Below are 72,089 nucleotides of genomic sequence, written 5' to 3'. Positions count from 1 at the left end.
AAACCAGAAATAAATTGTACAAAGAAAGTAAAAAGGCCCACAAACACATGGAAGCTTAACAACATGCTCCAATATAATCAATGGATCAATCACTAGATAAAAATAGAGATCAAGGGATATATGGAAACAAATGACAACAATAACACATAGCCCCAACTTGTGTGGGATGCAGCGAAAGCAGTCATAAGGGGAAAGTATATACCAATCCAGGCATATTTAAAGAAGGTAAAAAAATCCCAAATGAATAGTCTAACATCACAATTATCAAAAATGGAAAAAGAAGAACAAGTGAGGCCTAAAGTAAGCAGAAAGAGGGTACATAATACAGATCAGAGAAATATATAAAATTGAGAAGAATAAAACAATATAAAAATCAATGAGACCAAGAGTTGGTTATTTGAGAAAACAAACAAAACAGATAAGCCTCTAGCCAAACTTATTAAGAGAAAAAGAGAATCAACACACACAAACAGAATCAGAAATGAGAAAGAAAAATCACAACTGACCCCATAGAAATATAAATAATTATTAGAGAATACTAAAAAACCTATATGCTAAGAAGTTGGAAAACCTGGAAGAAATGGAAAACTTCTTAGGAAAACACAACCTTCCAAGATTGACCAAGGAAGAACACTAAATCTAAACAAACCAATTACCAGAAAAGAAATTGAAGTGGTGAACAAAAAACTACCCAGGAAAAAAAACCGTGAACCAGGTGGATTTACCTCAGAATTTTATCAGATATACAGAGAAGACATAATACCCATTCTCCTTAAAGTTTTCCAAAAAAATAGAAGAGTAGGGAATACTCCCAAACTCATTCAATGATACAACATTACCCTAATAACAAAACCAGGCAAAGACCCCACCAAAAAAGAAAATTACAGACCAATAGCCCTGATGAATGTAGATGCAAAAATACTCAGCAAAATATTAGCAAACTGAATACAAAAATACATCAAAAGGATCATACACCATGACCAAGTGGGATTCATCCCAGGGAAGCAAGGACGGTACAACATTTGAAAATCCATCAACATCATCCACCACATCAACAAAAAGAAAGACAAAAACTACATGATCATCTCCATAGATGCTGAAAAAGCATTCAACAAAATTCAACATCCATTTATTATATAAACTCTCAGCAAAATGTGTATACAGGGCAAGTACCTCAACATAATAAAGTCCATATATGACTAGCCCACAACCAACATCATACTGAACAGTGAGAAGCTGAAAGCTTTTCCTCTGATTTCAGTAAAAAAAAAAAGACAGAGATGCCCAGTCTCCCCACTATTATTCAACATAATACTGGAGGTCCTAGCCACAGCAATTAGACAAAACAAAGAAATACAAGGAATCCAGATTGGTAGAGTGGGAGTTAAACTGTCACTATTCACAGATGACATGATACTGTACATAAAAATCCCTGAAGACTCCACTCAAAAACTACTAGAACTAATATCGGAATACCGCAAAGTTGCAGGATACAAACTTAACAGACAGAAATCTGTGCCTTTCCTATACACTAACAATGAACCAATAGAAATAGAAATCAGGAAAACAATTCCATTAACAAGTGCATCAAAAAGAATAAAATACCAAGGAATAAACCTAACCAAGGAGGTGAAAGACCTATACCCCGAAAACTATAAGACACTCTTAAGAGAAATTAAGAGGACACTAGGAAATGGAAACTCATCCCATGCTCTCGGCTAGGAAGAATTAATATTGTCAAAATGGCCATCTTTCCCAAAGCAATATACGGATTTGATGCAATCCCTATCAAATTACCAGCAACATTCTTCAATGAACTGGAACAAATAGTTCAAAAATTCATATGAGAACACCAAAGACCCCGAATAGCCAAAGCAATCCTGAGAAGGAAGAATAAAGTGTGTGTGGGGGGGTCTCTCTCCCCAACTTCAAGCTCTACTACAAAGCCACAGTAATCAAGACAATTTGTACTGGCACAAGAACAGAGCCACAGACCAGTGGAAGAGAATAGAGACTCCAAACATTAACCCAAACATACATGGTCAATTAATATACGATAAAGGAGCCATGGACATACAATGGGGAAATGACTGTCTCTTCAACAGATGGTGCTGGCAAAACTGGACAGCTACATGTAAGAGAATGAAACTGGATCACTGTCTAACCCCATACACAAAAGTAAATTTGAAATGGATAATAGACCTGAATGTAAGTCATGAAAACATAAAATTCCTAGAAAAAAACATAGGCAAAAAGCTCTTGGACATAAACATTAGCGATTTCTTCATGAACATATCTCTGCAGGCAAGGGAAACAAAAGCAGAAAATAAAAAAGTAGGACTAAATCAAGCTGAAATCTTCTGTACAGCAAAGGACACCTTCAATAGAACAAAACGGTACCCTACAGTATGGGAGTATATATTCATAAATGACAGATCCGATGAAGGGTTGACATCCAAAATATATAAAGAGCTCATGCACCTCAACAAACAGAAAGCAAATAATCCAATAAAAAATGGGCAGAAGAGCTGAACAGACAGTTCTCCAAAGAAGAAATTCAGATGGCCAACAGACACATGAAAAGATGCTCCACATTGCTAGTCATCAGAGAAATGCAAATTAAAACCACAATGAGATATCATGTCACACCAGTAACAATTGCCCCTATCCAAAAGACAGACAACAACACATGTTGGTGAGGATGTGGAGAAAGGGCAACCCTCGTACACTGCTGGTGGGAATGTAAATTAGTTCAACTATTGTGGAAAGCAGTATGGAGGTTCCTCAAAAAGCTCAAAATAGGCATACTATTTGGCCCAGGAATTCCACTTCTAGGAATTTACCCTAAGGATGCAGCAGCCCAGTTTGAAAAAGACAGGTGCACCCCTATGTTTATCGCAGCACTATTTACAATAGCCAAGAAATGGAAGCAACCTAAATGTCCTTCAGGAGATGAATGGATAAAGAAGATAGTGGTACATATACACAATGGAATATTATTCATCCATAAGACGTAAACAAACCATACCATTTGCAACAGTATTGATGGAGCTAGAGGGTATTATGCTCAGTGAAATAAGCCAGGCAGAGAAAGACAAGTACCAAATGACTTCACTCATATGTGGAGTATAAGATTAAAGAAAAACTGAAGGAACAAAACAGCAGCAGAATCAGAGAACCCAAGAATGAACTAACAGTTACCAAAGGGAAAGGGACTGGGGAGGAAGGGTGGGAAGGGAGGGATAAGGGCAGGGAAGAAAAAAGGGGGTATTATGATTAGCATGTATAACTAGCATGTAGGGGGAGCATGGGGAGGACTGTGCAACACAGTGAAGACAAGTAGTGATTCTATAGAATATTTCTATGCTGATGGACAGTGACTGTAATGGGGTGTGGAGAGGGGTACCTGATGAAGGGGGAGCCTAGTAAACATAATATTCTTCATGTAATTGTAGATTAATGATGACAAAATTTAAAAAAATTTAAAAAGGTAGCTGAAAGATGAAAAAGAAAGTTACATTATCATAATATCTTATTTCCATAAGTATACCTCCCTTTTTGATGTGTTCTTTTAAAGTGGGGATCTTTTATAGAGGCCATTTTATTGGAAGTTATGGCAACTGATGGACCAGACCAATACTGACAACTTCACATTTGAAATATATAACAGCTAGCAATTTTCAGCCACAGTGTGTAGGATGGCTAACTCTGTGCTATATGTATGCCATATTACTACAGTATGGCCCAGGTGAGGTCTTGTCACAGTCTACAGCTAAGCAGAAAAATCTACTAAGACATCATCTTAAACAAAGTACACCAAAGGGAAAAGCCACACTAGTGAGAGGACCAGCAATATTGAATGAAGACAAGGGGGCTGTTTGCTTTTGTTCACCAACTTAACTGAATATTTGTTCATTTCTTTTCAGTTTATTTCTATTTTTGTGGAATATAGCTAACAAAACAGATGAGTCCATTCCCAAAGCATCTTTTTACCCCTAAGAAAAAAGTAAAGATTTATGTAATATGGATACAAATATTTCAAAAATAAAAAATAATGTTTATTGTTAAGGCATTCTTTGAGCTGAATTGTTTTTCATCTGCTGGAGCTGCAACAATAAATTAACATGGACTAGATGGCTTAAAGGACAAATATTTATTTCTCACAATTCTGGAGGCTGGAAAATCAACAATCAAGGTGTCAATAGATTCGCTATCTAGTAAGAACCCTCTTCATGCTTTAAAACCCTCTTCCTTGCTATATCCTCACATTATGGAGAGACAGTGGATTCTGGTCTTTTCCTCTTCTTGTAAGGCCTCTAATCCCATTGTGGGGGTTCTATCATTATGATATCAGCTAAACTTAAATGTCTAATGAAGGTCCCACCTCTAAATGCCATTACATTGGGCTTCCACAAGAATTTTGAGGGGACACAAACATTCACTCCATAGCAATTAACAGTATTACGAATCCTTAACAGAGATATAAGATACATTTATAATGAATTATTATAATCAGATATATAGGAAAGACTAATAAGATTTAAGCAAATGAAGTGTTTAATAAATTTTCCTATAATTAAAACTGGACAGGATAAATTCCTGGTGTCCTAGGCACCACCTAGCAAATAATCTGGGAATTATTTTATTTAAACGTTTTACAGAAACAGTGCTTGCTTTGGAAGCACATATACTAAAATTGGAACGATACAGAGAAGATTAGCATGGCCCCTAAAAAAAAAAGAAAAAAAAGTTTTATAGAAATAGATTCATATACACGGAAAACAAAACTGGTGGTTGTCATAGCGAGATGGGTGGAGTGATGGGTGAAATAGGTAAAGGGGACAAAGAGGTGCAAACTTCAAATCATAAAGTAAGTTAGTCACAGGAATGAAAGTACTGAATAAGGAATATAGTCAGTAATAGTGTGATTTCTTTGTATATTCACAAAACATGGTGAGGATTTAATAATGAAGTGTAATTGTTGAATAACTATGTTTTGCATATGAAACCAATAAATATAGCGTATTACCTATATTTCAACTAAAAAATTGAAAAAAAGATGAGTTTAAAATTGGATAATTTTATATTCACAAGGATATTTCCTATTTTGTAGAGGTAGAATTATGTGCTTTATGAAGTTGAAAACTGGTATAAATACAGATGATTTTTTAATCTAAGCTATGCAAGTGGATTATGTCCAGTAAATGTACATCTGATTGCCACTCGGAAGGAAAAATTAAGCCAACATACTACATTTCATTGTTTTACAAGATATAAACCCATTTTATACATATTGACAAATTTGTGTCAGTATTTCTACCAACTTAATTTTATTTAAGTTCTCCTTTGAACCAGTCTGAATATATTACTTGTCCTTTCATTAACTACTGTATTAAATACAATTCTTGACTAATGTTCATTTTATATTTGTGAGTTATGATTTCAAATTTCTGAAAATCTACTTGAGCAGATATATAAAATGAAGTGAATTAAAAGGTGTAACATATACTTCACTCACACACTGTTCTGTATTGGGTGCTGCTTTACTGGTCTGACCATTATTTCCATCAGAATCATCAGTGTAATTGTCAGTTGTGTCCTTTCAGTAGTGAAATCTATTTTAAAATGACTGATGTGATTCTTTTGCTTGTTGTTTATATAAAGTCCCAATATAATTGTAAAATAATGTATGAGCCCCATGCCACAGGAACAAAAAATATATAAAATATACTTAGTAGTTAACTTACATATCTAACTATTACAGAATAAAATTAAAACATATATAATTTTGAGTCTTTTACCTATGGTTAAAGGAAATGGTTGTGCAATGGTCCTCTGTGGATCCTCCTTTCATTTAGAAATTCTTTCTGACTTTGTGGTGTTCACTTATCATCTTCTCTATACCAATACATCCCGAGTTCCAAAATATTAAAATGAGCATGAACTTGGCATCTGGATTTTATATTAATCACTGTGTTTTCAATATATGTGTACAGTTCCTTCAAGTTCAGAATTTATTAAAGAATTGTGACTAACTGTAATTTGGACATATCCTGGCTAGATTTGGGAAGGAGAAAAAAACAAAATATCTAAGTAAGGTAATGGACCGTGAAGGAATTTCTGTGTAGGATATGCTTAGGTAGGTTTGAAACACTCTGACAGGAAGGGGACTAAGGAAGTTTTCTTCAACCTGCCTTTGGAGGGCAAACTATTTCTATTGAGATTATTTATTTGGAACAACAATGGAAGGCTGGTGAGATGAGGAGAATGCCCCAAGCCAGTCTTTGGCAATGCTACTTAGTAACATCTACAGTGAGCCAACTTAGGCACACCTGTTAGTTTTCAAGATAAAAATTCTATACTAAAAAGAGCACCTGGTTTGTTCTTCTGGCTCAGCCTTCATTCTATTAGTGTTATGACCTAAGTTAGATCAATTAACCTAAACCTTAGCTTCCTGAATCTGTAAAAGTGACTCAATTTCCTTTGCATCCTCTATAGCTTTAAGATCACATATATGTGATCACAAGTCTGTCTCTAAAATTTTTCTATATAAAAGCAAATGCAGAAAATAGATGGGTCAGGTTGATAAATCATTTTAAAATATACTAATGGAATATGTCTCCTCTTTTATAATTAGTAGAATAAAAATAAAATTAAATTTTATTGCCTTTAGTATTTGCTAGACCCTGGGTGAATTTTGTCCTGTAGTTTGGCCCTAGGATCCCTTCCTCCCAAAATAGAGGGCTTTGTCTTGCATCTCTTTTACTCTCCTTAAGGTCTTTGTTTATAGAAATGGAAATAAAATATCTCAATGTGTTTAAAACATCTTCAGAGACATTATTTTGCTATTCTCTATGTTTAATAAAGGTGATTTCAATACAAGGTTTAGAGCCACTTCACCCTTTATCTCTCTTCTTTTTTGTTCTTGATTGTGAACAAAAGTAATTTCCAGGTTGACAAGGAGGTAGAGGGAAAGGTAATTATGATAGCAGGTAAACCCACACTTAAGGGAGCAAGGTCCCTTTCTCTGATTTACATATGCTGAAATGATATATACTCACCAGTGCAGCATTAGGAAGCTGTAAAATAAAGAATAGATTTTCATAAAGACAGGCTCTGTGCAAACAGTATTGCCACATAGAGTGAATAACAATATAAGGTGCTAACTAAATTTGAATTCCAGATAATGCATATTTTTATCTTTTTTTTGAGAGGGCATCTCTTATATTTATTTATCAAATGCTTGTTAACAACAATAAAATTCTGTATAGGGGAGTCAATGCACAATCATTAATGAACCCCAAGCCTAACTCTGAACAGTCTCCAATCTCTGAAGCATAACGAACAAGTTCTTACGTAGTGAATATGTTCTTACACGGTGAACAGTGCAAGGGTAGTTATATCACAGAAACTTTCAGTTTTGATCACGCTTCATAAACTATAAACAATAAAGTCAGATATACTTGTCTAAAATAGTTCATGAGATGTAGTCATAACTAAAGAATTACCCACTGTTTAAAGTACAAATTTAATCTCCTGTCCCGTATTTTGTGCAGTCACTTATCTGCAATTAGTGAGAGAACGATTTTTCCAGATTGGGAAGATGTTAAACCCAACTTGGCCATAATTGGGCCTATCTTATGCCAATCAAATTTTACCGACCAATGAGAATAGCCTAGGACCGGAAACGGGCTGAAAGGGCGTTTCTACTAGACTCTTAACGGCCAAAAGGCAGTTCTGTCACTGGTAAGAGGGAAAGTAAAAATATTATAATTTATTGGTTTCAGGTAAAAATCCTTCCTCTCTTGGCAATAGTTGACGATACCGGGAGAAAGAACTGATACTTAATAAAGACTTGGGCTGATTTTTACCACCTGCCTGGTGTAAGCCCTAGTAGGTCGGCGAAACGAAGCTGCCGATCCACACTTAAGTTTCTGAGGAGACCGACGTGTGTAATGCTTTTTGTAGAGGGTTACAGCAGTGCACACAAAACCTGTTTGTGACGTTTGCAGTTACGGAGGAATCTTGGGACCAAATTTTTTAAAATTCACGTAAGGTGCGCCAGGACAAGACAGACACCAAAGTCAGAGGAGAATTTTCCCAAAACTAAACCTAGAAGATGGAGAATTCATTACAGATAAAATTAAAACTCCTTGATGCCGAAAAACTGCCTGTCTTGGTGGATAAAACTAAAAATCCTTGATGACGAAAAACTGTATCAAGCGAGAAATACGTAATTAAAGTTTATTACCAGTAATAAATAGTAACACATTTCCTTTTGTTTTTGTTTTAGATTTTTAAAGTCAACATTTTGATGTATTCTTTGGCTAGGTCAGTGGTTTTGATGTTCTGCAGTTACATAAACATATCTTTTTCTTGTTTATTTGTGCTTACACTTACCTTAGAAACTAAGTTGCAATAGGTGGGTAAATCAAATATTTTTCGTAAGTTCACACTCTTTAATATACTAGCTCTGAAAATATTCCTCAGAGAGAAAAATAAATGTCATGAATGTGTGACTGGATTTTTGCTTCTTTGTTTTCTTTTATTTACCTTTTGTTTTTCTACGGTTTCTTAGAAAAATTCCCCCAGAAAAAGACTGATCTTAGGAATTTCACAAAATCTCTAATGTTAGGTTTTAAAATGCCTGTAATATTTCAAGCAGGAACAAATGAGAACAGGAAGAAAATTACTTTGCTCTACCCTGAATCTCTTTATACATATGCTGATTTTTCTATACCAAAAACTCTTTGGCTAAGATAATATTCTTAAAAATATTTTTGAACATGTGGCTGTAAGTGGCATCTTTGGATGAATGATTGCCTTTATTGTTCCCCTAAATTCATAAAATTAAAGCTATTTTAAATCTCTATTTGTATAAGATGAAATATATGCATGAGTCAAATTATAAAGTTCATAATTGTTTGGTTTGCCTAAAGGTTTCCTTTAAATCAGTTAAAATATTTATAATTATAATTCTCAAATGCAGATGTAAGAAAGCCTCTACAGCTTGCTTGTGAGGTGTTTGTTTGGTTCTCTCTTTAACATCTATATAGATAAGGTGTTTCTTTTTAGACCACGAGCTGTTTTAATAACTTTCACATTTTTCCTGAGGCATTATACTCTATACCATAAAAAACAGAAGTGCCAATAATTGCTAAATTTTGTGGGTGAAGGAAGTACTAGAGAGTAGAATTTCAAACAAATGTAGCTGACTTGCAGATGCCACAGTGTGAAGAAAATCTTCATTACTGCTTTTGACTATACATGTGAGAAACTTCCTAACAAAGGTGAAATAGTACCTGTTCTATTTTAGTGTGTTGTTTTTATCAAGTCTTTCTACTTACAGCACATGTACTTTTTAGTTTTCTGTAACAGATATATTTAGAAAATGTAGGAGAGTTGTGAAATAAAGATATCTTACAGTTCTTACATTTCTTGAGGCTGATTTTTAATTTTCTTCTGTTGGCGCTGGAGTATCATTAGAACGAGCTTCTGAATGAGCTCTACCAGTCACAATGCTGGAGGTTTGAGTAGATGATGAAGAGAAAGCACTTCCCTTTGGGATGAAGAAGAGGTACTGTGGTCTCTGGACCTAAAATATCATTTTCCTCTCCCATTGTCCATGGCACTTGAAATTACAATAATTATAGTGTTATCTTTATTTATATTAAAAGAATAATATTCAACCAGACCCAGGGAGGGTGGGAGTGGATGGGTAATGCCATATCAGGATCTCGAAGCACAGGTGCAAAAGAGAGAAGAGAGTTACATATTTATTAAAAGAGCACATAGAAAATGGTTGCAAATTGAAACAATTGTTTGGGAATAATTGGCTAATTATTTCAGAAAATAAAAGCAAAACCTAACCTCACACCATTTATGCACTAATTGCCAGTGAATTGAAGACAACTTTAAAAAACAAATCAAATATTATAGGGACATGTAGAATAATATTTATATACTTTTTAGATAGAGGAGACCTTCTTATGCAAGACAATAATTCAAAAAGCCATAAATAAAAAGAATTTGATTTTAAAAATGTATGTGTATGGATATAAATCAAGTATAAAAATCAAACGAATATTCATATTTGAACTGATTATTTATAGTTCATAATGAATGAGCAAAACCAAAAGTTTCTGTGATGACTGTCCTTGTACTGTTCACCATGTAACTTATTCACTATGTAAGAATTTGTTCTCTGTGTAAGAACTTGTTCGTTATGCTTCAGAAGATTGGAGACTGACGAAAATTAGGTTTGGGGTGGATTAATGATTGTGCATTGAGCATTGACTCCCCTATACAGAATTTTATTGTTGTTAACAACCATTTGATCAATAAATATGAGAGATGCCCTCTCAAAAACATAAAAAAGTACACACTTCCAATTGTAAAATAAATAAGTAACTGGGATGTAATGTATAGCATAAGGAATATAGTCAAAATATTGTAACAACTTTGTATGGTGATAGCTGGTAGCTAGAATTATCATGTGTATAAATGTTGAATCACTGTGTTGTACACCTGAAACTAATGTAATACTGTGTGTCAACTACCCTTCAATAAAAAATAATTATCTACAAAAAAAAATGTATGTGTATGGCAAAACGGAGTATCATATTCAAAGCAGTCCTTTTAGGGTTGTGCCACTTTCTCCTGTGTAATGTAAATGAAGTCTGTGAAGTAGGTTGAAACCTGAGACCAACATGTAAATGGCTTTATTCTATTGATTTCCGTTCCTTAGGGGCAGCCATCCTGGGGCTAGGCATTTCCTTTTCTGTGGCCCCAGTGAAGCAAAACAGGCTTGTGACTCTGACCAATCTCTGGAAGCCAGAGGTCATACAGTATCTGTACTTATCGGACAGGCAGGGGGCTCTCAAGGAATGAGTAAAGCTTGTGCAGAGAAAACTAGGAAAACTCCCAAAAGGCCTGAGTAGGAGCATGCTGGTAAGGTCCCACTAAATCCATAGCTCTGAAGCAGGAGACTCTTGCTGAGTGGGAAGGCAAGAGGGAATCAAGGCAAGGTGCAGGCCATGCTGGTAAGGAGTGGTTAAATTTAGTAGGCCTGGAAGAGTGGGTGATTGACCACTGTCACTCAGGCTCCAAGCTGAGGGGGATGCCCTCACAGAGAAAGGCAGATCAGGTGTCACACACATGTCTTTCTCTCTCTTCCAAACGGGAGCTTCCTCTTCAAGGTTAAAGCCAGACACGTCTCTGGTATGCATTCTGAAGAACTGGGAGAAATCTGATCCTTGACCCTGAAAACTTATCTTAGCTTCTGTGCACAAGCTTGGCCTCAATACAAACTCTGTGATTAGAGAGGCTTGGTCCCTGAAACAAGTATGCAATATAAAAGGGTTATGCAGCTAAATATATTTTGCCACAAAGAAGGAAAATAGTCAAAATTCCCATGAACATCTACAATATAGGCCTAATTTTCTAAAATTTTAAGGATAATGGTGAACTTATAAGTAGAATATATATTTCACTAAAAATTTCTAAATTTTAAACCAGACTCCCTGAGATGAAAGAAATTTATCTTCTACCATATAGACTGTTTTTAAATAACTGGTGCTAGAATTGTATTTGCATTTCATTTCCACCCCCTGGACACACACACATTCCTTATTATTACAGAGCCTTCATCAACCCTGTTCATCTGGGGCTGTCTAAACCTTAACCCAATTACATAAACTGCTTGCCTTTAGAGTGTACTCTTGAAAACTGAGATACTTTTAATCAAATAAGCTAAAAAGAAAGAAGGCAATTAGATACTAGTAACTCAAATCTTTATCAGTTTATGTGTCTGTGTATATGTTTTTATGAAAAGTATTGCTAATTGTAGTCATTACATTTCAAACTGTATGTTTGTGTGTCCAAGGGTGTAAATGAAAGATTTTTCTACCTCCAGATGGTATTAATAAAAATTGACTTAAAAACAAACACTTGTGAAAATTGGGCATTCTAAAACTTCCAGAAAATTCTCATAAAAATATTAAGCATTAATGCTAATTTAAGTTGAACTGAACTGGGCATGTCCTTATGTCTATCAGCTGCCTGTTTACCTAAAGTCATTTAAGTTGATGCTGTCTGTTAGATCTTTCAAGAAAAAATGCTTAGGATTGACTTTGTCTAATGTTTGGTTAAAGTTTTGAGAGTGATAAAGCATTGTTGTTAAAAATGAGTAAAGTAAGTAAGTGTAGCAAGTGAACATCTTAATTGTGTGTTACAGTGTGTATACCTACAAACCACCTGAGAATCTTTGTAGTAACCTAAAACCTTAAACTTTAGCTAAGTATACATATTATATGCTTAGAGATTGTGCTGTAAAGCACACAGTTCCAGAAATTATGAAAGGTGTTCATAAATTTGTTAACCTAAGAATGCTAGTGTAATAGTTCACAATAACCCACTTCTCAGGGTTAAATAAAAATTAACGTTCCTAATGGTTTTAAGTTCTAAATAAAACTACTTAAAATAATAAAGAAAACATCTCTGCTTTCTATAAAAGATGTGTGTTTTAATAAGAGAAGGTATAAGAAATGGAAATTCATTATGTTGAGGGTAAAAGAAGGTAACTGTTCTAAAGTACAGCTGTTTATTTTAAGAGGGAGAACACTGTGAAAAGAAAGTTGTGGAAAGTTTGTGGAAGAATTGACATAGTCATGCTATGTGAAATTAAATCAAATGGGTCTTGATATCAAATACAAAGCAAAATTCGAATTTTGTTCTCAGTTAAAAGGACAAAGTTTTCTTAAACTGTTAGTCTGCTCTTAATGTTGAAAGATTGCAAAGAGCTTTGTACTTGCTTTATCAAAGCAGTTTCCCATGCTTAAAGTCTCAATGAGTTGTCTGAGTATTTAAGAAAATGAGATCCTACTATTAAAATGACTAAAATCTAAGGTTTGCTAACATCTGTGTAGCCTTCTGTATTTGCCTTTAAAATATTTTATTGTCATTCTGGTTAAATAGGTAAGTATTATTTCATAGTGACTTATGATTCTACTTAGGCTATAAGGCAAGTGTCTTAAAAACTTTCTGACAGCTTCCCAAAATCAAATTAAAAAAAGGTGCTTTTACCTCTAATTAACCTATATTTTCCAGAGGGCCCCTGGAACATGTCAGAGGAATATTTTTCTCTTTGTCGGTAAAAATATTTAGCTAAATCAACTTATTTATCTGGTATATATTTACCTGGAAAGCACTGACAAAGGTAATGATGCTAAATTTTGTACTTAATGTATTATTTTACAAAAAATATCCAAATTTCCTATGTCAAATGTCCTATAGTAAGCTCCCATCAGCTCTTTAAACGTTTCCATTTGTAAGTCTTGTCATTTCTAGTCACTGTTTGATTACTCCTAAACTAGTAAGGAACTAGACTCTAACAGAGCAAGTATTGGTTACATAAGATTAAGTAAACTAAGGAAAATAATTTTATGACTTTTATTTCAAGTGTTGTGGATAAAGTGTTTTAAGTTTTCTTCTCAAGCTGACAACAGTTTAGTAAATGACAATACCTTTAGAAGCAAAATTGAAACATTTGTCTTTCTAACTAATCCCTCCAGAATTTAAAAACTCTCAGTGAATATTTTTATGTTTTATGGCAGTATGTTTATTTGCATAAGCTCAATAAGAACCTGCTTTCCTTGTAACAAGACCAATTACAAACACTGGTTATATTCCCAAGGCTTTGACTGGCTGTCACACCTGAGAGACATATGCACAAACTCAGATATGAACAGACAGCTTTAAGGAACTAAGGTTGACTTTATAAAGTCAACAAAGCCCCTCGGAAGAGCTGTTGTGGTAACTTGCTTACAGGGTTCTCAGCAGCCTTACCAGGTGAATAAGGAAGGACACTTCCTGGCAGGTACAGGAACCTCAAAATGTCTTGGGGACCTCAAGAAGAGAAGAATTCATGAAAATATACAGGTACTGCAAGCAAAACCTGATAGCAAGTGTGGCTTGGCTTTCTGGCCTGGAGAGGCCTTTAGAAGTCCAATCTGAAATTCCTTACCAAAAGTTCCAGCAAAGCACATTTAAAAGAGCCTTTGTAATCAATTTCTCTTCTTGTGCACTTAAGCAAATAATCAATCCAAGTGTTAAGTATTTTTTTAGTCTGGTTACTTCTAATAAAAATGAGGGTGACTTTAGAGAAAAGAGTTGTTTCACTAATGCAGCCTTGTCTATACTGAGTCCAAATATGAGTCATTGGGACATAGACTAGATCCAGAGAATTCTAGTTTCCCCAAGATATCTGGCTGTGATTTTCAATTAGAGCTTCACTATTTCTAATTCTCATATTCAGCCATGCATTCTTAAACTCTTTGTCAAGTCTGTTCTTCCAGAATGGAAAATCCAACTTCAGATGTTGCTACTAAACCTAATAACATGATTTGTTCTGTCTTGCCTAAGAAGCCATAAGACTGCAAATAGTGATGGAAATGGAGTGCAGGACGGAAGTGCCCATTTTCCAAAGCCCTCTTGACTGACCACTGGTGGAGACCTAACTGAACCCCTTCTCAGCATGAAGCAGCTATAGTGATTATTGACCCCTTTCCTCTAGCAGCAGCTATGGTCTCCAGCTGTTGAGGGGTAATGAGACCGGGACCATGGGCTTAGACAGAGTAGGGTGAGGGCCTCTGGAAAAAAAGAAAAGCAAGATAACCACGTGAGATTTGCTTTGGCCTCCTGAGGGGGCCCAGCTTATTTTACCCAAGTGCTGCTTTTATTCCTTCAGGCCTAAACAAATAATTTGTTGTAGTTTAGGTAATGTAGCTAGCAAGCCCAAAACAACATAGAAAATATAGGAAGGATTGTATTAAAACCCAATTAGTTAAAAAGAGTTTCTTAGCATCACTGTAATACCAAAAGCAGGAAAAGACACCATCAAAAAAGAAAATTATAGACCAGTTACCCTGATGAACATAGATGCAAAAATATTCAACAAAATATTAGCAAACTGAATTCAAAAATACATCAAAAAGATCATCCATCAAGACCAAGTGGAATCATCCCAGGGATGCAAGGATTGTGCAACATTCAAAAATCCAGCAACATCATCCACCGTGTTAACAAAAGGACAAAAAACACATGATCATCTCCATAGACACTAAAAAAGTATTAACCAAAATTCAACATCCACTCATGATAAAAACTCTCAACAAAATGGGTATACAGGGCAAGTATGTCAACATAATAAAGGATAGATGACAAGGCCACAGACAACATCATGCTTAACGGTGAGATGCTGAAAGCTTTTCACCTAAGATCGGGAACAATACAGGGATGCCCACTCTCCCCACTGTTATTCAACATAGCACTGGAGGTCCTAGCCACAGCAATCAGACAACACAAAGAAATAAAAGGCATGCAGACTGGTAAAGAAGTCAAACTGTCCCTGTTTGCAGATGACAGGATAGTGTACATAAAAAACCCTAAAGACTCCTCTCCAAAAATACTAGAACTAATATCTGAATTCACAAAAGTTGCAGGGTACAAAATTAATACACAGAAATCTGTGGCATTCCTATACACTAACAATGATCTAGCAGAAAGAGAAATCAGGAAAACAATTCCATTAACAATTGCATCAAAAAGAATAAAACACCTAAATAAAAACCTGACCAAGGAAGTGAAAGACACCTATATCCTGAAAACTACAAGAAACTTTTTTTTTTATTATTGAAGGGTAGTTGACAACAGTATTGCATTACATTAGTTTCAGGTGTACAACACAGTGATTCAACATTTATATACATGATAATTCTAGGTACCAGGTATCACCATACCAGGTTGTTACAATATTTTGACTATATTCCTTGTGCTATACATTACATCCCGGTTACTTATTTATTTTACAATTGGAAGTGTGTTTATATATATATATATATATATATATATATATATATATATATATGTATATATATATTTTGTGAGGGCATCTCTCATATGTATTGATCAAATAGTTGTTAACCACAATAAATTTCTGTATAGGGGGGTCAATACTCAATGCACAATCATTAATCCACCCCAAGCCTAATTTTCGTCAGTCTCCAATCTTCTGATGCATAACGAACAAATTCTTACATGGAGCACAAATTCTTACATAGTGAATAAGTTACATGGTGAACAGTGCAAGGGCAGTCATCACAGAAGCTTTCATTTTTGCTCATGCATTATGAACTATACACAGTCAGTTCAAATATGAATATTCATTTGATTTTTATACTTGATTTATATGTGGATATCACATTTCTCTATTATTATTTTTTAATAAAATGCTGAAGTAGGTAGATACGAGATAAAGGTAGAAAACAGAGTTTAGTGTTGTAAGAGAGCAAATGTAGATGATCAGGTGTGTGCCTGTAGACTATGTGTTAATCCGAGCTAGACGAGGGCAATAAACATCCATGTATGCAGAAGATTTCTCTCAGAACATGAGGTTGAGGTTCTAAGCCTCACCTCTGCTGCTCCCCATTTTGTCACCACATGGCCCCCTGCGACTGTGCCTGTCTTAGGTTGTTCCTCCCTTGAGGAATCTTACCCGTCTCTGGCTAACCAGTCATCTTCCGGGGCCATACAGGGAAATGTTAAGTTGGTAAGTGAGAGAGAAGCCTTATTGTTTGAAAAGGTTAGCTTTTTACTTCTTTGCATATTTATGCCCTGTGGCTTCTATGCCCAGCATTTGTCTTGAGGTGTCTTTACCACTTGAAAGAATTATGATACTCGGTAAATTCGACATGTGGCACGAGTTCTATTTAAAGGTTGTGATTAGGTAGGAAGAAGAAAAGCTATAGAAGTAGCAGGCAGAAGAAAACCTGGGAAGATTGATGATTATTTCTTTGACATATCTTCTTGTAGAGTAACTTCAGCATGGATAGGTTTTAAACTACTAATTAAATTGTGCACCCACATTAACATATTAGGAATATAGTTACCTAACCAAAGCATACCTGTAATTACCAGCCATCTCCAGTGAAACCAAGAAAACGAGTTAGGCACCTTAGGCATTTGTGAAAACTTATCTATGATATGGTGGATATTGTCCGACTGAACTTAAACAGTCTGAGAGAATTCAAATAAACTAGAACACCCCATTCCTGGGGACTGTTCATATCCCATATGTTCTTTTAACAATAAATAGTCTGTGGTCGTAAGATTTTGGAGTGCTACAATTTGCACTTCTCCTAATTCTTAGTTTAGTTCCAACAGTATAGATCCAGTCCAATTTTTTGTTTTACTGTATGCACAGGCCAGCTTAGATATCTCCTTCATCATTCCCATGGCAAGTCCAGGAACTGGTGGGATGAGTGCATCTACACCTTTGACAGTGCGTGGATCTTTGTTGGAGTTTTTTTTTTTTGCTGATCATCTTCTGTCATGAGTCTTCCCGAGAGTGCTGATGTTGGAAGTTCTTTTTCATATCGTATCTTAGTTCATTTTTGGGGTAGCCAAATTAGGCTTTGATCCTCTGTATAAACACAAACAGACCCTTTGCCTACACTTTTATATGCCCTTTATATCATTGTGTAGAACTCATTAGAGGTCACCACATAGGAACAGCTTTTTTTTTTTAATCATTAATCTACACTTACATGACGAATACTTTGTTTACTAGGCTCTCCATTATACCAGGTCCCCCCTATATACTCCTTTACAGTCACTGTCCATCAGCGTAGCAAACTGTTGTAGAATCACTACTTGTCTTCTCTGTGTTGTACAGCCCTCCCCTTTCTCCCACCCCGCTATGGATGCTAATCTTAATACCCCTCTTTTTCTGCCCCCCCTTATCCCTCCCTACCCACCCATCCTCCCCAGTCCCTTTCCCTTTGGTACCTGTTAGTCCATTCTTGAGTTCTGTGATTCTGTTGCTGTTTTGTTCCTTCAGTTTTTCCTTTGTTCTTATATTCCACAGATGAGTGAAATCATTTGGTATTTCTCTTTCTCTGCTTGGCTTATTTCACCGAGCATAATACCCTCCAGCTCCATCCAAGTTGCTGCAAATGGTTGGATTTGCCCTTTTCTTATGGCTGAGTAGTATTCCATTGTGTATATGTACCACATCTTCTTTATCCATTCATCTATCGATGGACATTTAGGTTGCTTCCAATTCTTGGCTATTGTAAATAGTGCTGCGATAAACATAGGGGTACATTGGTCTTTCTCATACTTGATTGCTGCATTCTTAGGGTAAATTCCTAGGAGTGCAATTACTGGGTCAAATGGTATGTCTGTTTTGAGCATTTTGATGTACCTCCATACTGCTTTCCACAATGGTTGAACTAGTTTACATTCCCACCAGCAGTGTAGGAGGGTTCCCCTTTCTCCACAGCCTCGCCAACATTTGTTGTTGTCTGTCTTTTGGATGGCAGCCATCCTTACTGGTGTGAGGTGATACCTCATTGTAGTTTTAATTTGCATTTCTCTGATAATTAGCGATGTGGAGCATCTTTTCATGTTTCTGTTGGCCATCTGTATTTCTTTTTTGGAGAACCGTCTGTTCAGTTCCTTTGCCCATTTTTTAATTGGGTTATTTGTTTTTTGTTTGTTGAGGCGTGTGAGCTCTTTATATATTCTGGACGTCAAGCCTTTATCGGATGTGTCATTTTCAAATATATTCTCCCATACTGTAGGGTTCCTTTTTGTTCTATTGATGGTGTCTTTTGCTGTACAGAAGCTTTTCAGCTTAATATAGTCCCACTTGTTCATTTTTGCTGTTGTTTTCCTTGCCCGGGGAGATATGTTCAAGAAGATGTCACTCATGTTTATGTCTAAGAGGTTTTTGCCTATGTTTTCTTCCAAGAGTTTAATGGTTTCGTGACTTACATTCAGGTCTTTGATCCATTTTGAGTTTACTTTTGTATATGGGGTTAGACAATGGTCCAGTTTCATTCTCCTACATGTAGCTGTCCAGTTTTGCCAGCACCATCTGTTGAAGAGACTGTCATTTCGCCATTGTATGTCCATGGCTCCTTTATCAAATATTAATTGGCCATATATGTATGGGTTAATGTCTGGATTCTCTAGTCTGTTCCATTGGTCTGTGGCTCTGTTCTTGTGCCAGTACCAAATTGTCTTGATTACTATGGCTTTTTAATAGAGCTTGAAGTTGGGGAGTGAGATCCCCCCTACTTTATTCTTCTTTCTCAGGATTGCTTTGGCTATTCGGGGTCTTTGGTGGTTCCATATGAATTTTTGAATTATTTGATCCAGTTCATTGAAGAATGCTGCTGGTAGTTTCATAGGGATTGCATCAAATCTGTATATTGCTTTGGGCAGGATGGCCATTTTGACGATATTAATTCTTCCTAGCCATGAGCATGGGATGCATTTCCATCTGTTAGTGTCCCCTTTAATTTCTTTTAAGAGTGACTTGTAGTTTTCAGAATATAAGTCTTTCACTTCTTTGGTTAGGTTTATTCCTAGGTATTTTATTTTTTTTGATGCAATTGTGAATGGAGTTGTTTTCCTGATTTCTCTTTCTGTTGGTTCATTGTTGGTATATAGGAAAGCCACAGATTTCTGTGTGTTGATTTTGTATCCTGCAACTTTGCTGTATTCCGATATCAGTTCTAGTAGTTCTGGGGTGCAGTCTTTAGGGTTTTTTTATGTACAGTATCATGTCATCTGCAAATAGTGACAGATTGACTTCTTCTTTGCCAATCTGGATTCCTTGTATTTTTTTGTTTTGTCTGATTGCCATGGCTAGGACCTCCAGTACTATGTTAAATAACAGTGGAGACAGTGGGCATCCCTGTCTAGTTCCCGATCTCAGCGGAAATGCTTTCAGCTTCTCACTATTCAATATAATGTTGGCTGTGGGTTTTTCATAGATGGCCTTTATTATGTTGAGGTACTTGCCCTCTATTTCCATTTTGCTGAGAGTTCTTATCATGAATGGATGTTGAACTTTGTCAAATGCTTTTTCAGTATCTATGGAGATGATCATGTGGTTTTTGTCTTTCTTTTTGTTGATGTGGTGGATGATATTGATGGACTTTCGAATGTTGTGCCATCCTTGCATCCCTGGGATGAATCCCACTTGGTCATGGTTTATGATCCTTTTGATCTATTTTTGAATTCCGTTTGCTAAAATTTTGTTGAGTATTTTTGCGTCTACGTTCATCAGGGATATTGGTCTGTAGTTTTCTTTTTTGGTGGGGTCTTTGCCTGGTTTTGGTATTAGGGTGATGTTAGCTTCATAGAATGAGTTTCGGAGTATTCCCTCCTCTTCTATTTTTTGGAAATCTTTAATGAGAATGGGTATTATGTCTTCCCTGTATGTCTGATAAAATTCCGAGGTAAATCCCTCCAGCCCAGTGTTTTTGTTCTTGGGTAGTTTTTTGATTACCGCTTCAATTTCGTTGCTGGTAATTGGTCTGTTTAGATTTTCTGTTTCTTTTTGTGTCAGTCTTGGAAGGTTGTATTTTTCTAGGGAGTTGTCCATTTCTCCTAGGTTTCCCAGCTTGTTAGCATATAGGTTTTCATAGTAGTCCCTACTAATTCTTTGTATTTCTGCGGTGTCCGTCGTGATTTTTCCTTTCTCATTTCTGATACTGTTGATTTGTGTTGACTCTCTTTTCCTCTTAATAAGTCTGGCTAGAGGCTTATCTATTTTGTTTATTTTCTCAAAGAACCAGCTCTTGGTTTCATTGATTTTTGCTATTGTTTTATTCTTCTCAATTTTATTTATTTCTTCTCTGATCTTTATTATGTCCCTCCTTCTGCTGACCTTAGGCCTCATCTGTTCTTCTTTTTCCAATTTCGATAGTTGTGACATTTAGACCGTTCATTTGGGATTGCCTCTCCTTTTTTAAATATGCTTGGATTGCTATATACTTTCCTCTTAAGACTGCTTTTGCTGTGTCCCACAGAAGTTGGGGCTTAGTGTTGTTGTTGTCATTTGTTTCCATATATTGCTGTATCTCCATTTTGGTTTGGTCATTGATCCATTGATTATTTAGGAGCGTGTTGTTTAGCTTCCATGTGTTTGTGAGCCTTTTTGCTTTCTTTGAACAGTTTATTTCTAGTTTAATGCCTTTGTGGTCTGAAAAGTTGGTTGGTAGGGTTTCAATCTTTTGGAATTTACTGAGGCTCTTTTTGTGTCCTAGTATGTGGTCTATTCTGGAGAATGTTCCATGTGCACTTGAGAAGAATGTGTATCCTGTTGCTTTTGGATGTAGAGTTCTGTAGATGTCTATTAGGTCCATCTGTTCTAGCATGTTGCTCAGTGCCTCTGTGTCCTTACTTATTTTCTGTCTGGTGGATCTCTCCTTTGGAGTGAGCGGTGTGTTGAAGTCTCCTAGAATGAATGCATTGCATTCTATTTCCTCCTTTAGTTCTATTAATATTTGTTTCAGGTATGTTGGTGCTCCTGTATTGGGTGCATATATATTTATAATGGTTATATCCTCTTGATAGACTGAGCCCTTTATCAGTATGTAATGTCCTTCTTTGTCTTTTGTTACTTTCTTTATTTTGAAGTCTGTTTTGTCTGATACCAGAATTGCAACACCTGCTTTCTTCTCTCTGTTGTTTGCTTGAAATATCTTTTTCCATCCCTTGACTTTAAGTCTGTGCGCGTCTTTGGGTTTGAGGTGATTCTCTTGTAAGCAGCATATGGATGGGTCTTGCTTTTTTATCCATTCTATTACTCTGTGTCTTTTGATTGGTGCATTCAGTCCATTTACATTTAGGGTTATTATTGAAAGGTATGAACTTATTGGCATTGCAGGCTTTAAGTTTGTGGTTACCAAAGGTTTAGGGTTAGCTTCTTTACTATCTTACTGTCTAACTTAACTCGCTTGTTGAGCTATTATAAACACAGTCTGATGATTCTTTAGTTCTCTCCCTTCTTATTCCTCCTCCTCCCTTCTTCATATGTTGGGTGTTTTGTTGTGTGCTCATTTTAGGAGTGCTCCCATCTAGAGCATCCCTGTAGGATTCCCTGTAGAGGTGGTTTGTGGGAGGCAAATACCCTCAACTTTTGCTTGTCTGGGAATTGTTTAATCCCTCCTTCATATTTAAATGATATTTGTGCTGGATACAGTAGTCTTGGTTCGAGGCCCTTCTGTTTCATTGCATAAAGTATATCATGCCATTCTCTTCTGGTCTGTAGGGTTTCTGTTGAGAAGTCTGATGATAGCCTGATGGGTTTTCCTTTGTAGGTATCCTTTTTTTTCTCTCTGGCTGCCTGTAATACTTTGTCCTTGTCTTTGATCTTTGCCATTTTAATTATTATGTGTCTTGGTGTTGCCCTCCTTGGATCCCTTGTCATGGGAGTTCTGTGTACCTCTGTGGTCTGAGAGGCCATTTCTTCCCCTCGTTTTGGGAAATTTTCAGCAATTATTTCTTCAAAGACATTTTCTATCCCCTCTTCTCTCTCTACTTCTTCTGGAATACCTATGATTCTTATATTGTTCCTTTTCGTTTGATCACTCAGCTCTCTTAAAATTCTTTCATTCCTGGAGATCCTTTTATCTCTCTCTGCATCAGCTTCTCTGCATTCCTGTTCTCTGTTTTCTAGTCCATTAATGGTCTCTTGCATCTCGTCTATTCTGTTTTGAAGTCCTTCCAGAGCTTGTTTTATTTCTGAATTCTCCTTCCTTAGTTCTTGCATATTTCTCTGCAAGTCCATCAGCATGGTTATGACTTTTGTTTTGAATTCTTTTTCAGGAAGACTGGCTTAATCTATCTCCCCAGGTTCCTTCTCAGGGGAAGATGTAGCAGATGCCGAAGCTGTCTGGGTTAGTCTTGTCTGGATCATATTTTTTTGCCTTTTCATGTTGACAGGTGCTATTGACTGTCAGCTGGGAGGGCCAAAATTTTCACTTGCTACTGGCCTTTCTTTACTGGGACAACTGCGACCCCTAGTGGCTTGTGTTGGGTAATTGCGTGTAGACTGGGTCTTTGTGTCTTGCCTGGCTGGAAGGGAGAAATTTCCCTTTCTGTGGGCGGAATTTGTCTCAGGCTGCTTCTCTGCTTTCGCAGCGCCCGGTGGGGTGATGGATGGGGGGGCTGCTTGACTGTTTGCCTCCGTGAGGGGTCTCAGAGCTGTTGCCCAGGGGGTTAGTGCACCCGGTTTTCCCTGTAATTTCCAGCTGCTGTACTGTGACCTGGGTTGTTTCCGTCAAGCTGTTAAGTCCCTGTCCCTTTAAGACTTTCCACAAGCCGCCACTTTTCTTTGACACAGGGGCATCAGCTTCGGCACCCACTCAGAGGTCTTACTCCCTGTTTCCCCAGTATCCAGGGCCCCCTGGTCATGTACTGTGTCTGCGCTCTGGCCCGGATGGCTGGGGCTCGGTGTTCGGCAGCCCTGGGCTCCGTCTCCCTCCCGCTCTGCCTATTGTTCTCCTGCCAGGAGCTGGGGGGAGGGGCGCTCGGGTCCCGCCGGGCCGGGGCTTGTATCTTACCCCTTTCACCAGTGGCTGGTTTCTCGCTGGTGTAGCTGCAGTCTGGCCACTGTCCTGCGTCTTCTGGTCTCTCTTTTAGGGCTAGTTGTGTTTGTTGTATTTTCAAAAGTATATATGTTTTTGGGAGGAGATTCCCACTGTCCTACTCATGCCGCCATGTTGGCTCCGCCTCTACAAGAAACTTTTAGGAGAAATTAAGGAGGACACTAACAAATGGAAATTCATCCCATGCTCTTGGCTAGAAAGAATTAATATTGTCAAAATGGTCATCCTGCCTAAAGCAATTAATAGATTCAGTGCAAACCCTATCAAAATATGAATAGCATTTTCAACACACTGAAACAAATAGTTCTAAAATTCATGTGGAACAATAAAAGACCCCGAATAGCCAAAGAATACTGAGAAGGAAGAATAAAGCAGGGGGGATGTATCTTCCCAACTTCAAGCTCTACTACCAAGCCACAGTACTCAATTCAATTTGGTACTGGCACAAGAACAGACCCATAGACCAGTGGAACAGAACAGAGATTCCAGATATTAACCCAAACACATATGGTCAATTAATATACAATAAAGGAGCCATGGACATAGAATGGGGAAATGACAGCCTCTTCAACAGCTGGTGTTGGCAAAACTGGGCAGCTACATGTAAGAAAATGAAACTGGATCATTGCCTAATCCCATACACAAAAGTAAACTCAAAATGGATCAAAGAACTGAATGTACGTCACAAAACCATAAAACTCCTTGAAATAATGGCAAAAATCTCTTAGACGTAAACATGAGCAACTTTTCATGAATGTATCTCCCTGAGCAAGAGAAACAAAAGCAGAAATGAACAAGTGGGACTATATCAAACTGAAAAGCTTCTGTAAAGCAAAGGACACCATCAATAGAACAAAAAGGCATCCTACAATATATATATATATACACAATTCATATATACATATTCATGAATGACATGTCTGGTAAAGGGTTGATGTCCAAAATATATAAAGAGCTCACCCACCGAACAAACAAAAAGCAAATAATCAAATTAAAAAATGGGCACAGGATCTGAACAGACAGTTCTCCAAAGAAGAAATACAGATGGCCAACAGACAAATGAAAAGATACTCCACTTTGCTAGTCATCAGAGAAATACAAATTAAAACCACAATGAGGTATCACCTCACACCAGTAAGTATGGCTACCATCCAGAAGACAAACAAAACAAATGTTGGCGAGGTTGTGGAGAAAGGGGAACCCTCCTACACTGCTGGTGGGAATGTAAGTTAGTTCAACCATTGTGGAAAGCAGTATGGAGGTTCCTCAAAAAGCTCAAAGTAGAAAGACCATTTGACCCAGGAATTCCACTTCTAGGTATTTACCCTAAGAATGCAGCAGCCCAGTTTGTAGAAGACATATTCACCCCTATGTTTATCAAAGCACTATTCACAATAGCCAAGAAATGGAAGCAACCTAAGTGTCCATCAGTAGATCAGTAGATAAAGAAGATGTGATACATATACACAATGGAGTATTTTCATCCATAATAAGTAAACAAACCCTACCATTTGCAACAACATGGATCAAGCTAGAGGGTATTATGCTCACTGAAACAAGTCAGGCAGAGAAATACAAGTACCAAATGATTTCACTCATATGTGGGGTATAAGAACAAAGCAAAAACTGAAGGAGCAAAACAGCAGCACAATCACGGAACCCAAGAATGGACTAACAGTTACCAAAGGAAAAGGGACTCAGAGGAGGGGTGGGAAGGGAGGGATAAGAGGCGGGGAGAAAAGGGGCATGATTATTAGCATGTATAATGTGGGGGGTTCTACAACACAGAGAAGACAAGCAGTGATTCTACAACATCTTACTACACTGATGGACAGTGACTTCATTGGGGTATGCGGCGGGAATTTGATGATGGGGGGAGTCTAGTAAGCATAACATTCCTCATGTGACTAATGATCCAAAAAGTCATCACAATGTCCAATTTCACATAGGTTTTCTTCTATGTTTTCATTTAGGAGTTTTACAGTTTTGCATTAAAAAATAAAAAGAAACACAAGCTGCTCCACGGAAATGGAGCAAGAAGAATATCCTGGCCAATCAGAAGTGCAGGGGTAGCATTTTCCCTTTTTTGAACTGAAGTGTGTGAACTTTAGTGCACTTTATCCATTGGGCAGGTAGAGTGAATACTATTGCTCTATTGGCTTTTATAGGCAATTGATGTGCAAGTGAACAGTGTGGTGTCACAAAAGTTAGGTGTACACTTTCCATCGAAGACTCTCTTAGAAATTTCCCCTAGTCCCATAACTTTTCCCATTCATTTCAGTTCTTGATCTTTACCTCATATTCAATCGTTTTTACATGAAGATATCAAATAGTACCATCCATGTTCTCCATTTAACATTTTTTCATACATATTTCCATTAAACTCCATAAAAGGAGATTTCCAATTGTCAATGGTATTAGTTTTCATGGTCTGGTAAGTTACCTCTTAGGAGGAAAGGCCCAGAGGCCATCTAGCTACTAGTAGACTGAATTTGTAATTTCCCAGCAAACTCATTGTGCCTTCAAAAATTAAAGTCACTAGTGTTCAAATGTTCTTTCATTTGAAAGCAATGTGAAATGAATAGAAATAATCACCATTAACTATTTGCTGCTGTGCTAGCATATGCTGGGGCTAATTAAAGGGGCTGGACAAGAAAGGGGTTACAAATTCCTTTTGCTGGAGCGCTCTGGTGGAGGTGAATGGGAGGATACATATGCAGTTTTTCACTGGGCTGTTAACTTAACTGGAGTATATTGGGCTCAACTCATTAACACAAAATTTGTACCCTGTAAGTTAACTAGGCAATATGGGGCCTGGGACATCATAGCTCACTGCCAATTTTCATAAACTCTCCTTAGTTTGCTTGGGATTCTAAAGGAAAAAAATGTGTGTGGGTATATACGCATACCTCAGAGATAATTGTGAGTTCAGTTCCAGACTATTCAATAAAGTATCTCAATAGAGTGAATCAAATGAATGTTTTGGTTTTCCAGGGCACATAAACGTTGTTTACACTACACTGTACTGTTAAGCCTGCAATGAAATTTATGTATAAAAATACAACGTACAGACTTAATTAAAAATTACTTTACTGCTAAAAAATGCCAACCATCACCTGAGCTTTCAAGGAGTTACATCACTGATCACAGATCATCATAACTAATATAATAATAACGAAAAAGATTGAAACGTTACAAGCATTACTAAAACCTGACACAGAGACACACTGTGAGTAAATGCTGTTGAAGAAACTATGTAAGGTTGCCATAAACCTTCAATTTGTAAAAACGCATTATCTTCAAAGTGAAATAAAACGAGGTAAGCCTATATATACACTCCAACACACATACACATGTGACAGATATATGTATTACACTGGCTTTGTTGTTCATACCGATGCTCAGTGAAACGTGTTCTGGAATCAACCGTCCCTCCTCAGGGAGGTCAACCAGAGGCAGAAGAAAGAACGAGGTCTCCTGTGCAGTTTAGACGTGAGCAGCCTCACTAACCGGAACGATGGACGGATCCGCTGCTCCACCGGCCTCTTTATGCCGATACACACATCCTGTTCCTCTGGGGGACGGCCTAGGTCCGGGGGGGGAGGGGGGGGTTTGCGGAAGTACCCGGAACTGTTTGCAAGGTTCCGGCAGCCCGGCAGCTGAGAGCTCCTTCGGTTCCGTAAGCGCCCGTTTCTCCTGCTGTTTCGGAGAACGAGCGGCAGTGATGGCTCCGGTGTCTGGTTCGCGCAGCCCGGAGCGGGAGGCCGCAGGCTTCGGGTGGGGAACGCCGCAGTTCGTTGAAGAGCCCCAAGCCCAATAAAGCCACCCTCTCCCTGCGGCGCCGCCGCTCGCGCTCGCGTTCTTGCTCTCGGTCGGGAGACCGGAATAGCCACAGCCAAGGCTCCCGAAACCAGTCCTGTCGCTCCCGCTCGCGGTCACGCTCTCGAGAGCGGCCCTCTGCGCCACCGGGCACCCCCTTCGCTTCTGCCTCCTCGTCCGCCTATTACGGCGGCTACTCGCGCCCCTCCGGGGGCGACAAGCCGTGGCCTAGCCTTCTGGACAAGGAGAGGGAGGAGAGCCTGCGGCGGAAGTGAGTGACACGGGCGCACCTTCGCTGTGAGGAGCCCACCTGCCTTCGGAGTCCGCCTCGTCTTTCATCTTTCTAACTGTTGGCATTTCGTGCTCGCTGCCTGCCTGTGTCCATTTTCTTCCCTTCCTTCAGTCTACCCGCGACAACACCTTATTCGCCCTTTTCTTCCCTTAGACTTTCACCCACCCGAGGGCCGCATCATTCAGTGCCCTGGTCTCTCCCTACCCTCTTGTCCCCCCCCCCTTATTGTAGCAGACATGGCCGAGAGCCAGACCTACGGGAATTGAAGCGTTTGCTTGGTTTTGCCATAATTCGCGATCATGTTTTTATGCCCCTCAAGTTCATGGAAAGGAGGAGCACTACTTAATTGATCATAAAATTAGCAGTGCCAGGCAACTTGTTGAATGATCAGACAGGTTTGAGATACCATGATATGTAAGTGGCAATATTTTTTTTAGTGAGTTGGGGAAGACTGAGATAAGGGGTTTAAATTGGAGGGTAGAAAAGCCTCTGAGAGAAGATGACTGAATGTAGAAAAACTGATCTTCTAAACTGTAGGTTAGCCTAAATTGAGAAAGGTCTTGTTGAGATCAGCCTTCATTGACAAAGACCTTGTCAGTCTTGACTATGAAAAATGAGGTCAGGGTGTTCAGGTCTCCTATAAGGAGAGTGAGTACTGGAGTGGAAGAACGGATAAATTAAGAAGCAGAAAGGGAAAGAGTTATAATTATTTGCTGTGTAAGTGTTAATATCTAAAGCTTGAGTGTTAAATTATCAGGTACCGTAGTAAGTGCTTTTACATGTACTGTGTTTAAGAAAAAACAAGAAATATAAAGGTATTACAGGCATTGAGGGTCAGGTTAATGTCCAGTAGCTGGGAGATGTCTTCTTGAATCTTTTCCCTCCAGAAGTGGGAAGTAATAAGGCATAGTGATGAAGAGGAAAGGCTTCAGAATTAGATCGCCCAAGTTTGAATCAGTGCTTTCCTAGGTAATAGTGTTAAGTTACTTAACCCCTGTGGGCTTAATTGCTTAACCACTTAAAAAGGGATAAAATTAGCACAAAGTCTCTCAGAGCTATGTAATAATTTAGGGCCTGTAACATAATAAATAGTCCTTAAGTGTTAACTGTTAGGGTTTGGTGCATGGGGGCAGAGAAAGTAAAAAGAGGCCTGAGTTAGGTTTGGAAACATAACTCCCCAAATAACATTTTTCAGGAAGTTACCCCCAGACTGTGTCATTCAAAAAGCGTCCAGCTTCTTAATGGACAATCCTCACCAAAGGATGTTCGGAACCTCTCAGGTGAAATTTGCATTTGTACATTTAATACATATAAAATAAATAATTCATCTTAACAGTACAATTAAAGCCAGGTGGCAGCAGGGATGAGACCTTGACTGCATGCTCTTTACTGCCTATCAGGCATTCTTTCCCCGGTATGCAGGTTCCAGGTTCAGGTTTTTAAGTATGTCCCCTTATAGACTGTTTTGTCAGTGGGGTAACCTGAGTCTAACTGTGTGATTATACAACCTTTTCCCATGAATAAAGAAGTAAACACTAGTTTACTCAATCAAACCAAAATAAATTACATTTATATTGCAAAGGTGTTTTTTAAACAAATAGAGTCACATGCAGCTAAACTTTGTGTAATTGAGCCCTACTTTTTTGTGTTTGTTTATTATGAGAGATAGCAAAAATTAAGAAAAAAAAATAAAATGAGAAAATTTTTCCATGTCCTCCAAGAGCAGATAGAGAATGTAGTCCTTTTCTAAAAAGGAACTAGGGAAAACAGCGAAAACAAACCCTGTATGCCACTTAGTACAATTTTTATTAAAAAGTTTCTTTCATTTTCAGTGCTCCCTTAATTTTCTACTTGTAATGCTTTATTTTTTAGCTATCTTCTTTGATTCCTGAGTTTCTTTAAATGGAATGTTTGACCAAATCACAAATAGAGACTTCTATTTACTCTCAATAATGTGTATAAGCATATGAAGTTACTTCCAAATGTAAAACTGTTTCTGTCACATTGCAGAAGATGAAATGGGCAACTAGGAGCTCTGCCATCATGCAGCAGAAGGGACACACTTGACAGCCTCCCAGGCTCTTTGTAGTCTGTACAATTTGACAATACCTTCAAAATATCAAATTCTCTGAGTTTACATTTACACAAAGTTTTTATAAATTTAAAGTTTAAAATGTAAAGGGAAAATAGGACTTAACTGGACTTCTTTGAATTTGATGATGTATTTAGTAAACAAAATTTAGGCCATGGAGTTATAATTTACACACCTATATCTTCTAGGAGATTAAATGAGAGAGAGAGGATTGGAGAATTGGGAGCTTCTGAAGTATGAGGACTTCTCCAAAGAATCCAGAACCAGAGTAAGTGATTGAAAGTTTTTTGTAATAAATCCCACTTAGTGATGATGAATGATCTTTTCAATGTATTTTTAAATTCAGTTTGCTGATATTTCTTGTTGAGGATTTTTGCATCTATGTTCAGTAGAGATATTGGTCTGTAACTTTTTTGTACTATCTTTGTCTGGTTTTGTTATCAAGGTGGTGCTGGCCTCATAGAATGAATGTGGAAGCTTTCCTTCCTCAAGTTTTTGGAATACTTTAAGGATAGGTATTAACTCTCTAAATGTTTGGTAGAATTCCCCTATAAAGCCATCTGGTTCTTGAATTTGTTTCTTGATAGTTTTTGATTACCAATTCAATTTTGTTACTAGTAATTGGTCTGTTCAGATTTTCTTTTTCAGACTTGGAAGATTGCAGGTTTATAAGAATTTATCCATTTCTTCTTGATTGTCCAATTTGTTGACATATAATTTTATAGTAATCTCCTATAACCATTTGTACTTTTGTGGTGTCAGTTGTAACTTCTCTTCCTTTATTTCTGATTTTGAGTCCTCTCTCTTTTCTTGATGAGCCTTACTAAAAGTTTACAATTTTGTTTATCTTTTCAAAGAACCAGCTCTTAGTTTTATTGATTTTTTTGATGTTGTTTTCTAGTCTCTATTTCATTTATTTCTACTTTGATCTTTTTTATTCTTCCCTTTACTAACTTTGGGTGATCTTTTTCTTTCTAATTTGGTTAGGTGTAAGGTTAGATTGTTTATTTGAGATTTTTCTTGTTTCTTTAGGTAGGACTGCATTGCTATTCCCTCTTAGAACTGTTATTTTTGCATCCCAAAGATTTTGAACCATTGTCTCTCTATCTTCATTATCCTAGAAGTACTTTTTAATTTCCTGTGATTTTTCTTTGACCCACTGGTTGTTTAGTAACATGCTGTTTAACTTCCATCTATTCGTGTTTTTTTCCAATTTTTTCCTTGTAATTGATTTCTAGTTTCATAGTATCATGGTCAGAAAATTTTCAGTCTTCCTAAGTTTATTTCAGTGATTTCGATTTTTTAAAATTTATTGAGACTGGATTTGTGGCCTAATATGTGATTTGTTCTGGAGACTGTTCCATGTGCATTTGAAAAGAATGTGTGTTCTGCTGTTTTGGATGTAATGTTCTGTATAAGTTAAGTCCATTTGGTCTAATGTGTTGTTCAAAGCCAGTGTTTCCGTACTGATTTTCTTTCTGGATGATCTATCTATTGATGTAAATGGTGTGTTAAAGTCCCCTACTATTAACTGTATTACTGTCAAATTCTCCCTTTATTCCTGTTATTATTTATATATTTAGCTATCCCTATGTTGGATTCCTAGGTGTTTACAGTTATTACAACCTCTTCTTAGATTATCCCTCTTATCAGTTACAGTTACAGTCTCTGTTTCAAAGTCTATTTTGTCTGATGTAAGTATTGCTACCCCAGCTTTACACATTCAGATTGAAAGTTCTATCACTTCAGCACCTTCACATTTAGTCTGTTTGTGTCTTTAGGTTTGAAGTCCATCTCTTGTAAGCAGCATATAGATTGCTTCCGTTTTTTTATCCATTCAGTCGCACAGTGTCTTTTGCTTGGAGCATTTAGTCCATTTACATTGAAAGTAATTTGATTAATTGTTTTCTGGCTGTTTTTGTAGTTCTTCTTTCTTGTTTTTTTCTCTTGTTATTTGATGGCTTTCGTTAGTGTTATGTTGTTTTCCTTCACTTTTTGTTAATTTATTATAGGTATTTGGTTTGTTGTTACCATGAGGTTCATATATAACATCATATGTATAGAGCTGTCTTTTATAAGGTGATGGTCACTTAAGTTCCAACACATTCTAAATGCACTACATGTTTACTTGCCTCACCCCACCCATGTTTTATGTATTTGGTATCATATTTTACATCCTATTATTTTGTGTATCTTTTAAGTAATTACTGTGGATATAATTAACTTAACTACTTTTATCTTTTCACCTTCATGCTAGCTTTGTAGGTGGTTGATCCACTATTTTTACTATATGTTTATCTTTGCCATGGTGCTTTTCCTTTCATGATTTTTCTGTTTCTAGGTATGGCCTTTTCTTTTCCATTACGTAAGTCCCTTTAACATTTGTTAAAGGGCTGGTTTGGTGCTGATAAGCTCCTTTAGCTTTTTCTTTTCTGGGAAACTCCCTATTTCTCCTTCAATACTGAGTGAGAACCTTGCTGTGTAGAACAGTGTTGGTTGTAAATTTTTTTCCAGTGTATTGAATGTATCATGCTACTCCTTTCTGGCCTGTAAAGTTTCTGCTGATAATTCAGCTCATTCAAGAAATAACAAGTATTGCGAGGATGTGGAGAAATGGGAAACCTCCTACACTGCTGGTGGGAATATAAATTGGTGCAGCCATGGTGGAAAGCGGTATGGAGATTCCTAAAAAGACTAAAAGTAGAAATACCGTATGACTCAGTAATTCCACTTCTAAGAATTTAGCTGAAAAAATCACAATCTCTGATTCAAAAAGATATATGTACCCCATGTTTGTTTCATGTTATTTACAGTAGCCAAGATATGGAAGTAACCTAAGTGTCTGTCAATAGTTGAATGGATAAAGAACATATGGTACATATATACAATGAAATATTACTCAAAGCATAAAAAAGAAAGAAATTCTTCCATTTGCAACAACATGGATGGACTTAGAGGGTATTATGCCAAGTGAAATAAGCCAGGCAGAAAAGATGCCATATGATTTCACTTGTATGTGGACTCTAACAACCAAACAAACAAAACAAAACAATAGACTCTGAGACACTGAGAAGTGACTTGTGGTTACCATGGGGGAAAGTTTGGGGTTGATGGGTGAAATATGTGGTGGTGGATAAAGAGGCACAAAATCAGGGATGAGAGTATAGCATAGAGAATACAGTCAATTCTGTAACATTTCTGTGTTGACAGGTAGTAATCACACTAGTTGGTTAGAGGATTGAATGATGTGTATAACTGTTGAATCACTGTACTGAATGCTTGAAACCATTGTGATATTGTATATCAACTATACAACAAAGTACTTCAAAATTTTTTTTAAATTAGTTCATAGTGTTTTTGGGGTACACTTATGTGTAACTAGTTGTTTTTCTCTTACTGCTTTTAAGATTCTCTTATCTTCAACTGTTTACATGTTGATTGTAGTGTGTGGCACGTGAGTCACTTTTGGTTCACCTTATTTGGGACTCTCTTTGCTTCCTGGACTCGGATGTCTACTTCGTCAAGTTTGGAAAGCTTTTAGACATTATTTCCTCAAATAGGTTTTCTGTTTCTTTCATTCTTCTGAAACTCTGTTAATATGAATGTTAGTATGTTTGATGTCCCAAAGGTCCCTTAAGCTTAATATTTTCAATTAATTTTTTTTCCTGTTTCACTACTGTACATTTCAGATCACTTAGCCATTCTTCTGCATCATTTAATCTACTGTTGATCACCCTCTTAATTTAAAAAAATCTTTTTTATTGACATGTATTTGACATACTAGTTACAGGTGTACAGCATAGTGATTTGATATTTATATACATTACAAAATGCTCATCATGATAAGTGTTGTTACCATCTGTCACCCTACAAATGTATTACAATATTATTGGCTATATTCCCCATGATTTATATATTTTTAACTGGAAATTCGTACTTCTTAATCCCCGTCATTTATTTCACTTTCCCCACTCCCCACCCCTCTGACAGCCACCAGTTTGTTCTCTGTATTTATGAGTCTTTTTCTAGGTTTTTTTTTTTTTAATCCCACTTGCAAGTGAAATCATATGGTATTTGTGTTTCTGTGTCTGACTTATTCCACCTAGCTTAATACCCTCTAGGTCCATCCATCATGTCTCAAATAGCAAGATTTCATTCTTTTTTATGGCTGAGTTATATTCCTTTGTGTGCATGTGCCACATCTTTATCCATTCATCAATCGATGGACACTTAGGTGGGTTCCATATCCTGGCTATTGTAAAAAATGTTGCAATAACCATATAGGTTCATGTACATTTTCAAATTAATATTTTCATTTTCCTCAGGTAAATACAGTAGTGGAATTACTGGATTGTATGATATTGCTGTTAATCATTTTTTGAGTAATATCCATATTGTTTTTCACAGTGGCTACACCATTTTGCATTTCCACCAACAGTGCACAAGAGTTCCCTTTCTTCCGCATTCTTGCCAACAGTTGCTGTTTCCTGTCTTTTGGATAGTGGCCATTCTGACAGGTGTGAGGTGATAGCTCAGTGTATTTGTGATTTGCATTTCTCAGATGATTAGTGATGTGGAGCATCTTTTCTGTTTTGTTGGCCAACTAAATAGACAGACAAATGTGTATTCAGTTCCACCAATACGTTGGATATTCACCCCTTATTGGATTTATCAGTTGCAAATATATTTTCCCATAGGTATTTATATGTGCTCTAATATAAATATCCTCTCTAATGTGTTTTTCATTTTACTTACTATTTAGCTCTGAATGTTTTTTTAATAATATTTTTTATCTCTTCTTTAAAGTTCTCACTGTGTCCATCCATTTTCCTCCTGAGTTTGGTGAGCATCTTTATGACCACTACTTTGAACTCTTTATCTGGTGGATTGCTTATCCTCTGTTTCATTCAGTTCTTTCTCTGAGGTTTTTGGCTTACCTTCCCTTTGGAGTATACTGATTTCCTCATTTTGTCTGATTCTCTGTCTTTGTTTCTATGTATTAGGTAGATTAGGTATATTTCCTGTTCTTAAAGGAGTGGCTTAATGCAGAAGATGTCCTATGGGGCCTCCTAGTGCAGACCTCCCTGATCACTTGAGTCAGGTAACACAGGGGAGTCCTCTGTGTCAGCTGCATACACCCTCCTGTTGTGCCTGGGTCACAGCTGGTGTAGACATGCTGATGCACAGGGCTGTGCCCTGGTCCACTGTCTACTAGGCCTGACAGTGAGTGCTACAACATGCTGGGTGTGAGGCTGGCATCTGGCCCATCTGCAGTTGCTGCAGCCCACTGGTGGGCAGGGTTGGCCTTCAGTGCAACTGGCCATGAGGCCCATCTGCAACAGCTACTGGCACTGTTGTGTGGAGCAGGCCTCTGGTGTGTGGGTGGCTGTGAGGTCCAGCTATGAATGTTGCAGGTGTTCTAGTGTATAGGGCTGATACTCTGGGGTGGGAACACTTAGCCACTTAGCAGCTGTACTGGTGCTGGCCAGGGTCATCCACCAGGTGTGGCAGGGTGAAGAGCTAATTGGGAGGAGTGCCAGGGCAGGCAGGTTAGTGAGACAATTCTTCAGGGGAACACCAAGGACATGCAAACGGTTCCAGTTGATAGACAGGTCATAAATGGCACCTGCCAGCACCAGGCAAGCCTGGTAGAAGGGATGTGAAAAAAAAAAGGTGTCCATCAACATTTCCATCCCAAGAGAAAATTGCAATAGATCCCTGCCCTGCCTGCACATACCCCAAGATTAGTCAATAGGTTTCTTTCATGTGTAATCCAGGAACTTTTCAAAATGCTGCCTCTGCACTGAGATTCGGAGCAAGGGACATTGTATGCACACCATTTAAGAGTTTCTTTCTTCCCTCTGGGTATCCCTGACATAAGTCCTATTGGTTTTCAAAGCCAGACATTATGGGTGCTCATCTTCCCAGTGCAGGTCCACCAGGCTGTTGGGCTTGGACCTCTTGTTCCTTAGAGAGGGTCTCTGTGGTCATCTTATCCCTCCTCCTTGTGGGTCACCACCCCGGGGGTGTACATTCTGACTAGACCATGTCTCTATTCCTCCTGCCTGTCTCACTGTGGCTTTTCCTTTATGTCCTTGGTTGTATAAGATCTGTTCTGCTAGTCTTCTGTTTTTTTCTCAGGTATAGTAGCTCTATAGGTAGTTGAAGATTTTGGTGTGTCCATGGAAGGAAATAAGCTCACGATATTCCTATTCGGCCATGTTGATCCCCTCTTCTATACAACATTTTCTTCATTCACTCATCCACCAGTGGACACTTACATTGTTTCCGTATCTCACCTATTGTAAATAATGTTGCTGTGAACATGGGGATGCATATATCTTTTCAAGATGGTGTTTTGTTTTCTTCAGATAAATACCTGGAAGTGGAATTTCTGGACTATATAGTGGTTGTATTTTTAATTTTTAAGGAACCTCCATTAAAAATTTTAAGGAACCTGTTTTCCATAGTGGCTGTACCAATTTACATTCCCACCAACATTACATGAGGGTTCACTTTTCTCCACATTCTCACCAACACTTGTTATTTCTTGGGTTTTTGGTAATAGCTACTCTAACAGGTGTGAGATGTTATCTGCATTTCCCTGATAATTACTGAAAGTAAGCATCTTTTCGTGTATCTGTTTGCCATCTATATATCTTCTTTGGGAAAATTTCTATGCAGATCCTCTAATCATTTTTTAATTGGATTGAATGGATTTTTGCTATTGCTATTTTTTCTTATTGAAGTGTAGTTGATATACAATATTACATTGGTTTCTGGCATAAAACATAGTGATTCAAAAATTAAATACATTACTAAATGCTCACTCTGATAAGCTGTCACACAAAGATACTACACTATTCTTGACTGTATTCCCTATCCTGTACTTTTATCCTCGTGATTAGTTTATTTTTGTTTTTTTACTATTGAATTCTATGAGTTCTTTACATATTTTGGATATTAACCCCTTATCAGATACATGATTTGCAAATAATTTCTCCCAATGTATATTTATTGTTGATAGTTGCCTTTGCTGTAAAGAAGTTTTTAGCTTGATACAGTCCCACTTGCTTATTTTTTCTTTCTTTGCTTATGCTTTTGGTGTCATATTTAAAAACATCTGTCAAGGATGTCAAGGAACTAACCACCCATGTTTCTTTCTGGGAGTTTTATGGTTTTTAGGTTTTAGATTCAAATCTTTAATCCATTTTGAATAATGTTTGTGTGAGATAGTGTTCCATTTTCATTCATTTGCATATGGCTGTCCAGTTTCCCCAGTACCATTTATTGAAAAGACTGTCCTTCCCGATTGTGTATTCTTGCCTCCTTTGTTGTAAACTAATTGACCGTATATGAGTAGATTTATTTTTGAGCTCTCTATTCTATTCCTAGAGGCATTTTTTAAATGAATATACCAGTATGGTTTTGTTCAGAAGATTTTGCTATATCAAATTATCTGAAGGCTTAATGCTTTCTCTTTTTCCTAACTTTTTTTCTCATTGGTGCTGTTCATAAGCTTCTTCCCTGTCTTCCATTTCTGTGTCATCTTTAGGTTGAGTTGATACAGTGAGTTTGACAAGTAAACTTGTCATTTGTGACAGGGTGATAAAGCATTATTATCTAAAGTTATTCTTACAGCTTTTGGAAAACACTCAGAATCTGCACTCGAAATATTAGAGTTGGAAGGAACCCTAAAAATAATTTCTAGGCAATACCTGAATTGTTCCAGATGTGATCTTCAGAGGAAAAGATTATATGATATAGAAATTCCCTTTTAAATTATTGTAGAATTTTAATAATGCCCATTTTCAGAATTTTTTGCAACAGAATGATATCTTCTGCTGTATTATGTCAGGTGCTTCATGCTCTGGGGAGACAGACAGGTGCTGCTCTGCCGTGTGGCCTTTGCACAAAGAGAATAGAGTTAGGAAGTCCTCCCACAGCCTTCTTGACTACAGTTCTTTGAGTTTCCTTATGGTTCATGACCTTCACCCGGTGGTTTCTTTTGAAAATACTAATCCCATGTGCTGCTTTCACTCAGTAAATAGCACTTTGTAGACTCTAAGGCATTATGCAATGTAAACAATTATTATGTTATTATGAAGGTGGTAGATCCTTGAACTGTACAATTGTAAATGCAGTCCAGTGCTTGCTTTTAATATTTCTCAATCAGTTTGTTTCTGAAAATTTTCAAGCCTATACTTTTATACTCCATGGTCTATATTTCATCACTTTTCTGATGCTTATAACTGTTTTCTTTAAATTCACCTCTGATGAACATACACCAGTGGAGGACGAAGGGCCAAAGAAAAGTACCACTTCGTCTTCTACCTCAGAAGGTATTCTTTAAATACAGAGCTTTTTTTATTGAGGAGTTACAAAACACATTTATATATAGTTGAATATTGGACGTTGCTTTTATTCAAATTGCCTGTCATATATTCCTTTTCAGTATTTCAAATATAATAAAATTGATACTCAGAAATTCCTCTTTAGAAGTAAGTTTTTTATTTCTGCTTTATGTAGAAGAAAAGAAGAAGAAGAAATCTAGTCATTCAAAAGAAAGGTCCAAGAAAATGAGAAAGAAAAACTCATCTAAAAGAAAACATAAGAAGTATTCTGATGATAGTAACAGTAACTCTGATTCTGAAATGGACTCCAGTGGTAAGAAAGACAGCATCATTCTCCAAACCTAGCTTCAAACCAAGTTGTGGTTCTTAAAGCTTATTTTAGAGGAAGGTTTTAAAAACAACAATAAGGGACAAGAGTTTATGAACACTCACTCACTGTGCCAGCAACCCTGCTTAGTACTTGATATTCACTATTGCTGTTCAGTACACACAGTGGTAACTGTTGGATACATCTTAGAGATGGGAAATGGAGGCATAGAGCAGTTTCCAAGTACCGCACTCAGGGACACACAGTTGGGATTCACACCTAAGCAGTATGGCTCCAGATTGGTTGTGTGTAATCGCACAAGGCATGTGGCATGGGAGCAAGTTGGGGTTGGGTTCTGAGACACGTGGTGCTGAACCAAACCATACAGGCTGTGTCTGCTCAGCAGAGCAGCTCTTCTGTGAAATTCTCACACTCAGTGGGCACCTTTGTGCAGTTTTCAAAAAGGCACATTGTAAAAGACCCCTTCCCGGCAGCTGATTGTGAAAGACACCTCCTGTAGGGTGGCACATCACAATAAGCCATCCTTTTGTGCCCTCTCCTGGCTGATGCTGGACAGAGGGGGCCTCCACTGGGGACACATGACACAAAGGTGCTCCTTCCGCTGATGTCACCAGGGTTTCCTGGCCCCCCTTGTCACTTTCCTTCCTCACTGCCGGAAGACTGAACTTCTGTAAAGCACAAATCCTAGCAGGTCAGTCCCCTACTTAAAGTCCTTCAGTAGCTCTCCATAGCCGTCAGGGTGAAGTTGGGTCCTGACCGATGCCTCAGTAATCACATAGACCTGGGTCTCTCTCTTGCAGCATCCTGTAGCCTGAGAACTACTTTCTGTCTCCTCAGTATTCCATGGCCTTTCTCTTGATTCTGTTACTTGGCACAGAGAGTCTTATCTGCCCACGACACCAGACCCTCCCTCCATGTGGCTTGGCTTACTCATCTCAGCAATGGGTGTGCATTGCTTTTTTAAAAACCTGGTTTTGAAAGAACTAGCTTAAGAATCACCTTCTCCTGGGCAACCATTCCTCAATCACCCTCCCCAAATCAGCCTGCTTTTGAGACTCCTCTATATGCCCAGAGCACCCAAGGTTTAACATTTGTTAGCATTTTGACATATTTGTTTCAAATGTGAGTTTTTGTGGAGATACTGAAAGTAAATTACAAATATCACTGTACCATCCTAAATATTTCTATATACACCTCTAGAACACAAAGACATTTCCTACTTAATCACAATACTTTTATCTCATACAATACAATTAATAATAATGTCCTGTATCACTGAATACTTAGTGTGACTTTAATTCTGTGTCCCCAATGCCTAGCACATTTGTTGATGAGTAGCAATAAATGTTTGAATTAATTTCTATGTTTTAACAAATAGGGCAATAGGATATTTATCTACTCAAAAGTTTTGGGGTTTTGGAGTTTAAATTTTTTAACTATAATGTGGTTTAATTTGCAGATGAAGATGCAAAAAGAAGAGCAAAGAAAGCCAAGAAAAAGGAAAAAAAGAAACGCAAATTGTCAGTTTGTCTTTCATTTTTTATTATGAAAAGTTCAAATATATATAAAATTATGTAAGATATTAAGTAAAATAATATGATGATCCCCCATGTAACCATCACCCAGCTTGATAATTATCAACTCATGGGAAGTCACCATTGCCCCTATTATTTTGAAATCAATCCCAGATATCATTTCATCCAAAAACCAGCATGTTTCTCTAAAAGATAGACATTGTTTTTTAAAAAAACCTAACCACAATACTATTATCATGTCTGAAATATTTTACAGTAATTTGCCAGTTCTCAGTTTTTTGTCCAGTTTATACAAATTGGGACCCAAAGTGCAATTGGTTGATATATCTTGTACATCTCTTTAAATCAATAGGTTCCCCTTTCTGTCCCTGCATTTTATTCATTGAAGAAATACAATCATTTACCTTAGAATTTCCTGCAGTATGGATTTTGCTGATCATAGTCTAATAGTGTCCTTTTAACATGTTCTCTGGCTTTTGTGTTTCCTATAGATTGATAGTTAGGTCTAGAGACTTGATGGAGTTCAGATGTAAATTTTTGGCAGGAGTACTTTTTAGCTGGTATTGCATACTTCTATCAGGAGGAAAATAATGTCTGGTTGTCTCTCTTTGTCATACTAACAGCCATTGATGGTCATTGCCTAAGTGGGATTGCAAAATATTGATAGTCTAATTCTGGCCTACATTCTTCATTTATTAGGTAGCATAATTCTATAAGAGAAGCCTTCTATCGGCTATTTGGTTACCATGAAATATAGCTTATATAAGAAGGGCACGATAATAGCTTACTTCAATTTTTTTTTGTTTTATGAGTTTTCAAAATAATGATTTGCTATCATTATGAAAACACATTTGATATATTTTTAAGCTATTACACTTTAAATTATTGATGCTCAAATTGGTAAAAGCTGTTTTTTAAACACTTTATTTCTATTGTCTTTCTGTAACATGAAAATTGTATTTCATTTGCCCCTGTAGGGATCTTTTTAATAGGGAAACATGATTTAGTTAAAGAAGTTAGAAAAAAATTTTTAATTAAAATTATTTTACAAGTTTGAATAAGAATGATAATTTACATCATTTTAATCAGTCTTTTCATTGCCTTGAAAAAATGAGATGGCCTTTAACATGGGAATATTAAGTCAATTTGTATCAAATTATAATCATTACAGGAAGAAATTCAAGAAAAAGAAGTCAAAGAAGAGCAGAAAGATTCCAGTGATTCAAGCTCTAAAGCTTCTCAAGAAGAGTTTCTGGGGTACCCCTGGAATGATTGTTAAGTAGGTTGCTTCTGATAGACCCAGATTCAAAACCCAGGAAGCATACTAACCGAGTAGTCAAAGTGTGAGTATGTTTCTGAACATCCTTCAAGCAGAGCCTGAAGGACTCTCAGATTTAGTTGGCCCAGAGGCTCCAAAAACACTTGTCTCTCAAGATGATAAACTTCTGAAGTAAGTAACAGTATATTTATAATATCTAAAGTACCTTCCCAAAAGTATGGCCCTAACTTACCTTTCTAAGCTTATCTCCTTCTACTCCTTTGTTTATACCCCAGGTTCCAACTGAGAAGAACTGAAACTTCCCTGTATTTACTGTTCACTTTCCGACTTTGTGCCTTGTTCTCCTTATTTCTTCTCCCAACATGCCTTCCCTTCTATTCCCAGCCCTGGTTTCTTTACTGCCTCCAATCTCGCCCTGTTAAAATCCTTACCTTCCGTCAAAGCCCTTTTCAAAAGGACGGGGCATGTGCAGATTCCCAGTACCTTTCCTCCATAGGTAGGTATGATTCCTACCCCTCTTTAATTCTGTAGTCTTCACAGCATTTTTTGTTTCTTTTGTGCAGTGAATTGCATATTCTATTTTGGGTTGCTATTAATATCCTTATCAATATGTAAATTCTGCAAGAGAAGAGATTACTTTTGTATTACAGACTTTGAGTTTAATTGGTATTCAAGAAGTATTCAATGAATTAAATGAAGGGATGGTAGTTTTTAAAGTCCCCTTGAATGAATGTTAATAGTTGTTATTATATAGCATTATTATTGGTTATAAGTCTAAAAGGTATGTAAATTTGATATATATTTTTCTTTTTTATTGAAGTATAGTTGATACACAATATTATGTTGGTTTCAAGTACACAGCATATTACTGCAGAAGTTACACACCTTATTAAATCCTCACCCCAACTAGTGCAGTTACTATCTGTCAACATAGGAAGATGTTACAGAATCATTGACTATATTCTCCAGGCTGCACTTCCATCCCCGTGACCTATTTATATTATGATTGAGATTTTTGTGCCCTTTTATCTCTCTCACCCTCCCCACTCACCCACCCCAACCCTTCCCCCATGGTAACCACCAGTCACTTAGCTGTGTGTCTCTGAGTCTACTGCTGTTTTGTTCATTTTGTTTTGTATTGTTTTTAGATACTACAAATAAGTCATATGGTACTTTTCTTTCTCTGCCTGGTTTATTTGTCCATGTTGTCACAAATGGTCAGGTTTCTTTCTTTTTTTATGGGTGAATAATATTATATTGTCTATATATATATCACATCTTCTTTATTCATTCATCTGTTGATGGACACTTTGGTTGCTTCCAGAGATATATTATTTCTTTACTTTTTTTTAAGGGAAAAGGAATTCACTAGATGCAGAAGCCATAAACTCAAGGTCTATAGGGATAAGTTGATCCGTAATTGTAAACCATGAATCTGTACTCAATATCATAGTTCTTTTGTTCTTCCAAAGTATGTCTGCATTTCTGGATAGATATATAGGTCACAGTGCAATGTTCACTAATTAAAGTAATATTGGGTTTCCCAGCATGCTGCCCTCAGCAACAGTTATCCCTACTGTTTTGTGAGAGAAAGTGGTTTTTTTATGCTTTCTTTAGAAGATCACCTTTTTGTAATGGACCTTTCCTGAATTCTGAATTACTTTGTAGCTATGGCCATGCTCTGCTACCTGGTGAAGGTGCAGCTATGAATGAATATGTAAAGGCTGGAAAACGTATACCATGAAGAGGTGAAATTGGCTTGACAAGTGAAGAAATTGCATCATTTGAGCGCTCGGGCAATGTAATGAGTTGTAGCAGGTATGTTCTTGCCATTGAGGTTAGTTTCCAAGATTATATCTTTTCTTCTTTCTTACTTCCAGAATTAGGTTTTAGTGTTTGATTTTCATTAAGTGATCTTTCCAAATGAAAAGTAGAACATATTAGCATAGTATTGGTTTTATGGTTACAAATGTGGTTGCCTAAAATTCCAGATATATATGTACCTCCATCTCAATCTCAGCTGTATCTCCAGCTTCAAAGAATCGGTCTTTCCAGTGTCCTTTCCTAGTTTGTCTTTTAGTTTAGACAGTTTATCCTCTGAGAATATAGTCAAATTCAGGTATTTATCACTGCCCTATGAGGAATGTGGCATTCTGGTAGTTAGGAAAGTGTTTTCATACGTCAGTGTTCCTGTTTTCTGAGTTTGTCTCCAGTTCTCTGTGGAGTCAGAGAACATGGACCCTGTAGTTCTCTGTGTACACTGAGATTTGAGAGCAGAAAATGGTAATGACAGACATCAGATTCAGCATGGGAAAATGAATACCTGTAAATAACTCAAAAGAAGAATGAGAGAAAGACACAAACAGGCATTTGATAGAAAAAGAAATGTATATGGCTTACACATACAAAAAATCCTCATTATCATGGGAAATGAAGATCAATAGCATACTGACGTACCATTTTACACCCATTTGATAGACAAAAATTCAAACACTACCAAGCATTTGAGAGGATGTGAATCTACAGGATCTCTTAAATATTGCTAATGGTGGTATAAATTGGTACAGTCATTTTAGAAAACAGTCTGAGATTGTCTTGGGAAGTTGAGCATTCATATTCTTTCTGACTCAGCAACTCCATACCAGAAACCCAGGAGAAAATTTTTCCCATGTATTAGGAGATGTGAGCATATGTTTATTACAGCATCATTCATGTGGCACTTCTTGTTCCACATAAACTGCCCTGCTCACTGTACCCTGAGCAACCTAAGTGCATTGTAATCTCCTTGACTGTCCATCCTGCCACTCCCCGAGCTTCACACTAACCTTAAAATGATTTTCCCCTCTTGCCCTTTATTGTTTTTTTCTATTTTTCTAGACATAGCTAAAGCTTCATTTTGAACTAGTTATGTGGGATTGAGTTACATACACAGTTAACCCTTGAACAATGCAGGAGTTGGGGGTACCAATCCCCATGCAGTTGAAAATTATATAAGTTTTGATGCCCTAAAAACTTTATGAGTAGCCTACTGTTGCCCAGAAGCCTTACTGATAATATAAACATGTATTTTATATGTTATACATATTATATATTGTTGTATTCTTACAATAAAATCAGCTAAAGGAATGAAAATGTATTTTGAATTTGTTATAAATCTACAAAACACTTTTAAGTATACTTATTAAAAATAATCTGCATATAAGTGGACCTTCAAATCCATGTTGTTCAAGAGTCAACTGTACATTAAAGAGGTAAGTTTTCATGAAATTGTCCCTCCAAATCAGTAGGCCTTTTGAAAGTAATGTAATGGTTTCCCTCTGCCTCTGCCCTTATACTTCCTTATTTGGCCCTTGTGCTAAATCTCTTCTTTCTTTTTTCTGAGCTACTAGTGGATTCTAAGGAAGTTAAATCCATCCAAAAACTCATCAGAAACTCCACTATAGATTTAGACTTGGTTCCTTTGGTTACATGATAAATTAGAACCTTGAAGAAGCTGATCATCAACTTAAATCTTTTCATCTGTCCTACTATTAATTCCACAAAGGCAAATGCCGCATATCATCTAGAAAGTTTAATAATTTGCCCATTTCTGATTGTTCTACTGGAAACAACAGGAAAAGACTTATGCCTGTAGTATCTTAAACGAAATGCATTCCTAATGTTGACAGAGCATCATAAATCATTATTTGAATACTAGAAATGAATCAAAGGATGTATCAGTTGGTAAAACAAATGATCTTTTGAAAATTGAAACCATAACGATAACAGTTTCTATTTCTCAGCTTTCAAAATATGCCACCCATTACTAAAAAAGGATTAGTGTGAAAGTACCATGAGAATAATTACTGAGAAATTAAGCCAAAAATAAAATAATCTCCAGGTATCACCAAATGGAGACTGTGCAACTGCAGAAAGAAAACCAGATCAATACTGCTGTTGAGCAGAGAGCCCTGGCATCCTTTAACCAAGAAGAGAGGTGAAAGAGAGAAAATGAGATCCTGGCCAGTGTTTGAGAGATGGTATACAGTAAAACTAAAGGGAAAGATGACAAATAAGGATTTTCTATTTGTTCAGCATACATTTTTAACAACAAGAAAGAAAGTGAGGGACACACACACACATATGTACACAAAAAGATTACTATGATCTGAAAGCTTTCAGTGCTACTGTGCCTTCTGTTTAATTCCTTCAGTCCTTCAGTAAGAAGCTGCTCATTGGTAGAACTTTAGCATGATCCTTGGGTTATTTTGGATTGTCCATAATAACTTTCTGGTTTAAATATCGAGATTATGAATGGAATCGTACTGGGGGAGGTGAAATTGAGAGAAAGTGTCAGTGAGAGAGAAACTTTACTCTCACACCATGGGACAGTACTACTATTAGCTCCATGTGATTCCCCACCCTCACCCCCACCCCACATGCACTCATGGGAAGTTATTATTCATGTACATTGAATATGTTACAAATGGACTTGTAGAAACTCACAGGAGGCCACTTTTGTTAACAGAATGAAGGCATTGCTGTAAAAAGAAAATCTGGAATTTGAAAATTGATTTGTATAATACCATATATATTCTGCTCTCGAAATTATGTGTATTTGTTTTAGTCCCTACAACCCCCCCAAACCAACAAACAAACCAAAATGCAGACTAACCCATAGACTTATTGAGTTGAAAATGTGATCATTCATTCTTAAAATTCTTAATAGGTTACACTTAAAAATGGTTTTCAAATATAAACTACTGGGACTACTGTTGTTCCAATGTAAGTACATTATTTCCTTCTAAGCTGTGCTTAGGTCACTATTTAAATACTGAAAATGATTGACAGTGAATTATGATCACGTTTCGTAAGGATGAAGCTACAAATGATGTTGAACATATTTTAAGTCTGTCTGTTATGTAATAAGCATATTTCATCTTAAACATTATTAAACCTTTCAGTTTATTTTTTGTATCTGTCATTTGGTTTAATCTTTTCCTTTGTATAGAAACCGCTCATTTATCACCTTTTTATGGCTGCTATTGACTTAAATTTAGGAGAAAAGAAAAATTACAAAACTAGGAAATTGTGATCTGTTTCCATCCTTTGTTCAACTTGAGTTGGTAGATAACAAGTATGTTAAAGGAGGAGGACAGTGGAAGTTTTGGCCGTTAATGTATTAAGATCGTTTTGAGTTGTCTTATTACTATGGGCCTAGGATAAATTTGAATTTCCTGAGTGATGGGGAAATTTGGAAACTGCTGTTATAAAATACCCTCCTTTTGTAATAGTTCAATGTGGTTTTTTCAAAGTTTTAAAATACAGCAGTCATATTTCAAAGTATAGGTCAAAAGTTTTACTGTTTGACATATGCTCTAGGAAAATGTCTACCTTTAATCCACAACTAATGAACGAAAAACTCAGTTGGCATGTAATAACACTTAGGACCCCTGAATTTGAAGTGACTTCTATTTATCATTGTTGCTAATAAGTCTGTCATTTCCAAAATTTAGGAGAAAACTAGGCCCCAAATTTATGAATCATAATCCATCTAGTTCCCTGTGTAATAAACCCTATATTTATAATCCCTACTTAAAAATTTTGTTCTCTAAGAACATAGTTTTTTGTTAATGATTCCTGGAAACTGTAAGAGTTTGTTCTCTTTAAGTAAGCAAGGTAGTTTATATGCAGTAACTTCATGAAATATGAATATTGTGGATTTTCAGTGGATTCTCCTATGACCTCCACAGAAGAAATGTTGTTGAGTCAATGAAAACATTATTTCAGAACTTTAACCTTTCTTTCATCAGGTTTTGTTCAGCAAAGATCAGTCAAAGAATAGCTTTGGGACCACATTCCTTGGGAAAGAGGAAGGAAGAGTAAAAGGGCTAACAGTATTTTCAGTTAGGAGAGTTACTGCTTGAAACTGTTCAGGCATCTGAGCCAGAAGTCAAATTAGGAGGGCTGTTGTATTTGAAATATACTTTTTGTTCTCCAAAGAGACTTATCTTGTTTTCCACCTCCTCACCTGTTGCTCCAATAATATTTTCCCTACTTTTATATTTACTGTACAAATGTAACGGTTAACAAAAGAAGAAATAATAATTACCCACAGTCTTACCACATCAACTGTCTTTAGGATTCTGTGTTCCCTTCCAGTGCTGGTCTACATAAATACATATTTTGAGATGCCTGCAAGTAACTACTTGTAATATAATCTTGTCTTTGGTGTTTTAAAACTTTGCAGCCAGGCAAGGCAGCCTCAGAGGGATGGTAGGAACAAGTGACGATCTGTGCGAAGATGGAAAGAAGACAAAAATAAGTAAGGGTGGCGATTGAACCTTCCCAGTTTCATTGCCTCCAATCCTCAAGTCACCTTGCTGCCATCACAGTGTGCTGCTATGGGGTGAGGCAGCATGGCCCACTTCAGGTTCAGAATGTATTGAACAGTGAGGCTGAGCTTGCAATAAGTGGAAGGGGTCTGTGAGTAGGGAAACCCTTCAGACTGGTTGTATTAAGAGCTATAGAAATGTTGCCATTTTCCTTTCCCCAGCTATTCCTGTGAAGAGACATGTCTGGGCTGGAGAATTAGGCTCAAATGGGAGAACAAGCAGCCAAGTACCATTTCAGTTTGGTCTGATTGGTAAATTTTAGTAACTGTCTAAGCTCACTTTGTCTTCTCTAAGGCTGAGTGATACAGTCAGTGAAGGTGAAAACCTTTTAGAAAACAGACAATGACTTACTGGTTACTCTGCTAATGTGATAGAAGTTGCCAAATGGAAAGTGAATGAGTACAAAAAAAGCATAGCTGGTTAATGTGCCACAAGTTTTATTATTCAATAAGTATTCTGTGGTTTGATGTACTCTATTGTATTTTTTTTAGAGAGAATCTCTCATATTTATTGATCAAATGGTTGTTAACAACAATAAAATTCTGTATAGGGGACTCAGTGTACAATTATTAAACAACCCCAAGCCTAATTCTCAACAGTCTCCAATCTTCTGAAGCATAACAAACAAGTTCTTACATAGTGAATAAGTTCTTACATGGTGAACAGTGCAAGGGAAGTCATAACACAGAAACTTTCGGTTTTGATCATGCGTAATGAACTATAAACAATTTAATACATTCTGATTAGAAATGCAATCCTAAAACATTCTCTAAGAATCAGACACAATTGCATTAGAAGTCAATTGACTCCATTAGAATATTTTTGGACTTAGTAATGTCCTTCAGCCATATTCCTTGAAAGTGAGTCATTCCTGGTCTGCAGAGGAAGAAAAACAAACACACCAAAAGTTTTAGAAATAAAACAAAATATTGAGCCAGGCATTAATTCCCTATTTACTCTGTTACATTCTCTGTGAGCAGGAAGTTTTTTAGGGGTTGGAGGTGAAGGTTTTCTCAATTTCTTAGGCTCAGTCAAGTAAAGGATTAGGGAGCTTATCTGTAAAAGATTTTTTAAGAGAGCTGGTTCAGAAATAAAAGGGATTATTATATAAGCTGATACCATATGATTATGAAGTTTCCCATAGAAACAGCAGATGTGACCCATTTTTGCCACACCCTGCTCCAAACAGCCAATGCTCAAGTTTCTAACCACTGACAAATGAGAAATACAAAAAAAATGCAGTATCCTTTCAGCCTTCCTAATGGGCAAGGTGGTCCAAAGAAAAAGAGAAGTGACCTGTGATGTGAGTTACTCTGGCTGTAGGCCTGCTAGATTCCTGCAGTGTGATGACCTTTTTCCAACCACATTTTTAAAATAAGTCTCCAAATGTTCATTACTTGTTAACTAATGAATGGTTCCCAAAGATGTAAGAGACTTCAATGGGTATATCCTGTGAGAGAAAAGGACAACTGTCAACCTAGATCATACCAACTCATAGTTACCTCCATGCCTATTCTGTCCATATGTTTACTCTTGCATTTCTGCAATTTGTTTTCCTAATGAATTGGGAGTCTCTAGATGGTAGTTCTTTGTCAATTCAAATTTTTGTTTCCCACAAGATCTTTTGGCAACAGACATTTAAAAAATCTCTACAAAATTAGAAACATGTCAGGAGAGGCTTGTGCTCGTTAATAGGAGTGTAAATCAGTCATTTTTTTACCTTCTTTCCATGTTTCAGTTTGCTCAACTGACAGTATCTATTTTACCTCTTAGGACTGGCATAAGAATGAAATAATAAAGATGAACAAGGTTCAAAAACACTTACAAAGCAACATCAAAATGTAAATTGTAATATTATCTTAGTCGTCCCCACCCATTCCCCCTTCAAAATTATACTTGCTGTTGTGAGCAAGAGCCCTTCTCCTAAGCCCTGTCTCTGTATGGTCTCTGGTCATGGTCTTGCTTACCTCCACCAGCCTTACTTACTGATTTCTAACCCTGCCAGTTACCAAGACAGCCGATGACAGGATCTGTGATCAGGAGAAGTGAGAGCTCCACACATTTTACCTGTTTGGATTATTCCAGGTTCCAAACTCTGAATAGGTTAAGTTTGTACTAGGATGGGATGAATAAAGGGTGTAGTTGGCTCACTATGTGATCATATATAAATAAAGCCTCAGAGTCAGGCAAAGCCTCAAATAACTTCTGTGAAAGAATATAAAGAACAGAGGGGAAATAACATTTTTATGTCTGCTGTGTTCAAGGCATTATGCTTGGTACTGGCCCTGCTCCTCTGAGGACCCTGACGCAGGATTCATAGATGTTATTTTATTTCCTTTCATACCAGCTATCAACGTACTTCATAATTTGGTCTATCTAGTAGCTACATTGGTCATTGCCTCAAGTATTTCTTGAGTGCCTGTTTGCCAGGCCTTGTTTTACAGCAAGACAAAAATCCCTGCCTTTGTGGTGCTTAGTTTCTGGTTGAGGGAATGGACAGTAACAAGATAAAAATTATATTGAATACTGGAAGGTGATACAATGTTATGTAGAAAAACATGGGGTGAGAACAGAAAGTGTGATCTACGAGGTGGGGGACCAGGCCATGCACATACCTAGGGAGGTGTTCCAGTCAGCGGGAACAGCAAGTGCAAAGGCTCTGAGGCAGGACTATACCCGGATTATTACAGAGTAGCAAGATCAGAGTGGCTGGAGCAAAGTAAGTGAGGGAAGGGAGGGGGAGTGGGAAAGCGGGAATAACAAAGGCCAAATCACAGAAGGCCTTGTAGTTCTCACTACTCAAAGCTTAGTCAGTGGACCGGCAGCATCAGCATTGCCTCGGAGCTTCTTAGTAATGCAGAGGCTCAAGGCTCAGCCCAGACCTGCTGAAACAGAACCTTCCTTTTAACAAGATCACCAAGTAATGTGCATGCACTCTGAAGTTTGGGAAACATGTTGGAACGTGTTAAACAGAGGAGTGACATAAATTCATTTTATAAGGCTTACTCTGGCTTACTACTGTATTGAAAAGACACGTGATGAGGGCAAAGGTGGAGGCCGAAAGATGGGTTAGAAGGCTACTGGAATAATATTGCTGAGAGATGTTGGTGTTTTCGACCAGGGTGGTAGAAGTGGAATGGAAATAAATTGTTAGATTCAGGACCTATTTTTGAAGGTAAGGCCAGAAGGATTCCCTAATGGATTGAATGAGGGATGTGAGAGAGTCAAGGATGTTGCCAAGGACTTTAGCCATCAGCTGAGGTGAGAAAGATGCAGGTAGGCCAGGTTTGGAAGGGAAAATCAGAAGTTCTGTTTTGGATACAGGAAGTGAGATGTTTGTCAAACATCCAAGCTCAGAGAGCTGTGCTGGAGATGCAAACTTGTGGATCATAACCTCAAGGTGGCATTTCAAGTCAGGAGACTAGATAAGATCATCAAGGAAGTAAGAGTCATCCTTGGAGGAGTCATCAAGGAAGGAGGAGGTGGTCCAAGGCCCGAGTGTTGGGACATTCCAACATGAAGAGGTTAATAGGAGGAGGAGGAGAAACCAGTAGAGACTGAAAAGCAATGGTGAGGCAGAAGGAAAACCGGGAGAGTATGTTGCTCTACAAGCAAAATGGAATGTGTCGTGGAGGAGTGAGTAATCAGCTATGGCAAGTGCTGCAGATAAGCCAAGCAAGATGAGGAGAGGAATATGACTGAAGTCTTACAAAGAAGGGGTCATCAGTGGCCTCAGCAGAAGTCTCCATTCTCACTGGAGGCTCACCAAAGGGGAGAGCGCAGGAAAGGAGCACATCCTGGTTTGCTTTCGAAGACCTTGATGGTGAGGAAGGCAGCAGCACCAACTTGTGTCATGGGTCTTGGAGCGGTTGGAATGCTCCAACATACACAGTAGATGTAGTGGAAGCTGTGAATCAAATATTTCCTCTCTATAACTTCTGTGTACTGCACCCAGTTGTCTTGAGGCTGCCAAGTCTGTTTCGTAGAAAAAGAAAGTATACAGAGAAACCAAGGCAGACTTACATTCATATCCTCAAGATAAAGGCAGTGCACAACAGCAGGAGTTACAGCCTTGCTTCTGGAGTCCATTTCTAACATTTTTTATTGGGATTCAAACGGAGGGACATCCTAATTATTTCCAGAAATGAAGGAGATAAAAGGTGGAGCTAAAATGAAATGAGTAATGCAGACATGACTAAATATTGGGCTTTGAATGCAGAGGTGCGCACTCAGGTGCATATGTGTACATACACACCGCACACACACTGACCTTTTGGACCCTTACTTGGGAGCCAAGGGAGACCTACCGGTGTGACTAGAAAGTCATAAGGCTGATTTCACCAGCTGTTTTTGAAAATCAGACTCACTATATTGAAGCCATAGGTGGCTGATCAAATAAGGTCAGAAAAGGAGTGAGTCGGGCAATGGGATCACCTAGAATCGAGGTACAGAAGATGGTGCTGCTTCCAATTTCCTATTAGATACTGATAATGTCCAGTTTCCATTCCTTAGTTTTCCCATCCCCAAATATCACAATGAATATTTTGTTGTCTTAGAAATCTTAATGCAAGTCCTTCCTTTCTAAGGAATGTGACTGAGAGGAAAAGCGTGTGGTGGTGAAGTGGCGTTCTGGATGGATGGCTTGTAAGAGCATAAAGGTGGGTATAATCTGGATTTTTACCTGTGTATAAATGCTCCGTGTGTGTCACAGGTACTCTTCAGAACCCTTTGGCATAAATGCTGGGTATGGGAGAAGTTCCAGAAAGGAGCTAGAATTTATTTGAAAGTAACCAAAGCTGTGATGAATGTAAGAATTGAACTTAATTTGTCAGATCACATTTCTGTAGCACTTAATAATTTATGAAAGTACTTTAATGCAGTCTCTCTTTTGGGAGCCTGCACTACTAAAAATACAGCCCAGTGAAAGGTGGGGCAGGGACAGTGGGAGAATAAAGTTGGACTGGTAGCTAGTACCAGAGCAGGGTATGGGCAATGGTCCTTGCTCTCTTTGAAGTCCTACAGGTAACCCCTCCTTCCATGGGTGATTGAAATAGTGTGTACTGTGCTGTGTAGATAATAGCCACCAGGCTTCGTGTGGCTGTTAAGCACTTTAAATGTGGCTGTATTGGCCACCACTGTAAAAGCCACTGTATTGGCCATCACAGTTCCAAACTGGCAGAATGAATCTGTAAAGGGCAGAAACCTAATATTTTATAATCCATTGTCTGAAAGTGTCTGTTCTTACAAACAGCTAATAACAGCCTCTTAATCTATGTACCGACCGTTCCAACTAGTTTGAGAATTCCTCAGTGACTAGCCCGGAGCTTGGCATATAATAAGCACTTAATAAATGAGCCCAGAGAAGTATGAAAAGGGAGACTGGGGCTAAAGCCTGGAATCTTGAATCCAAGCTGAGGAGTTTTGACTGTATTCTGTTGGTAATGAGGAGACAGCAAAAGTCTGGGGAGGCGAACACAAACACTTCCTTCTTTATGTTAGTGTATACTGCAGGGAGATGGAAGACAAGAGGCAGGGCTGCCATTTAGATCAAATGATTAGTTAATTTTTATCAATCTGACTCAAATTTGGGCTGATCCCAGGAATCAGATGTAATAAATTGTGGGTTACTGTGAATCAAAAACTCACTTTTGCAACACATTTGATAACAAGGTGTAAAGTACATTAGGGATACATGAAACACAGGAGACGCCTACTGGGAAAAGATCTTAAAATATCATGAGAAATGGCATTTAAGAGGTAAGACAAAGAAACAGTCAAAGAAGATACAGGACTGAGGGTACTGCAGATGCAGATGAAGAAACAGGAGCATACCAGCCATGAAGGGAAAATGAAAGTGATCTAAAACATGTCATTGAAAGAAATATGGCAATGAGTAGAAAAATAATCATAAAAATGTCTTATTCTTTTTACTGTTCCTCAGAATTTATACTTAGAAGTTATTCAAAGTAGAGTAAAGCTTCATGGGAAAAGATACACATTGACTTGTAATCTATTATGTAACTAAGCTGAGGGAAAGCGTCCAGGAGAAAACAAAGAGGAAAGAGAAAGAATGCTGCTGCTGAAGAAGCTCTAGAAGCTAATGCGAGGGGATGGGGTTAAAGGCATAAATCAAGAAGTTAGTCATAAAGAGCTGAGAGAAGAGAACATGACATTTGCCTGCTATTCCACATGTCTCATACCTGCCTGAATTTTAAGAGTGTGCAAATGTTTGCAAATGGGCATCGCTGGGATCTGGAACATTCAGCACATTCTTAGAAGGGATCATAACTGCACAACAACACATGAATTGATAGTGTGCTCAGAATCTTTTTCATGTTTCCAAGTTTATGATTACATTTTTTAAGTCAGAACTATTTTTATCACCTTGAATTAAAGGGTGCAACTTAGTATTTTTTACTTGTCACTGATAACAATATTACACTAGTTTCAGGTACACAACACAGTGCTTCAACAGTTACGCATATTATATCCCCCACCCCCATAGTACAGCTATTATCTGTTAACATAGGTAGATGTTACAGAATCATTTGCTATATTCTCCAAGCTGTGCTCCTATCCCCGTGACCAACCTACTTTACGATTGTGAGTTTTTGTGCCCCTTTATTCTCCTCAACCACACCCACCCACCCTCTCCCCTATGGTAACCACCCGTCCCTTCTCAGTGTCTGTGAGTCAACTGCTGTTTTGTTCATTTAGTTTTGATTTGCATTTATACTCCACAAATAAGTGAAATCATATGGTATTTGTCTTTCTCCACCTGGCTTATTTTACTGAAAATAATACCCTCTAGAGCAGTCCACGTTGTTGTAAATGGCAGGTGCAACTTCGTTTCATAGGCAGAAACTAGTTTTTCTTACAAATTAAAAAAAATCTATGAAAAATAGCATGCCAGCAGAAATGAGATTGCAGCTGGATTCTGAAGGAGCCAACCAAATCTGGGAGGTCAGAGGCAGCTCCTGTTAGGAAATGACCCTCTAACTGAGACCTGTTAGAAAGGGGACTGGGAGAAAGAGTATCCCAGGCAGAGGTGTAAGTATATACTAAGGCCCTAAGTAGAGTGAGACTGGCTTCAGCTAAGAACTCAAAGCAGTCCAGGATGGCTGGAGGAAAACAAGGTGGCCAGGTCATTAGGGCCAAAGAGAAGACACCTTGCAAGTCATGTTACAGAATTTGCATTTATGTGGAAGGCAGAGGAATTCCATCAAAGGGTTTTCATTTTTAAAATGAACATGAGATGGTGAGATTTGAAATTTAAAAAGCTCTTTCTGCAGTCTGGGAAATGAGTTGATGGAACCAACCCTGACACAGGGACATCAGGTAGGAGGTTGTTACCCTAGTCCAGGTGATATGATGGTGGACTGGACTAGACTGGAGGCTCTGGACATTCATTTATAAATAGTTTCTGAGCACCCACTATATGACAGACATTGATTGAAGCACTGGAGATACATCTCTAACAAAAGTGCCCAAGTCCCTGCTCGCATAGAACTTATGTAAGAGACAGTAACAGATGTATACCTACTTAAACATACTATCAGACTAAGATAAGTACTAGGAAGAACAGTAAAGTAATGTGAGGGGATAAGAGTGCAGTGTTGTGGGGGAACGTTATTTTATGTAGGGATGATCAGGGAGGGTGTCTCTTGATAAGGTGACATTTGAGCAGAGACCTGAATGAAGCACATATCTAGGAGAACAGCATTCCAGAGAGAACACCAAGAGCAACAGCGCTACAGCAGGCAAGTGCCTGCCATGTCTGAGGAACAGAGAGGAAGAAATGTAATTGAGTGGACTCAAAGAGGAAGAAAGAACTCGTAAGAATGATTAAGAGAAGTAATAGAGGGAGCAGGCAGATTGTGTACCACTTTTAAGCCATTGTAAGGATTTCAGCCTTTATACTCTGATGGACAGCTGCTGGGAGGTTCTGAGCAGAGGAGTGAGTGACATGATCTGACACTGGCTTTAAAAATGACCCTTCTGAAAGTTGGGATAATGGAAATATTTTACTTCTTAATTGAGGTGTATGTCACACAGGTGTCCATCTGTCCAAACTCTTTGGAATATACACTTTTTCCCATTTCATTATATGTGATTGTATCTCATTAAGAAATATCTTCACGACAAATGAAAAAAAAAAAAACGGTTGCTAGGTAAAGAATATACCTGGACAGGAGGGTCAAGGGATGAAGCAGGGAGATCAGTTAGGTCATGACTACCATTGTCCATATGAGAGAAGACAGTGACTCAAACCAGGTAGTGGTGAGAAGGAGCCAGACTCTGGATGTATTTTGAAGATTAAACTGTCAAGGCTCCCTGGTGGGTTTATATGAGTGTAAGATAAAGAGAACAGTCAAGGTGAGTCCACGATTTTTGACCTGAACAACCAGGTAGAAGATGGTACCACATACTGTGATGGAGGGGTGCACATACAGAAAAATGTATAAAACACAGCTCTGCAGAGTAACAAGTGACCATATAAGAACCCCTGCATAACCGTCACTCAGAGCAAGAAATAACAAAGCTGGCCACACTCAAGCAGTCCTCATCAAATACAGAGCTGACAGCACTCAAGGGGCCTCTCCATATAACTTCCCCCTTCACCCTAACACATGCAGGTGACCTCTATGCTGGGTTTTATGATAATCACACCCTTGCTTTTTTGATCCAGTCTTCCTCTTTAGCTATTTATATTTCCCTCCCTCTCACCAAACCAATAATGTATGCTTAATGCCTCTCCTTTCTCATCTCCCATTTACTTTTTTCTAACAGCTTTATTGAGATATAATTCATATATAACTCACCATTTCAAAGTATTTACTTGAGTGACTTGTAGTATATTCATATGTGTAGTCATCACCACTATTTAATTCAGGAAAATTTTCAACACCTCCCAAAGGAAACCCATACCCTTTAGCAGGCACTCTCCATCATGTCCCCCATACCCCAACTGCACCCCTCTTCCCCCACCAAGGGCAAGCACTAATTTCCTTTCTCTTTATTTCTATTTTCTGGATAATTGATATCCATGGAATCATATAATATATGGTCTTTTAAGGCTGCTGGCTTTTACTTTGCATGTTTTTAGGTTCATCCATATGTACATATATCTTTGTACATACATCCATATGTACATATCTTTGATATGGCTGGATAATATTGCATTGAACTACATTTTGTTTATTCATCAGTTGATGCACATTGGGTTGTTTCCACATTTTGGCTATTAAGATGATGATGCCATGAACATTTGTGTATACATTTTTGTGTGGACATGTGTTTTCATTTCACTGGGAGAAATACCTAAGAGTGGAAATGCTAAGTCAAATATGGTAACTGTTTTACCTTCTTTAAAACACTTTTTTACTGAAGTGAAATTCGATAACATAAAATTAGCCAGTTTAAAGTGAACAATTCAGTGGCATTTAATACATTCATGATGTTGTGAAAGTGCCCTCCTCTATACAATTCCAAAACATTTTCATCATCCCAGAGGAAAACCCTGTACCCCTTAAGCAAAATACTCCTCATTCTCTCCTCTCTGCACCTCCTGGTAACCACTAATCTGCATTCTGTTTCTATAAACTTAGCTCTTCTACATATTGCATATAAATAACATTACCTTAACATGTTTTCAAAGTTCTTCCACATTATAAAATGTATCAGCTCTTCTGTTTTGAGTTCGAATATTCCATTGTATGTATAGAACACAATTTATTATCCATTCATCTATTGATGGACATTTGTGCATGTTCCACCTTTTGCCTAATGTGTACATATATTTACTACAGTCCCCCCCTTATGCATGTTTTCACTTTCTGGGGTTTCAGTTACCCATTGTCAACTGTAGGTAGATGATCCTCAATAGTAGCCTAACACTATGTCACAGTGCCTACATCATTTACCTCATTTCATTTCATCACATAGGCATTTTATTATCTCACATAATCACAAGAGTGAATACAGTACAATAAGAGATTTTGAGAGACCACATTCCCCTATTTATTATAGTATATTATTATAATTATCCTATTTATTATTAATTATTGCTAATCTCTTATTGTGCCTAATTTGTACATTAAATGTCATAGGTATGCATATGTAGGAAAAATCATTGTCTATAAAGGGTTCAGTACTGTCTGCAGTTTCAGGCATCCAGTGGGGGAATGTTGGAATGTATCCTCCCCAGATAAGAGGGTACTACTGTATTGGGTGCCTGTTTCCAGTTCTTTTGAGTATTCCCATAGGAGTGAAATTTCTGGGTCATATGGTAATGTTTAACTTAGTAATAATGTTATGATTAACTTGTTGCAGAACTGGCAAACTGTTTTCCACAGCAGCTGTACCATTTTATATTACGAGCAGTAATGTAAAAACATTCCAACTTCTTCACATGCTTACCAACACTTGTTATTTTCCTTTTTTAAAAATAGTCATTCAAGTAGGTGTGAAGTATCTCATTGTGCTTTGGATTTGTACTACCCAAATGACGAGTGACACAGAACATCTTTTTATGTGCTTTTTAGGTATTTGTGTATCAACTTTGTAGAAATGTCTATTCACCTCCTTTATTCATTTTCTAATTGGGTTGTTTGTCTTCTGGTTGTTCAGTTGTAGGAGTTCCTCACATATTCTGGATACTAGACCCTTATCAAATATATAATTTGCTATTTTTTTCTCCCATTCTGTGAGTTGTCTTTTTACTTTCTTGTGGGTTGGTATTCTTTGAAGCACAAAAGTTTTAATTTTGATTAAGTACAATTTATTAATTCTTTGTTATTCATGCCTTTGGTGTCATATCTAAGAATGTATTCTTAGATATTCCAAGAATATAAATCCAAGGTCAGAGAGATTTACTCCCACATTTCCAAGAATTTTGTAGTTTTAGCTCTTACATTTAGGTCTTTGGTCTGTTTTGAATTAATTTTTGTACATAGCATGAGGTAAGGGTTCAAATTTTTTATTTTGCCTGTGGCTATACAGTGACCTATCCCCATTTGTTGAAAAGGCCATTTACTGTTCTTGGTACTCTTGTAAAATATTAGTTGGACTTTCAATTCTTTTCCATTTATCTATATGTCTACCTTACATGAATATCACAAAGTCTTGATTACTGTTGTTTTGTACTAAGTTTTGAAATCTCGAAGTGTGAGCCCTCCTATTGTTTTGAATATTCTGGATTTCTTGCAATTCTTTATGAAATTTTGAATCAGATCATCAAATTATACAAATAAATCAGCTGGGATTCCGACTGAATTGAACTGAATCTGTAGATCAGTTTAGAGAGCATTGCCATCTTAACTATATTAATTCACACTAGTCTTCTAATGGATGAACACAGGATGTTTTTCCATTAATTCGAATCTTTAATTTCTTTTAAAAATGTTTTTTAGTTTTCAGATTATAAGTATTGAACTTCTCTGGTTAGCTTTATTCTTATTTTATTACTTTGGATGGCATTGTAAATACTTTTCTTAATTTCATTTTCAGCTTATTCTTTGCAGATGTATAGAAATACAATTGATGTTTTATATTGATATCATACAGCATCACCACGGTGATTTAGGATTTTCTGTATACATGATCATGTGATCCATAAAGATAGATTTACTTCTTCCTTTCCAATCTGGATGCCTTTTATTTCATTGTCTTGACCGATTGCCATGGCCAAACCCTCTGGTACAATGTTGAATAGAAGTGGTGAGAGCAGACATCCTTGGCTTGTTCCTGATCTTAGGAGGAAAGCATCCAGTCTCACACCACAAGGTATGTTGTTAGCAGTGAGTTTTTTGTAGATGATCTTTCTTAGATTAAGGAAAATCCCTTCTATGCTTAGTTTGTTGAATGTTTTTTAAAAGGTATTAGATTTTTTAAATAAGATATTATTGATATAAAATCCTATGAAGGTTTCACATGAGCAACATTGTGGTTACTACATTCACCCATATTATCAAGTCCCCCCCACATTCTATTGCAGTCCATCAGTGTAGGAAGATGCTATAGAGTCATTACTTGTCTTCTCCATGCTATACTCCCTTCCCTTTGACCTACCTATATTGTGAGTGCTTAGTATAATGTCCCTTAATCCCCTTCTCCCTCTCCCCATTTACCCTCCCCTAACCCCCTCCATTTAGTAACCACTAGTCTCAGGGGTATTGGATTTTTATAACATGCTTTTTCTATGTCTACTGAGATGATTATATGAGTTTTGTTTTTATTCTACTAATTTGGCATAATATTATTTGATTTTTGGATGTAAAATCAACTTTGAATTACTGGGATAAATACCACTTGGTCTTGGTGTACAATTACTTTCATATGTTGTAGATTCAGGTTGCTAGTATGTTGTCAAATATTTTTGCATCCATATTCGTAAGAGAGATTGGTCTGTAGTTTTCTTTTATTATGATGTGTTTGATTTTGGTATCAGGGAAGTACTGACTTCACAGAAGGGTTGGAAAATTTTCCATTCCCTTCAATTTTTTGGAAAAGTTTGTGATATGTTGGTACCAATTTCTTCTTTAATATTGGTAGAATTTAGCACAGAAGCCATCTGAGTGGGGGCTCTTCTGGTGAAGAATTTTTTATTACTAATTCAACTTCCTTACTTGTTATAGATCTATTCAGATTGTGTATTTCTTCTCATGTTAGCTTCCATAGTTTGCATATTCCTATTAATTTGTCATTTCATCTAAGTTATCTAATGTATTAGCATACAATTGTTCATGGTATTCATTTATAAACCTTTTAATTTCTGTAAGATCAGCAGTAATGTCCCCTCTTTCATTTCTTATTCTAGTAATTTGGATCTTCTCTTTCATATTTTCGGTCAATCTAGCTAAATATTTGCCAATCTATTTATCTTTTCAAAGAACCAGCTTTTGGTTGCATTGATTTTTTGCTATACTTATTCTACTCTCTATTTCATTAAATTCCACTATAATCTTGATTATTTCTGCTTGCTATAAGTTTAGTTGGAAAAGATTCTTCCAGTATCTCAAAATGGAAGGTTTGGTTATTGATATGATTCTTTTATTTTTTTGAGTGCATACACATGCAGCAATAATTTGCCACTTTATTTAGTCTTTTTATCATCACAAAGCTACACTATACATATGATATAATTATATATGACACACACACACACACACACACACACATATATATATATAACTTCCTGTCTTAAAGTCTACTTTACTTAATATTACATTTATACAAGCTTTCCCTGTTAGTAATTACATTGAATATCTTTCTCTTCTTATTTGTAATTACCAGTGACTTTTAATGAAGAATATAATTTATAGAAAGCATATTTTTGAGGTTTCTTTGTTTGCTCATTCTGACAAGCTTTTTCATTTAATTATACTAATACATGATTTACATTTATAATATAACTATTTAATTATTTATATTTAATATAATTACTGCTCTAGTCAAATTTAAATCTTCCATTTTGGATTGTGTGTTCAACTTATTTCATAATTACTTTGATTTTTTATTCTTACTTTCCGCCTCCTTTTTTTATTTTGTTATCAGTAATCTACAATTACATGAGGAACATTATGTTTAATAGACTCCACACATCACCAGGTCCCCACCACAAACCCCAATACAGTCACTGTCCATTAGCATAGTAAGATGTTGTAGAAACAGTACTTGTCTTCTCTCTGTTGTAGAGCCAGCCCTCCCTGAACCCCCCCCCAACATTATACATGCTAATCACAAATCCACCAAACATTTGCCCCCACTTATCCCTTCCTTCCCACCCATCCTCCCCAGTAACTTTCCCTTTGGTAACTCTTAGTCCATTCTTGGTTCTGTGAGTCTGCTGCTGTTTTGTTCCTTCAGTTTTTTTCTTTTTTTTATACTCCACATATGAATGAAATCATTTGGTAGATGTCTTGCTCCACCTGGCTTATTGAATGGAACATAATACTCTCCAGCTCAATCCATGTGGCTGCAAATGGTAGGATTTGTTTTCTTCTTATGGCTGAATAGTATTACATTGTGTATAGGTACCACATTTTCTTTATCCATTCATGTACTAATGGACACTTGGGTTGCTTCCATTTATTGGCTATTGTAAATAGTGCTGTGACGAACATAGGGGTGCATATGTCTTTTTCAAACTGGGCACCTGCGTTCTGAGGGTAAATCCTAGAAGTGGAATTCCTGTGTCAAATGGTATTTCTATTTTGAGCCTTATGAATGACCTCCATACTGCTTTCCACAATGGCTGAACTAATTTACATTCCCACCAGCAGTGTAGGAGGGTTCCCCTTTCTCCACAGCCTCGTCAACATTTGTTGTTGTTTGTCTTTTGGATGGCAGCCATCCTTACTGGTGTGAGGTGATATCTCATTGTGGTTTTAATTTGCATTTCTCTGATGTCGAGTGATGTGGAGCATCTTTTCATGTGTCTCTTGGCCATCTGAATTTCTTCTTTAGAGAACCGTCTATTCAGCTCCTCTGCCCATTTTTAATTTTATTATTTGCTTTTTGTTTTTTGACGTGCTTGAGCTCTTTATATATTTTTTATATCAACTCTTTATCGTATCTGTCATTTACAAATATGTTTTCCCATACTGTAGGATGCATTTTTGTTCTATTGGTGGTGCCCTTTGCTATAGAAAAATTTTTCAGCTTGATATAGTCCAACTTGTTCGTTTTTAATTTTCTTTGCCTTTTCTGGGAACATATGTTCATGAAGAAGTCACTCACGTTTATGTCCATGAGATTTTTGCCTTTGCTTGTTTCAAAGAGTTCTATGGTTTCATGACTTACATTCAGGTATTTGATGTATTTTGAATTTACTTTTGTGTATAGGGGTAGATAATGATTCAGTTTCATTCTCTTACATGTAGCTGTCCAGTTTTGCCAACAACAGGTTTTGAAGGGGATGTCATTTCCCCATTGTATGTCCATTGCTCCTTTGGTGTATATTAAATGACCATACATGTTTGGGTTAATAATCGTACTCCATTCTGTTCCACTGGTCTGTGGCTCTATTCTTGTGCTGATTCCAAATTGTCTTGATTACTGTGGCTTTGTAGTAGAGCTTGAAGTTTGGAAGCAAGATGCCCCCTGCTTTATACTTCCTTCTCAGGATTGCTTTGGTGATTCAGGGTCTTTTGTGTTTGCATATGATTATTTTTTGGTGTCATTAGTCTAGAATTACATGAGGAACATTATGTTTACTAGACTCCCCACATCACCAAGTCCCCCACACAAACCCCATTACAGTCACTGTCCATCAGTGAACTAAGAGGCTGTAGAATCACTGTTTGTCTTCTCTGAGTTGCACAGCCCTCCCCATGAACCCCGTCACATTATACATGCTAATTGTAATGACCCCTTTCTTTTCCCCACCCCCTTGCCTCCCTCCCATCTCATCCTCCCCAGTCCCTTTCCCTTTGGTAACTGCTGGTGCATTCTTGGCTTCTGTGATTCTGCTGGTGCTTTGTTCCTTCCATTTTTTTCTTTGTTTTCATACTCCACAGATGAGTGAAATATTTTGGTACATGTCTTTCTCTACCTAATTTATTTCACTAAACATAATACCCTCTAATTGCCTACATGTTGTTGCAAATGGTATGATTTGTTTTCTTATTGCTGAATAATATTCCATTGTGTATATGTACGACATCTTATTTATCCATTAATCTACTGATGGACACTTAGGTTGCTTCCATTTCCTGGCTATTGTAAACAGTGCTGCAATAAACATAGAGGTACATATGTCTTTTTCAAATGGACTCCTGAATTCTTAGGGTAAATTTCTAGAAGTGGAATTCCTGGGGTCAAATGCTATTTCTATTTTAGCTTCTTGAGGAACCTCCATGCTGCTTTCCACAATGGTTGAACTAGTTTACATTCCCACCAGCAGTGTAGGAGGGTTCCCCTTTCTCCACATCCTGACCAACATTTGTTGTTGTTTCTCATTTGTATGGTGACCTTCCTTACTTGTGTGAGGTGATATCTCATTGTGAATTTAATTTGCATGTCTCTGATGACTAGCAATGTGGAGAATCTTTTCATGTGTCCCTTTGCCATCTGAATTTCTTCTTTGGAGAACTGTGTGTTCATCTCCTCTGCACATTTTTTGAAATACAATATTTTAATTTTAGGTGAGGTCATTTTTTGGTATCATTTATCTACAATTACATGAGGAACATTATGTTTACTAGACTCCAACTATCACCACATCCTCCCCACAAACCCCATTTCAGTCACTGTACATCAGTATAATAAGATGCTGTAGGATCACTACTTGTCTTCTCTGTTGAAGAACCCTCCAGGTGCCACACCCCTACATTGCACAGACTTGTCATAAAGCCCCCTTTCTTTTTTTAGTCCCCTTATCCCTCCCTTCCTACCAATCCTCCCCAGTCCCTTGCCCTTTGGTAACTGTTAGTCCATTCTTGGGTTCTGTGATTCTGCGGCTGTTTTGTTCCTTCAGGGTATTTTTTTCTTATACTCCACATATGAATGAAATTATTTTAAATTGTCTTTCTCCACCTAGCTTGTTTCACCAAGCATAATACCCTCTAGCTCCATCCATGTTGTTGCAAATGGTATGATTTGTTTTCTTCTTATGGCTGAATAATATACCATTGTGTATATATACCACATCTTCTTTATCCATTCATCTCCCAATGGCCACTTAGTTTGCTTCCATTTCTTCGGTATTGTAAACAGTGCTTGATAAAAATAAATGTGAACATGTCTTTTCAAACTGGTCTCTTGCATTCTTAGGGAAAATTCCTAGAAGTGGAATTCTTGGGTCAAATACAATTGATGTTTTGAGCTTTTTGAGGAACCTCCAAACTGCTTTCCACAATGGTTGAACTAGTTTACATTCCCCCCACAGCAGTTTAGGAGGGTTCCCTTTTCTCCACAACCTTGCCAACATTTGTTGTTGTTTTAATTTTGGATGATGGAGTTCCTTACTCGTTTGAGGTAATATCTCTGTGGTTTTAATTGGCATTTCTCTGATGACCGGTGATGTGCAGCATCTTTTCATATGTCTTTTGGCCATCTGAATTTTCTCTTCAGAGACCTGTCTGTTCAGCAACTCTGCCCATTTTTTAATTGGATGATATGTTTTTGTTTGTTGAGGTGCATGAGTTCTTTTTATATTTTGGATGTCCTCCCTTTATCAGATCTTTAATTTATTAATATATTCTTCCATACTGTAGAATGCCTTTTTGTTTTATTGGTGGTGTCCTTTGCTATACCCAAGCTTTTCAGCTTAATAAGTCCCACTTGTTCATTTTTGCTTTTGTTTCCCATGCCCAGGGAGATATGTTCATGAAGAAGTCATTCATGTTTATGTCCAAGACATTGTTTCCTGTTTTTTTTCTAAGAGTTTTATGGTTTCATGACATACATTCATGTCTTTGATCCAATTCGAATTTACTTTTGTGTATGGTGTTAGACATTGATCCAGTTTAATTATCTTATATGTAGCTATCCTTTTTTGCCAATACCAGTTGTTGAAGAGGCTGTCATTTCCCCATTGTATGTCCATGTCTCTTTTATCATATATTACTCAACCATATATATTTGGGTTATTATCTAGACTCTCTGTTCTGTTCTACTGGTCTGTGGCTCTGTTCTTCTCCCAATACCAAATTGTCTTGATTACTGTGGCTTTGTAGTAGAGCTTGACATTGGGAAGCAAGATGCCCCCTGCTTTTATCTTCCTTCTCAGGATTGCTTTGGTTATTTTCTTCATCTTTTGTGGCTCCATAAGAATTTTAAAACTGTTTCTTCCATTTTGTTGAAGAATGATGTTGTTATATCAAAAGGCATTGCATTGAATCTGTAGATTGCTTTAGGCAGGATGGTCATTTAACAATATTAATTCTTCCAAGCCAGGAGCTTGGAATGAGTTTCCATTTGTTACTCTCCTCTTTAATTTCTCTTAAGAGTGTCTTTCTAGTTTTCAGGGTATATGTCTTTCAGTTCCTTGATTATGTTTATTCCTACACAATTTCTGCTTTCTGATGAAATTGTGAATGGAATTCTTTTCCTGATTTCTCTTTCTGTTAATTCATTGATAGTGTAAAGGAAAGCAACTGATTTCTGTGTGTTAATTTTGTATCCTGCATCTTTGCTGAATTCAGATATGGGTTCTTGCAGTTTTCAATTGGAGTCTATAGGGTTTTTTTGTAAAATAGCAAGTCATCTGCAAGTTGTGACAGTTTGACTTCTTCTTTACCAATTTGGATGCCTTGTATTTCTTTGTTTTGCCTGATTGCCATGGCTAGGACCTCCAGACTATGTTGAATAACAGTGGGGAGAGTGGGCAACCCTGTCTTGTTCCCAATCTTAGAGGAAAAGTGCTCAGATCCTCACTGTTAAGTATGATGTTACTTGTGTGTTTGTCATATATAGCCTTTATTGTGTTGAGGTACTTGTTCTCTATAACCATTTAGTTGAGTTTTTACCATGAATGGATGTTAAATTTTGTGGAATGCTTTTTAATCATCTATGCAGATGATCATGTGGTTTTTGTCCTTCTTTTGGTTTATGTGGTGGATGATGTTGATGGATTTTCAGATGTTGTACCATCCTTGCATCCCTGAGATGAATTGAACTTGATCCTCGTGTATGATTCTCATGATGTATTTTGAATTTGGTTTGCTAATATTTTGTTGAGTATTTTTGCATCTATGTTCATCAGGGATATTGGTCTGTAGTTTTCTTTTCTGTTGGGGTTTGCCTGGTTTTAATATTACAGTAATGCTGGTTTCATTGAATGACATTGGGAATATTCCTTCCTCTTCTATTTTTTAGGAAACTTTAAGGAGAATAGGTATTATGTCTTCTTTATATGTGTGATAAAATTTGGCAGTGAATGCATCTGGCCTCGGGGTTTTCCTCTTGGGTAGTTTGTTGATTACTGATTCAATTTTGTTGCTGGTAATTGGTATGTTTAGATTTTCTGTTTCTTCCTTGGTCAGTCTTGGAAGGTTGTATTTTTCTAGGAAGTTGTCCATTTCTTCTAGATTTTCCAACTTTTTAGCATATCGATTCTCACGGTGTTCTCTAATAATTCTTTGTTTTTCTGTAGGGTCCGCCATGACTTTTCCTTTCCTATTTCTTATTCCATTAATGAGTATAAATACCTTTTTTCTCTTAATAAGTCTGGCTAGGGGGTTATCTATTTTGTTTATTTTCTCAAAGAATCCTCTCTTGGTTTGGTTTTGATTTTTTCCATTGTTTTATTCTTCTCAATTTTATTTATTTCTTCTCTGATTTTTACTATGTCCCTCCTTCTGCTGACTTTGGGCCTCATTTGTTCTTCTTTTTCCAGTTTCAATAATTGTGACTTTAGACTATTCATTGGGGATTTTTCTTCCTTCCTTAAAAAGGCCTGAATAGCTATATACATTACTCTTGGAAGTGCCTTCACTGCATCCCACAGAAGTTGGGGCTTTATGCTGTCATTGACATTTGTCTCCATATATTGTTTGATCTCTGTTTCAATTTGGTCATTGATAAATTGATTATTTAGAAGCATGTTGTTAAGCCCCCATGTGTTTGTGAGACTTTTTGTTTTCTTTTACAATTTATTTCTAGTTTTATACCTTTATCATCTGAGAAGTTGGTTGGTAGAATTTCAATCTTTTTCAATTTACTGAGGCTCTTTTTGTGACCTAGGGTGAGGTTTATTCTGTAAAATGTTTCATGTGCATGTGAGAAGAATGTGTGTCTTGCTGCTTTTTGGTGTAGTCTTCAGTAGATGTCTATTAGGTCCATCTGTTCTAGTGTGTTGTCAGTGCCTCTGTGTCCTTACTCATTTTCTGTCTGGTAGATCTTCCCTTTGGAGTGAGTGTTGAAGTCTCCTAGAATGAATGCATTACAGTCTATTTCTTCGTAATTCTGTTTGTATTTGTTTCACAAATTTGGTGCTCCTATATTGAGTGCATGTATAGTTATAATGGTTATATCCTCTTTTTGAACTGAACCCTTTAACATTATGTAATGTTCTTCTTTATCTCTTGTTACTAACTTTTTTTAAAAATCAGTTTCATCTGATACAAGTACTGCAAGACCTCCATTTTATTATTTCACTTTTAATCTCCCTATTATTGCACTAAATATTTTTCCCATCCCTTAACTTTTAGTCTGTGTTTCTCTTTAGGTTTGAGGTGATAAACTTGTAAGCTGTATATATATAGGTCTTGCTTTCTTTAAAAATTTTATTTTGGTATCATTAATCTACAATTACATGAAGAACATTATGTTTACTAGGCTGCCCCTTTCACCAAGTGCCCCCCACATACCCATTATCAGTCATAGTCCATCAACATAGTAAGATGCTGTAAAATCACTACTTGTCTTCTCTGTGTTGCACAGCCCTCCCCCGTGCCCCCCCACCGCACTATAAATGTTAATTGTAATGCCTCCTTTCTTTTTTTCCACCCTTATCACTACCTTCCCAACTGTCCTCCCCAGTCCCTTTACCTTTCGTAACCGTTAGTCCATTCTTGGGTTCTGTGCTTCTGCTGCTGTTTTGTTCCTTCAGTTTTCTTTTGTTCTTATACTCCACATATGAGTGAAATCATTTGGTACTTGTCTTTCTCCACCTGGCTTATTTCACTGAGCATAATACCCTGTAGCTCCATTCATGTTGTTGATATTTCTATTTTGAGCTTTTTGAGGAACCTCCATGCTGCTTTCCACAATGGATGAACAATTTACATTCCCACCAGCAGTGTAGGAGGGTTCCCCTTTCTCCACAACCTCGCCAACATTAGTTATTTTTTGTCTTTTGGATGGTAGCCATCCTTACTGGTGTATCTCATTGTGGTTTTAATATGCATTTCTCTGATGACAAGCGATGTGGAGCATCTTTTCATGTGTCTCTTGGCCATCTGAATCTCTTGTTGAGGTGTGTGAGTTCTTTATGTATTTTGGATGTCAACCTTTTATCGCATTTGTCATCTATGAATATATTCTCCCATACTGTAGGATACCTTTTTGTTCTATTGATGGTGTCCTTTGCTGTACAGAAGCTTTTGAGCTTGATATAGTCCCATTTGTTCATTCATGCTTTTGTTTCCCTTGCCCGAGGAGATATGTTCAAGAACAGGTCACTCTTGTATATGTCTAAGAGATTTTTGCCTATGTTTTTTTCTAAGAGTTTTATGGTTTCATGACTTACATTCAAGTCTTTGATCCATTTCGAATTTACTTTTGTGTATGGGGTAGACAGTGATCCAGTTTCATTCTCTTCATGTAGCTGTCAAGTTTTGTCAGCACCATCTTTTGAAGAGACAGTCGTTTCCTCATTGTATGTCCATGGCCCCTTTATAGAATATTAGTTGACCACATAGGTTTGGGTTAATGTTTGGAGTCTCTATTCTGTTCCACTGGTCTGTGGCTCTGTTCTTGTGCCAGTACCAAGTTGTCTTGATTACTGTGGCTTTGTAGTAGAGCTGGAAGTTGGGGAATGAGATCCCCCCCCACTTCATTCTTCCTTCTCAGGATTGCTTTAGCTATTCGTTGTCTTTGGTATTTCCATATGAATTTTGAACTATTTGTTCCAGTTCATTGAAGAATGCTGTTGGTAATTTGATAGGGATTGCATTGAACCTGTATATTTCTTTGGGCAGGATGCCATTTTGATGATACTAATTCTTCCTAGCCAGGAGCATGGGATGAGTTTCCATTTGTTAGTGACCTCTTTAATTTCTCTTAAGAGTGTCTTGTAGTTTTCGGGGTATAGGTCTTTCACTTCCTTGATTAGGTTTATTCCTAGGTACTTTATTCTTTTTGATGCTAATGTGAATGGAATTGTCTTCCTGATTTCTCTTTCTATTAGTTTATTGTTAGTGTATAGGAAATCCACAGATTTCTGTGTGTTAATTTTGTCTCCTGCAACTTTGCTGAATTCCAATATTAGCTCTAGTAGTTTTGGAGTGGAGTCTTTAGGGTTTTTTATGTACAATATCATGTCATCTGCAAATAGTGACCGTTTAACTTCTTCTTTACCAATCTGGATTCCTTGTATTTCTTTGTGTTGCCTAATTGCCATGGCTAGGACCTCCAGTACTATGTTAAATAACAGTGGGGACAGTGGGCATCCCTGTCTTGTTCCCGATCTCAGAGGAAAAGCTTTCAGCTTCTCACTTTTCAGTATGATGTTGGCTGTGGTTTGTCATATATGGCCTTTATTGTGTTGAGGTACTTGCCCTCTATACCCATTTTGTTGAGAGTTTTTATCATGAATGGATGTTGAATTTTTTCGAATGATTTTTCAGCATCTATGGAGATGATCATGTGGTTTTTGTCTGTCTTTTTGTTGATGTGGTGGATGATGTTGATGGATTTTCGAATGTTGTACCATCCTTGCATCCCTGGGATGAATCCCACGTGGTCATGGTGTTTGATCCTTTTGATGTATTTTTGAGTTCGGTTTGCTAATATTTTGTTGAGTATTTTTGCATCTACATTCATCAGGGATATTGGTCTGTAGTGTTTTTTTTTGGTGGGGTCTTTGCCTGGTTTTGGTATTAGGGTGATGTTGGCTTCATAGAGTGAGTTTGGGAGTATCCCCTCCTCCTCTATTTTTTGGAAAACTTTAAGGAGAATGGGTATTATGTCTACTCTGTATGTCTGATAAAATTCTGGGATAAATCCATCTGGCCCGGGGTTTTGTTCTTTGGTAGTTTTTTGATTACTGCTTCAATTCTGTTGCTGGTAATTGCTCTGTTTAGATTTTCTGTTTCTTTCTGGGTCAGTATTGGAAGGTTGTATTTTCTAGGAAGTTGTCCATTTCTCCTAGGTTTCCCAGCTTGTTGGCATATAGATTTTCATAGTAGTCTTTAATAATTCTTTGTATTTCTGTGGAGTCTGTCGTGATTTTTTCATTCTCATTTGTGATTCTCTTGATTTGTGTTGATTCTCTTTTTCTCTTAATAAGTTTGGCTAGAGGCTTATCTACTATGTTTATTTTCACAAAGAACCAGCTTTTGGTTTCATTGATTTTTTTTCTGTTGTTTTATTCTTCTCAATTTTGTTTATTGCTTCTCTGATCTTTAGTATGTCCCTCCTTATGCTGACCTTAGGCCTCATTTGTTCTTCTTTACCCAATTTCGATCATTGTGTCATTAAACCATTCATTTGGGATTGTTCTTCCTTCTTTAAATATGTCTGGTTTGCTATATATTTTCCTCTTAAGACTGCTTTTGCTGTACCCCACAGTAGTTGAGGCTTTGTGTTGTTGTCACTTGTTTCCATATACTGCTGTATCTCCATTTCACATACGTCATTGATCCATTGATTATTTAGGAGCATGTTGTTAAGCCTCCATGTGTTTGTGAGCCTTTTCACTTTTCTGTACAATTTATTTGTAGTTTTATGAATTCGTGGTATGAAAAGATGGTTGATAGCATTTCAATCTTTGGGAATTTACTGAGGCTCTTTTTGTGGCCTAGTATGTGGTCTATTCTGGAGAATGTTCCATGTGCACGTGAGAAGAATGTGTGTCCTGTTGCTTTTGGATGTAGAGTTTCGGATGTCTATTTCGTCCATCTGTTCTAGTGTGTTGTTCAGTGCCTCTGTGTCCTTACTTATTATCTGTCTGGTGGATCTGTCCTTTGGAGTCAGTGGTCTGTTGAAGTCTCCCAAAATGTATGCATTGACTTCTATTTCCTCCCTTAATTCTGTTAGTATTTGTTTCACATATGCTGGTGCTCCTGTGTTGTGTCTATATATACTTATAATGGTTATATCCTCTTGTTGGATTGAGCCCTTCATCATTATGTAATGTCCTTCTTTATCTTTAGTTACTCTCTTTCCTTCTTTGCTTCTTTCATTTTTTAATTTTTTTTGAGTTTTATACTTGATTTATATGTATATCCCACATTTCTCCCTCGTTATGATTATAGTTATTATTAATATTTTTTAAATAAAAGGAGAAGTGGTAGGTAGATGCAAGATAAAGGTAGAAAACATAGTTTAGTGTTGTAAGAGAGCACATGTAGATTAACCATGTGTGTGCCTGTAGACTAAGAGTTAGTCCAAGCTGGACAAGGGCAATAAAGCATCCACGGATGCAGAAGATTTATCTCAAAACAGGGGCGTTGAGGTTCTAAGCCTCACCTCTGTTGATTCCCAATTTCTCACCTGATGGCCCCCCTGTAACTGTGCCTGTCTCAGGTTGTTCCTCCCTTGAGGAATCTTACCCGTATCTGGCTAACCAGTCATCTTCCGGGGCCATACAGGGAAATGTTAAGTTGGTAAGTGAGAGAGAAGCAATATTGTTTGAAAAGGTTAGCTTTTAACTTCCTTGCAGATTTTCGCCCTGTGGCTTCTATGCCCAGCATTTGTCTTGAGGTATCTTTACCACTTGGAAGAATTATGATTCTCGGTAAATTCGATATGAGGCACGAATTCTATTTAAGGGTTTAATTAGGAAGTAGGAAGAAGAAAAGCTATAGAAGTAGCAGACGGACGAAAACATGGGAAGATTGATTATTTCTTTGACATATCTTCTTGTAGAGTAACTTAAGCATGTA

General features: G+C 37.2%; 1 non-coding gene and 1 pseudogene across 1 annotated transcript; both read left to right on the top strand.

Moving 5' to 3' along the window:
• The first annotated feature begins 4,666 nt into the window (after positions 1 to 4,666).
• LOC130682233 (U6 spliceosomal RNA) lies at positions 4,667 to 4,773 on the top strand. The gene has a single exon (XR_008995450.1). It is a non-coding gene; the product is annotated as a U6 spliceosomal RNA (small nuclear RNA).
• Positions 4,774 to 27,189: 22,416 nt separating this feature from the next.
• LOC130682150 (NF-kappa-B-activating protein-like) lies at positions 27,190 to 45,219 on the top strand (annotated as a pseudogene).
• The last annotated feature ends 26,870 nt before the right edge of the window (positions 45,220 to 72,089 follow it).

Source organism: Manis pentadactyla, chromosome Y (assembly GCF_030020395.1).
Source record: "Manis pentadactyla isolate mManPen7 chromosome Y, mManPen7.hap1, whole genome shotgun sequence".
Classification (NCBI taxonomy): Eukaryota; Metazoa; Chordata; class Mammalia; order Pholidota; family Manidae; genus Manis; species Manis pentadactyla.
Note: the sequence above shows the minus strand (reverse complement) of the source record. Positions and strands in the feature narration are given on the sequence as shown.